General features: G+C 33.4%; 3 protein-coding genes across 3 annotated transcripts; all 3 read right to left on the reverse strand.

Annotated features, from left to right (window-relative positions):
- Positions 1-30,848: 30,848 nt before the first annotated feature.
- On the reverse strand, positions 30,849-33,281 carry LOC130961585 (pectinesterase 2-like). The gene is made up of 2 exons (XM_057887542.1): positions 32,268-33,281; positions 30,849-31,699 (listed from the first exon to the last, which is right to left on the reverse strand). Exons 1-2 carry the CDS (start codon positions 33,130-33,132, stop codon positions 31,011-31,013), a joined length of 1,554 nt encoding a protein of 517 aa, XP_057743525.1. The 5' UTR covers positions 33,133-33,281; the 3' UTR covers positions 30,849-31,010.
- Positions 33,282-45,410: 12,129 nt separating this feature from the next.
- LOC130963667 (pectinesterase 2-like) lies at positions 45,411-47,093 on the reverse strand. Its single transcript, XM_057889769.1, has 2 exons — positions 46,217-47,093; positions 45,411-46,099 (listed from the first exon to the last, which is right to left on the reverse strand). Exons 1-2 carry the CDS (start codon positions 47,091-47,093, stop codon positions 45,411-45,413), a joined length of 1,566 nt encoding a protein of 521 aa, XP_057745752.1.
- A 1,186-nt stretch (positions 47,094-48,279) lies between these two features.
- LOC130961638 (pectinesterase 2-like) lies at positions 48,280-50,284 on the reverse strand. The gene is made up of 2 exons (XM_057887608.1): positions 49,316-50,284; positions 48,280-49,180 (listed from the first exon to the last, which is right to left on the reverse strand). Exons 1-2 carry the CDS (start codon positions 50,181-50,183, stop codon positions 48,492-48,494), a joined length of 1,557 nt encoding a protein of 518 aa, XP_057743591.1. The 5' UTR covers positions 50,184-50,284; the 3' UTR covers positions 48,280-48,491.
- Between the last annotated feature and the right edge of the window lie 7,815 nt (positions 50,285-58,099).

A 58,099-nucleotide genomic window follows, 5' to 3' on the forward strand; every position in this document is an offset into this window, starting at 1 on the left:
GTACAAGTTATTAACCAAGAAAAATAAATTAAAGTCAACCTATAGAAATTCATACTTTGTATATATATGTACTCAAGTTGATAACTACTATCCACACATATTATTCATCAAATTCAGTATTTAAATAATATCCATATATATGTATTAATATAAAAAAATTATTCTTGAATGTATGTGTCCTACAACTTAAAAGACTTTGAAAGTTTTAGTTCCTTAAAAGTCTATACTTATCCTCTAGAGAATAATATATACTACTAATAATGTTCAGCGTTGATTCATATTCATACTGCGTTGGAATATTGTTGGGCTTGGAAAAAGTTGTCTAACGAACTCACGTACAAGAATAGAAAATTGTTAAGCTTCTTAGCCAACCAATGAGTGCCACGTAGATCTTCGAGTTTGGGATAATTCTATATTGGTGAATGTAATAAAGTTTTCAATTTTATTGGGCCAAGAAAACGTCATTTCGTTAGGCCATGCATGCATATGTTCTCTTTGTAGGTCGAATTCAATCCCCATAATAAAGTCACAAGTTGTTTACGTTGTCAATTGAGATAAAATAGATGCGTATTCAATAATTAGAGTGATTGGTTGTTTAACAGTTAGAATATCTACCTTTGAAAAAAATAGAGAGATCATGAGCTGCAATATATGACTCCTTTTCAGTTTGTATGACCATCAAACATCACTGAGTTTATTTAGGATTGTGATTTTAAATTGCGGATTATTATTATTATTATTATTATTATTATTATTATTATTATTATTATTATTATTATTATTATTATTATTATTATTATTATTATTATTATTATTATTATTATTCAATTGCAATGTAATAAGAAGTTTTTTATTTATTTTTTATTTTTTTATATATTATTGAGAGTAAAAATAGTAAAAATTGATGATTTAGATATAATTATTCATGTTTTTTTTATCAACTTAAACTTTTTTAGAGAAGTGATTTTATATTATGATATCATAATTTCTATGAGTGAAAAAATTAAATTAGAATTCAGTTTTTGTTATTGTCTAAGAAAAAATTAACATAAGACAAATAAAAAAAAAGTTGATGCAAGATATTTTTGATAAAATGACTAATCAAGCAAGAAAAGGAATGAAAAAGAGAAAAAAGTGCTAAAAGTAGAGAAAATAGAAAATTGTAAAGAGACAAAAAGTTTACTGGCTTAAAGTATCAGATTAGAGATGAGAAAATAGAGAAGATAAATAAAAAATAAAGAGAAATGCTTTTGTTAATTTAAACTTTGGTATTGTGATTTGTAATACTTTCTCATTCAAGTAATTGATTTATATATGGGAAGAAACAATTATCTCTAACTAAAAAGAGAGGAGGAGCACATATTTCTTATATATTAAAAGGTTAAATTATATGGTTGGTCTTATATTTTTAGTGAAATTGTAAATTGATCTCTATACTTTAAAAGTTTATAATTAGGTTTCTAAAGAGAATTAAAATTTGCAATTTAGTCTCCGTTGTTTAAAAAATATTTCATTTAAACATGTGAGCTGCACATGTTTGATAATAGGGACCAATTTACAATTTTAGTAAAATATGGAGACCAACCGTATAATTTAACCATTTAAAAATGACCAAAAACTCACTAGACTATCTGAATCCACCCCGTCCCTTCCCATCTTTCTCACTCTCACTTTCTCACTTTCTAAAATGGCACCCTAACCCTAGCGCTCTCTGTCTCTCACCTCAGCTCACCATCGCCGTGTTTCTCGCTTTCGTCACCGCGCCGGATCACTAATAAATTAAGTTGCTATTTTTATGTCGATTTGTTGCTATTTTTTTCTTAGACATTAAATTGTTCGCTTTGAGCATGTTTGGGATTGAAATTGTTCTCTTCCATTTATCGGTGTTCAGTATTATGATTGGAAGAGAAGAAAAATTTGCCAGATGAGAGAGAGGCGAGATGGAGGAAGGAGGCGAGACCCGACTCGTGAGTACAAATGCGGTGGATCTGGTGTGGCGACGGTAAACCGAGGAGAGAGATAGAGAGGGATGGGGTTGGAGTGTCATTTTGGAAAGTGAGAGTGAGAGAGTTGGGGAGGGGCGGGGTGGGTTTAGATAGCCTAAGAAGTTTTTGGTCATTTCAAATGGTTAAATTATACGGTTGGTCCCCATATTTTCACTAAAATTACAAATTGATCTCTATTGTCAAACATGTGTAGCTTACATGTTTAAAATAGAGAATATTCAGAGAATATTCTGTTAAAAAATACTTTTTGAATGGCAGGAACCAAATTGCAAATTTTAATTCTCTTTAGGGATCTAATTATAAACTTTTAAAGTGTAGAGTCAAATTTACAATTTCACTAAAAGTGTAAGGACCAACTGTGTAATTTAATCATATTAAAATATATAAAGCTTTTTTAGTTTTCTTGTAGTTGCAGGCAAGTCAGAAGCCCTTATAGCAAGTGCTAGCTCTATTCATCCTATTGGGATTGGAGCAAGAGTGGAATGGAAAGAAGAAAGATGTCCGTATCTTCACTGCACTCTCTATAGAGAAGTGTTGAGGTCGGATAAGTTTCTCTCCACCAAGTCCATGCCAATTTTTGATCTTACAAGCTGGATGTAACAGAACCTGTCGAAAAGCCAGAGAAGTAGCCCAGAGAGAAGAAAAATTCTTTGTTAGAAACCGTTGGGTATACTCTTTCCAAGTATGACCTAGTAACACAATCTAAACTAAACTATTATCTCTTCAAGCCCCTAAGTCTTCAGGCGACATACGTCAAGCTATTAATAAATAGAATAAGCAGGTGCTTAACTTATTATTTCTGTAGTAGTTCCATTGATTTACTACTATATATATAGGGTTGTCCTTTCTTCTACAAGGAGGTTAACTCTACAAAAGGAGGGTGCCTTAGGAGTTTGGAAGAAATGGAAAAGTCTGAAATGGCACTAGAACTTATATCCTAAGTCTTAAAATTGAAAGTAAAGGTCGCCTCAGAAAGAGAATTACATAGTTCTAGTGGCTTTCTTTTCTGAGGGCCTATCATCAACTAGCTATCGAATTAAAGAGAAAGGAAAAATGTCAACTATATAGAAATTTTGTTAGCGCTAACTCTCCAGTAAGTTATTCTGCAAACCAGTTGACTAGGTTAAGTAAGAGATTACGCAGGATCAAGACAGGAGAATAAGAAAATACGCCTTTTTTATTAATTGACTGAGACTCACAAATCCTTGATCTTGATATTGAATTCTGAGATTTAAACTTTAATTCAAGCATAAAGAACAAAGACGAAGACTATGGAGTATGCTTAATTTAGGCGACAAGACAAGAGCAGACATAAGAAAATCAGATCAAGAAACAAAAGCCTTTTCTCTTTGTTTGTGCTTTGGCCTCCAAACAAAGTTCGCATTTTGACGGAAAAATAATGGACATTGAGTTCTAGCTTTTGAAATTAAAGGCTGGAGCCGGCCCGGCAGACTACGCAACTCTTTAAGGTGTGTCTTTTTTTCAGGTAAGCTTTATTATTCCTTTGCCTACACACTACTAGGATCATTTTCCCGAACCACAGAACTTTTTCCCTTGTCTTAATCTCTTTTCCTCTGTTCTTGATTATGTGTTTTCGTACATTTTATGATAATGAAGGTTTTTTTCTATACTGGTTAAAAAAGGTCAACTGGATAGAGTCAAAGACATTCGATCCTCTTTGTTCAGAATAAAAGTTAGGAAAAGAAAGATAATAATTTGTATTACCAAGCTATCAATCCAACGGTCGAGATTGAGACCAGAATGAGATAGAAAGGAGTGGTTTAGTAAATATAAGGACGGAAAGAAAAGAGCACGTAATGTGGCCTTCGATTCTAACCCAACTTGCCTTTGTTTAGAGTTAGTACCCCTAGGTACTTCCATATCATTTGACCGTATCTCTGGAGTACAGTTAAATGTAGATATCATGAACGCAGGGTGCAGGATACCAGGCCGAGAAAGTCAGGCAACCACCCCCTATGTGCTGATCCCTAACGCATCCAGGGCTCCGCGCCTAGCTCCACTGGAGAGGCCTTGTCTGATCTGAGAAGTGCTAATTTGGTTCGGATAGACTTCATTCTCTTAACCATTTCTAATTAATTGCACATGCAATATTATGTGCTTTCTTACATTCAATCTCATAATAACAAGTATTGGTTTTGGATCCCAAAATAGATTCAATATCTGGGACTTGCATATCAGATTCAGAACTAGCAAGAATAGATTTATAAGTTGAAAGTAAGTTTTGATATGAAAAAGAACTTTCATCAAATAAAACATGTCTAATAATCTTTTTAGGTAAGAGTCTTTTTTCGATTTACATGATTCTTTTGTATAAGCTTTTTTCTTTATATATCTTATACTTTTTTTTTCACTTGGAGGATAATAAGGATCGAACTCTAGACCTTTCAGTCATATAAGCTCTACTGATACTATATCATGAAATCACTTTTCTCAAAAGTATAAACAAATAAAAGGAGACACGTGAATAATTATATCTCTAATAGAAATTGATACTTAGAGGATAAATTTGTACTCTATTTTTAGCCATTGTATAAATGTTTCTACTATTAAGCAATTGTTTTGGGTATAGTTAGCTATTCTGGTAATAAGGGATTTAGATAATCATACAATTCTAGTATTTCATAAACTCTCTTCTCTTTGAAACTTTGTAGAATAACTCAGAGCAAGGTGTTGTTCCAGGTGCTGAAACTATGGCTACCACTCTTCCCCTGTTCACAAATGGCTCACGATAATTTAGATGAAGCAAGTTTTTTGAGATGTGAGTAATTTTCTTTGTTAGAGTATTATTGGAATCAATTTAGATCAATTAGTATTATTTATATTTATATAGTATATCTGTATATTAATTGTAGGATTATATGCTTTTATTACTTTGATTCTTCTAACATCTATATATACCCTTGTACATTGTACCTTTTTCAAACACTCAATAACACATTATACTTTCTCCAGTTTAGTCTCTTGTTTTTAACATGGAATCAAGAGCATAGGTTCCTTTTTTTTCAATAAAAATTTGTTCATAACTCCTTTGTTTTTTCTCTTTTGGTAGTGATCTTTGCCCTCGTTTTTCGATCATTTTCCTGACGTTTTGGTTTGTCACCGCCGTTACCAGCGTGTTCGTCTGTCGTCACGATTTTGAAGCCTCCAAACTTCTTGCCAGCCACGGCCGGATGCGCCATCACGCGCCGCCTAAAGATTGGTGTCCACTTCAGGTTCTCTTCTCTCCAGAAGCCTCCAACGCTGTTAGATCCACGCTCAGGATCAACAATATCATAGAGCGCCACGTGTCAACGCAAAAAATGCACACGGATCTGCTTCATCCCACGTCAAACCCGACTCGGCCTGCCTCCCTGACTCGCATGCCACCTCCCTATCCACGTCAGCGCTAACGCGGCTTTCTTCGCCTTTCATGCGTTGCCACGTGGCCTATGTTGCTGATGTGATACCTGATGTGGTGGCTGACGTGGCAGACAGTGAGACCCTTCCTAAAGTTTTTTGGTAAGATCTTTTCGTTTTTTGCCCCAAATTTGTAGTTTCTTCTCTTTTTCTTCTTTATTTCTGCTATTATGAAAAAATTGAATGTTTTTCAATCTATTCCCGTTATCCTTAATGGCTCTAACTATGCTCATCGAGTTGAGGCTATGTGATGATTTCTTAAAGGGTAAAAATTATGACGCTATGTGACTAGTGATATTGTTTGTCCTATTAAGCCAACTGTGACTGAAAAATCAAGAGATGGGACCTCCAAATCCAAAGAGGATGTTGAGAAAGACTTTGTAGAGAGATTGAAAAATCGGGATAGTAAAAATCATCAGATTATCACTTGGTTCCATAGCACTTCTACTCTGGGCGGCATTCACCTACAGTTCGGGTATTTTGAAACTACTAAAGAGGTATGGGATCATTTGGCAAAGCGTTACACTATTTCTAATCTCTCCCATCAATACCAACTGCCAAAGAAGCTTCATATCCTTAAGCACGAACATAGCCAAGTTGTTTTTGATTTTCTTGCTCAAATAGAAATTATTTGGGATCAATTGACCTCTTATAAAGCTATTCTTAAAGATTCTACTGATGCTAATGCATATGAGGATTATCGGAACCAAACCCGCCTCATACAGTTTCTTGTGGCACTTACTAATGATTATGAGCCAGTTAGAGCTTCTCTTCTTCATTAGAATCTCTTTCCTAGTCTTGAAGATGCTCTTCCTCGTCCTAAGTCTGAAGAAACATGCTTGGGGTTAACTCGCTCTAAGAGTGACACTATATTTGCTGCTGAGAGTAATGATAAATTTTGTCGAAACTGTAACCATTCTGGTCACTCTTTCTCAGACTGTCCCTCTATAGAATGTCGCAAATATAAATAGAAAGGTCACATTGGTCCCAATTGCGCAAAGTTGTTCTATCATTATTGTAAGCTCTCGGGTCACTTGATTACTACCTGTCCTACTCGACCACTACGTTCAGATCAGAACAAGTATCACTCTTGTCCCAACAACTCTCCGAATGTGCTTGCTTCTACTGGTGCTGCTGCTACTGATTCCACCAACTCTACCTCCCTCAACTCACCTTTTGTCTCTCCATCCGATATTGAATCTCTTCTTAAGCAACTTTTCTCTTTTTTTGGTAATATCTCTGCTGCTCTTTCCACCCCTCCAGGTAATTCTAAATAGTATTTTGATTCTAGTTATTTTAATCACATGTCTCCTCTGTGTCATATTTTCTCATCATTGTCTACCACTACGAATGCACCTTCTATAAACACTATTAATGGTACCGTCTTGCATGCGACACATAAGGGTTTTATTTTACAGTCAAATATTAATCTTCCTGATACTTATTTTGTTCCGAAATTAAACTTTAATCTTATTTCTGTCAATCAACTTGTTGAGCTCAATTTTGATGTCAACTTCTCTATTTCTGGTTGTCGTGTGCAGGATTGTTGGACGGGAAAGATCATTGGAACTAGATGTAAGGTTGGAAGATTGTTTGAGCTCGAGAACCTTCATGTTCTCTCTATGTCAAATCCCTATGATATTTCTTCTCCATCTACTCTTCAGTTGTAGCACTGCTGTCTTGCCTACAACTCCTTAGGAAAATTGCGTCCTCTTATGTCTACGGGTATTTTAGGTCAAGTTCAAAATGAGTCTTTTGATTGAATTTCTTGTCAAACTACAAAATAACCTACCTTATCTTTTTATAATAGTTTCTATCTTGCTTGCTCTCCTTTTAATCTTATTCATTATGATATTTGGGGACCCACTCCCACCACTTCTATAGGAGGGGCTCGACACCTTGTCGTCTTTATTGATGATTATTCACGTTTTACTTGTGTTTATTTGATGACTAATCATCATGAGTTGCCTCAGATTTATATTAACTTTGCCACTATGATTCAAACTTTGTTTTCCAAGGTCATTAAAATCTTCAAATGCGATAATGATATGGAATATCATGACTCCAAACTCTTAAATTTTCTCGCAGAATAGGATACTCTGTCTGAGTTTTTTTTGTCCTGGTATCTCTCAATAAAATGGCAGAGTTGAGCCAAACACCGTCATATTCTTAAATCTGTTCGTGTAATGCTAATTTCTTCTTTCTGTCCTAAGCGTACTTGGGGTGAAGTCGTTCTTACTGCTGTTCATGTTATCAATAGATTTCATTCTTCTGTCTTTAGTAACACTACTCCTTTTGAGTGTCTTTATCATACTTCTCCCGATTACAATTCTCTTCGTGTTTTTAGTTGTGTCTGTTTTGTCCTTCTTCAGCCTCATGAACATAATAAACTTGAACCTCAGACTCGTATGTATTATTTTCTTGGTTATGGAACTAAAGACAAGGGTTATCATTGTTGGGATCCTATCTCTCGACGTATTCGTATGTCTCGTCATGTTGTCTTCTGGGAGCATCACTTTTTCTCTAGTTTTTTCTCTTTTGAGTCCATTCCTTTTATTCAGTCACCATTTTTTACTAACCCTAATGCTGATATTTTTCCTCGTGATGATACTACAGGTTCTATCTCGGGTCAATCCCTCGAGCCCCCTCCTCTTCTTCTTTCTCCATCTCCCGATGATTTCGGACCAAACAATGTTCCTGCTCCTGCGGTCATGCCTCCTTCCTCCACTCGTTTTTCTAGTCTAAGAAATTCACCTCCTCATATTCTTGATCATCATTATTTTTTTATCATTCTTCATCATCATGAACCTAAGTCATTTTGAGAAGCCTCCACAAATCCAAGTTGGCAGCAAGCAATGCAGGAAAAAAATCCAAGCACTTGCAAAAGCACATACTTGGGACTTGGTTGATCCTCCTTCTGATCAAGAAGTTGTGAGTAGTAGATGGGTATATAAGATCAAGACTCGCTCTAATGGTTCTATTGACTGATATAAGGCATGTGATGAGCGGATAATTTGTACCCTTTTTGGCATTGTTTTTAGTATATTTTTAGTAGTTTTAGTTGAGTTCTTAGTATATTTTTATTAGTTTTTAGCTAAAATTCACTTTTCTGGACTTTACTATGAGTTTGTGTGTTTTTCTGTGATTTCAGGTATTTTCTGGCTGAAATTGAGGGCCCTGAGCAAAAATCTGATTTAGAGACTGAAAAGGACTGCAGATGCTGTTGGATTCTGACCTCCCTGCACTCGAAGTGGATTTTCTGGAGCTACAGAAGCCCAATTGGCGCGCTCTCAACGGCGTTGGAAAGTAGACATCCTGGGCTTTCCAGCAATATATGATAGTTCATACTTTGCCCAAGATTTGATGGCCCAAACCGGCGTGGCAAATCAGCCTCAGAAATTCCAGCGTTTAACGCTGGAACTGGCATGAAACTTGGAGTTAAACGCCCAAACTGGCATGAAAGCTGGCGTTTAACTCCAGAAAAGGTCTCTACACTTGAAAGCTTCAATGCTCAGCCCAAGCACACACCAAGTGGGCCCGGAAGTGGATTTTTCTGTCATTTACTCATTTCTGTAAACCTTAGGTTACTAGTTTACTATTAATAGGATCTTTTGACATTGTATCTGTACCTCATGACACTTTACACGTTTCTTTGTGTACCTTCCACGGCATGAGTCTCTAAACCCCATGGTTGGGGGTGAGGAGCTCTGCTGTGTCTTGATGAATTAATGCAATTACTACTGTTTCTTATTCAATCATGCTTGCTTCCATTCTAAGATATCACTTGTTCTTAACCCGGATGAATGTGATGATCCGTGACACTCATCATATTCTCAACTATGAACGTGTGCCTGACAACCACCTCCGTTCTACCTTAGATTGAGTAGATATCTCTTGGATTCCTTAACCAGAATCTTCGTGGTATAAGCTAGAATTGATGGCGGCATTCAAGAGAATCCGGAAGGTCTAAACCTTGTCTGTGGTATTCTGAGTAGGATTCAATGATTGAATGACTGTGACGTGCTTCAAACTCCTAGCAGGCGGGGCGTTAGTGACAGACGCAAAAGAATCACTGGATTCTATTCCGGCCTGACCGAGAACCGACAGCTGATTAGCCATATGCTGTGACAGAGCATAGGAACATTTTCACTGAGAGGATGGGAGGTAGCCACTGACAACGGTGAAACCCTACATACAGCTTGCCATGGAAGGAGCCTTGCGTGTTTGATGAAGAAGACAGTAGGAAAGCAGAGACTCAGAAGATGGAGCATCTCCAAAACCCCAACCTATTCTCCATTACTGCAATACAAGTAACCATTTCATGTTCTTTTGCTTTTTACAATCAATCCTGATAATTTCTGATATCCTGACTAAGATTTACAAGATAACCATAGCTTGCTTCAAGCCGACAATCTCCGTGGGATCGACCCTTGCTCACGCAAGGTATTACTTGGACGACCCAGTGCACTTGCTGGTTAGTTGTGCGGGATTGCAAAAGTGTGATTGTAATTTCGTGCACCAAGTTTTTGGCGCCGTTGCCGGGGATTGTTCGAGTTTGGACAACTGACGGCTTATCTTGTTGCTTAGATTAGGACTGTTTTGTTTTTAATTGGTTTAGAGTCTTTTAGTTGAGTCTAGCTTCATATTCTAAGTTTGGTGTCAATTGCATGCTTTTGCTTTTCTTTTAATTTTCGATTTTGCATGTCCTTAGTCCCTTTTTTGATCCGTAAAAGTTCTAAGTTTGGTGTCCTCTTTGTGTTTTTCTCTTAAAATTTTCGAAAATTAGTGTTTGATTTTCTAAAAATTTTAAGTTTGGTGTCTTTTTGTGTTTTTCTCTTTCCTCTTTTCAAAAATCAAATCTTTTTCATAAAAATTTTTCAATCATATCTTTTTAATTGCTATTTTCAAAATCTTTTTAATTACTTAATTGATTCAGTTCTCAATTTGCTTTGATCTTATTTTCTTTTTGATTTTCGAATTTTTATTTTAATTTTCTTTTGTTTTATTTTATTTTTTTCGTTTAACTCAAAAAAAAAAAACAAAACAAAATTTATCTGTTTGCAATCATTATCATTTCCCTTTTGTCCATTATGGACATAAGTGGGATTGATCAGTCCAAAAGGACTCTGGGGTCATATGCTAACCCCATTACAGCTGCATATGGGAGTAGCATCTGTACACCTCCCATCAAGGCAAGCAGCTTTGAGCTAAATCCTCAACTTATTATCATAGTGCAGCAAAATTGCCAGTATTCCGGTCTTCCACAGGAAGAACCTACTGAGTTTCTGGCACAGTTCTTACAAATTGCTGACACAGTACATGATAAAGAGGTGGATCAGGATGTCTACAGACTATTACTGTTTCCATTTGCTGTAAAAGATCAAGCTAAAAGGTGGTTGAATAACCAACCTACAGCAAGCATAAAGACATGGAAACAGTTATCAGACAAATTCCTGAATCATTTTTACCCTCCAAAGAGGATGACACAGCTAAGGCTGGACATCCAAGGCTTTAAACAAGAGGATAATGAATCCCTTTACAATGCCTGGGAGAGGTATAGAGGTATGCTAAGGAAATGTCCCTCTGAAATGTTTTCAGAGTGGGTACAGTTAGACATTTTCTACTATGGGCTTACAGAAAAAGCTCAGATGTCTTTAGACCACTCAGTTGGTGGATCTATACACATGAGAAAGACAATTGAAGAAGCTCAAGAGCTTATAGACACTGTTGCTAGAAACCAATATTTGTATTCTAGCAATGAGTTCTCTCCAGAAGAGGAAGTCATGACAGTAGTCACTGACTCTAATCCTCAAGAACAGATAATTGAGCTTAATCAACAATTACTCCTGATGACAGAACAGTTAGCAGAATTTAAAGAGATGCTCTATGAAACTAAAGTTGCTAACAAGAGCATAGAACTACAGTTGAATCAGGCAAAACAGCAAATATCTAAACAGATAACAGAAGAGTGTCAAGCAGTTCAACTAAGGAGTGGGAAGACACTGAATACCACTGCTCAAAAGAACAAAAAGCCAAACAGGGAACAATTGACAGAGGATAACCAAACCACTGTTCAAAATCCCTCTGAGGACAGTAAGAGCCCAGAGAGGAATGTTATTGGCGTTCAAACGCCAGAAAGGGAAGGAAAGTTGGCGTTAAACGCCCATTCCTTGCCCAGTTCTGGCGTTCAAACGCCAGAAAAGGGAGAGAAGTTGGCGTTTAACGCCCAAACTTCACCCATTCCTGGCGTTCAAACGCCAAGGGAAGATCAGACACCTGAGAGTGTTGACAGTAATCCCTCTAAAAAGGCTTCTTCAACCACTTCTGTAAGGAATAAACCTGCAGCATCTAAGGTTGAAGAATATCAAGCCAAGATGCCTTATCCTCAGAAACTCCGCAAAGCGGAACAGGATAAGCAATTTGCCCGCTTTGCAGACTATTTAAGGACTCTTGAAATAAAGATTCCGTTTGCAGAGGCACTTGAGCAAATACCTTCTTATGCTAAGTTCATGAAGGAAATCTTAAGTCATAAGAAGGATTGGAGAGAAACTGAAAAAGTGTTTCTCACTGAAGAATGCAGTGCAGTCATTCTGAAAAGCTTACCAGAAAAGCTTCAAGATCCTGGAAGCTTTCTGATACCATGCACATTAGAAGGCACTTGCACCAAGACAGCCCTATGTGATCTTGGAGCAAGCATCAATCTAATACCTACATCCACTATCAGAAAGCTTGGGTTGACTGGAGAAGTCAAACCAACCAGGATATGCCTCCAACTTGCTGATGGCTCCATTAAACATCCATCAGGCATAATAGAGGATATGATTGTCAAGGTTGGGCCATTTGCCTTTCCAACTGACTTTGTGGTGCTGGAAATGGAGGAACACAAGAGTGCAACTCTCATTCTAGGAAGACCATTCCTAGCAACTGGACGAACTCTCATTGATGTACAAAAAGGGGAAGTAACCTTGAGAGTCAATGAGGATGAGTTCAAGTTAAATGCTGTAAAAGCTATGCAGCATCCAGACACACCAAATGACTGCATGGGCGCTGACATCATTGACTCTCTAGTAGAAGAGATCAATATGGCTGAAAGCCTAGAATCAGAGCTTGAAGACATCTTCAAGGATGCTCAACCTGATCAAGAAGAACTAGAGGAAGCAAAGGAATTTTCGAAAATTCCTCAGGAGGAGGATAAACCTCCCAAACCTGAACTCAAACCACTACCACCTTCCCTGAAATATGCATTTCTGGAAGGGGGTGAAACTTTTCCAGTGATTATAAGCTCTGCTTTAAATCCACAGGAAGAGGAAGCACTGATTCAAGTGCTGAGGACACACAAGACAGCTCTTGGGTGGTCCATAAGTGATCTTAAGGGCATTAGCCCAGCTAGATGCATGCACAAGATCCTGTTGGAGGATAATGCCAAACCAGTGGTCCAACCACAGAGGAGGCTAAATCCAGCCATGAAGGAAGTGGTGCAGAAAGAGGTCACTAAATTACTAGAGGCTGGGATTATTTATCCTATTTCTGATAGCCCCTGGGTGAGCCCTGTCCAAGTTGTCCCCAAAAAGGGAGGCATGACAGTGGTTCATAATGAAAAAAATGAACTGGTTCCTACAAGAACAGTCACAGGGTGGCGTATGTGTATTGACTACAGAAGACTCAATACAGCCACCAGAAAGGATCATTTTCCTTTACCATTCATAGACCAAATGCTAGAAAGACTAGCTGGTCATGATTATTACTGCTTTTTGGATGGCTATTCAGGTTACAACCAAATTGCAGTAGATCCTCAGGACCAAGAGAAAACAACATTTACTTGCCCTTCTGGCGTGTTTGCCTATAGGAGGATGCCTTTTGGTCTGTGCAATGCGCCTGAAACCTTTCAGAGGTGCATGCTCTCTATCTTCTCAGATATGGTAGAGAAATTTCTGGAAGTCTTCATGGATGACTTTTCAGTATATGGAGACTCATTCAACTCCTGTCTTAATCACCTAGCACTTGTCCTGAAAAGGTGCCAAGAGACTAACCTGGTTTTAAACTGGGAGAAATGTCACTTTATGGTGACTGAAGGAATTGTCCTTGGGCATAAAATTTCAAGCAGGGGAATAGAGGTGGATAAGGCAAAGGTAGAGGTAATTGAAAAATTACCACCACCTGCCAATGTTAAGGCAATCAGAAGCTTTCTGGGGCATGCAGGATTCTACAGAAGGTTTATAAAGGATTTTTTGAAAATTGCAAAACCTTTAAGTAACCTGCTAGCTGCTGACACACCATTTGTGTTTGACACACAGTGTCTGCAGGCGTTTGAGACCCTGAAAGCTAAGCTGGTCACAGCACCAGTCATCTCTGCACCAGATTGGACATTGCCATTTGAATTAATGTGTGATGCCAGTGATCATGCTATTGGTGCAGTGTTGGGACAGAGGCATAACAAACTTCTGCATGTCATTTATTATGCTAGCCGTGTTCTAAATGATGCACAGAAGAATTACACAACCACAGAAAAAGAACTACTTGCAGTGGTCTATGCCATTGACAAGTTTAGATCTTATCTAGTAGGATCCAAAGTGATCGTGTACACTGACCATGCTGCTCTTAAATACTTACTCACAAAGCAGGATTCAAAACCCAGGCTAATAAGATGGGTGTTGCTTCTGCAAGAGTTTGATATAGAAATAAGAGACAGAAAAGGGACAGAGAACCAAGTAGCTGATCATCTGTCCCGAATAGAACCAGTAGCTGGGGCGTCCCTCCCTTCTACTGAGATCTTTGAGACTTTCCCAGATGAGCAACTCTTTGCCATTCAGGAAGCTCCTTGGTTTGCAGATATTGCAAATTATAAAGCTGTGAGGTTCATACCCCAGGAGTACAGCAAAGTGCAAAGAAAGAAATTAATTTCAGATGCCAAGTACTACCTCTGGGATGAACCATATCTCTTTAAGAGATGTGCAGATGGAGTAATCCGTAGATGTGTACCCAGAGAAGAAGCACAAAGGATCCTATGGCATTGCCATGGATCACAGTATGGAGGACATTTTGGAAGTGAGCGAACAGCCAATAAAGTCCTCCAATGTGGCTTCTACTGGCCTACTCTCTATAAAGATTCCCGAGAGTTTGTGCGAAACTGTGACAATTGCCAAAGAGCTGGTAACTTACCTCACGGATATGCCATGCCTCAACAAGGGATATTAGAGATAGAATTGTTTGATGTATGGGGAATTGACTTCATGGGTCCATTCCCACCATCATACTCAAACACTTACATTCTGGTGGCAGTGGACTACGTATCTAAGTGGGTAGAAGCAATTGCTACACCCACTAATGATACCAAAACTGTGCTAAAATTCCTCTAGAAACACATTTTCAGCAGGTTTGGTGTTCCCAGAGTACTAATCAGTGATGGGGGCACTCATTTCTGCAATAAACAGCTATACTCTGCTATGGTTAGATATGGAATCAGCCATAAAGTGGCAACTCCGTATCATCCACAGACAAATGGGCAAGCTGAAGTCTCTAACAGAGAGCTAAAAAAACTCCTAGAACGGACTGTGATAGCCCGGAGAAAGGATTGGGCAAAGAGCTTGGACGATGCTCTGTGGGCATACAGAACAGCATTCAAGACTCCTATAGGAACCTCTCCATACCAATTGGTGTATGGGAAGGCCTGTCATCTGCCCGTGGAACTGGAACATAAAGCCTATTGGGCAACCAGGTTCCTAAACATGGATGCACAGTTAGCTGGTGAAAAGAGATTACTCCAGCTAAATGAGCTAGAGGAGTTTAGACTCAATGCCTTTGAAAATGCAAAAATTTATAAGGAAAAGGCAAAGAAATGGCATGACAAAAAGTTGTCAACCAGAGTCTTTGAGCCAGGACAAAAAGTTCTGCTCTTCAACTCTAGGCTCAAATTGTTTCCAGGAAAACTCAAATCCCGGTGGAGGGGTCCGTATGTGATTACAGGAGTTTCACCATATGGATATGTTGAGCTTCAGGATATTGATTCTGACAAAAAGTTCATTGTTAATGGACAGAGAATCAAGCATTATCTTGAAGACAATTTTGAGCAGGAATGCTCAAAACTGAGACTTGAGTGATTCTCAGTGAAAGTCCAGCTAAAGACAGTAAAGAAGCGCTTGCTGGGAGGCAACCCAGTCATTAGGAGATTATATGATTTGTTCTTACAGAGGCAAGTATCAAAAATGAAGGAATTCACAGAGTTACAGAAGGATTCAGCTCAAAAAGCAGAGAAAATAAGCTTACTGGCGAAAAAACGCTAGTAAGGGGCATTTTGGGCGTTAAACGCCAGAATGGGTACCATTCTGGGCGTTTAACGCCAGGTGTGCAGCATCCTGGGCGTTTTGGAAAAACGCCCAGTGACAAAGGAATTCTGGCGTTTAACGCCAGCCAGGGCACCTGGCTGGGCGTTAAACGCCCAAAAGGGGCATCAAATGGGCGTTAAACGCCAGAATGGGTGCCATTCTGGGCGTTTAACGCCAGAAAGGTGGGGGGACCACAATTTTGTTTTCAAACCAAATTTTTTCAAACTTTCCTTTTCTTACCCATACTTTTCTACAAAATCACACTTCAACCATTCATCATTCACTTTCAAATCTTCAAAAATCAAAACCATTCTTCAAATCTATTTCAAATCAATTCCAAATATTGTTCAAAAACTCACCTTTCTCTCAAATTTTTTCCCTATCTTCTCAAATCTCCTTTCAAATTTTTCTTTTCTTTTCGAAATCTCCCCTCCCCACCTTATAAATACACGTTTGTCCCCCCTCATTCCACCACACCATTCGAATTTCCTCTTCCTCTCTCTCTCTTCTCTTCTTTCTTTTGCTTGAGGACAAGCAAACCTCTAAGTTTGCTGTGCTTTTCCGTGATCACTAAGCCAAGATTCATCAAGATCATGGCTCCTAAGGGAAAACAAACCAATTTAAGAGGAAAGAAAGAGAATAATCCAAAGAATCTTTGGAATCAAGAGAAGTTCTTAACCAAAGAACATGAAGACCATTATCACAAGATAATGGGTCTGAGGTCAGTGATCCCGGAAGTTAAATTTGATCTGAAAGAAGATGAATATCCGGGGATCCAAGAGCAAATTCGAAACAGAGGATGGAAAGTTCTAACCAATCCTGAAACAAAGGTTGGAAGGAACATGGTTCAGGAATTCTACTCAAATCTGTGGCTAACAGATAAGCAGAGAATGACTGGAACTGCTTACCATACCTACAGAACCATGGTTAGAGGGAAAGTTATGTACTTCCATCTGGACAAAATAAGAGAAATCTTCAAATTGCCTCAACTGCAAGATGATCCTGACTCCTTTAATAGGAGGATGGTGAGAGCAGATAAAGGGTTGGATCAAGTTCTAGAGGACATATGCCTCCCTGGAACTAAGTGGATAACCAATTCTAAGGGTGTCCCAAACCAACTCAAGAGGGGAGACCTCAAACCAATTGCAAGAGGTTGGCTAGACTTTATTGGGCGCTCCATACTACCCACTAGCAACCGTTCTGAGGTCACCATCAAGAGAGCAGTGATGATTCATTGCATTATGCTTGGAAGAGAAGTGGAGGTTCATCATGTGATTGCTTGTGAGATCTACACAATTACAAATAAGAATTCCACTGTAACCAAATTGGCTTACCCAAGCTTGATCTCCTTGCTCTGTAAAGAGGCTGGGGTAAAGATGGAAGCAGATGAATTCATACCCATTGAACATCCAATCACCAAGAAGTCAATGGAAGGAGCAAGAGAAGCAGGGGCGTGAACTCCAAGAGATGAAACGCCAAAAGCTCTCCTCTCAAGCTGAGGGAGCATCCACTTCTCAAAATCAAGGTTGTTGAGTCCTAACTCTGTGAAAACCTCTATCATTAGGAGCCTATTTTTGCGTTTTTTTTCTTTTGTTTTCTATTCCTATTTTTATTTTTTTAGTCTCATCTTATATCTATATTTGAGTCTTGTTCTTAATTCATAATTAATAAAATTTATGCCTTAAAGTTATGAATGTCCTATGAATCCATCACCTCTCTTAAATGAAAAATGCTTTAATCACAAAAGAACAAGAAGTACAGGATTTCGAAATTTATCCTTGAAACTAGTTGAATTAGTTTGATGTGGTGACAATAATTTTTGTTTTCCGAATGAATGCTTGAACATTGCATATGTCTTTTGAATTTGTTGTTTTAAAGAATGTTAAAATTGTTGGCTCTTGAAAGAATGATGGAAAAGGAGAACTGTTATTGAGGATCTGAAAAATCATCAAAGTGATTCTTGAAGCAAGAAAAAACAGTGAAAAAAAAAATTTCGAAAAAAAAAGAGAAAAGAAAAAAAATAAAGTTGTGAACCAAGGCAAAAAGAGTGTGCTTAAGAACCCTGGACACCTCTAATTGGGGACTCTAGCAAAGCTGAGTCACAATCTAAAAAGGTTCACCCAATTATGTGTCTGTGGCATGTATGTATCCGGTGGTAATACTGGAAGACAGAGTGCTTTGGGCCACAGCCAAGACTCATACACTAGCTATGTTCAAGAATCATTATACTTAACTAGGAGAATCAATAACACTATCTGAGTTCTGAGTTCTTATAGATGCCAATCATTCTGAACTTCAAAGGATAGAGTGAGATGCCAAAACTGTTCGGAGGCAAAAAGCTACTAGTCCCGCTCATCTAATTGGAACTATGTCTCTTTGATATTTTGGAGTCTATAGTATATTCTCTTCTTTTTATCCTATTTTGATTTTCAGTTGCTTGGGGACAAGCAACAATTTAAGTTTGGTGTTGTGATGAGCGGATAATTTGTACCCTTTTTGGCATTGTTTTTAGTATGTTTTTAGTAGTTTTAGTTGAGTTCTTAGTATATTTTTATTAGTTTTTAGCTAAAATTTACTTTTCTGGACTTTACTATGAGTTTGTGTGTTTTTCTGTGATTTCAGGTATTTTCTGGCTGAAATTGAGGGCCCTGAGCAAAAATCTGATTTAGAGACTGAAAAGGACTGCAGATGCTGTTGGATTCTGACCTCCCTGCACTCGAAGTAGATTTTCTGGAGCTACAGAAGCCCAATTGGCGCGCTCTCAACGGCGTTGGAAAGTAGACATCCTGGGCTTTCCAGCAATATATGATAGTCCATACTTTGCCCAAGATTTGATGGCCCAAACCGGCGTGGCAAATCAGCTTCAGAAATTCCAGCGTTTAACGCTGGAACTGGCATGAAACTTGGAGTTAAACGCCCAAACTGGCATGAAAGCTGGCGTTTAACTCCAGAAAAGGTCTCTACACTTGAAAGCTTCAATGCTCAGCCCAAGCACACACCAAGTGGGCCCGGAAGTGGATTTTTCTGTCATTTACTCATTTCTGTAAACCTTAGGTTACTAGTTTACTATTAATAGGATCTTTTGACATTGTATCTGTACCTCATGACACTTTACACGTTTCTTTGTGTACCTTCCACGGCATGAGTCTCTAAACCCCATGGTTGGGGGTGAGGAGCTCTGCTGTGTCTTGATGGATTAATGCAATTACTACTGTTTCTTATTCAATCATGCTTGCTTCCATTCTAAGATATCACTTGTTCTTAACCCGGATGAATGTGATTGATCCGTGACACTCATCATATTCTCAACTATGAACGTGTGCCTGACAACCACCTCCGTTCTACCTTAGATTGAGTAGATATCTCTTGGATTCCTTAACCAGAATCTTCGTGGTATAAGCTAGAACTGATGGCGGCATTCAAGAGAATCCGGAAGGTCTAAACCTTGTCTGTGGTATTCTGAGTAGGATTCAATGATTGAATGACTGTGACGTGCTTCAAACTCCTAGCAGGCGGGGCGTTAGTGACAGACGCAAAAGAATCACTGGATTCTATTCCGGCTTGACCGAGAACCGACAGCTGATTAGCCATATGCTGTGACAGAGCATAGAAACATTTTCACTGAGAGGATGGGAGGTAGCCACTGACAACGGTGAAACCCTACATACAGCTTGCCATGGAAGGAGCCTTGCGTGTTTGATGAAGAAGACAGTAGGAAAGCAGAGACTCAGAAGATGGAGCATCTCCAAAACCCCAACCTATTCTCCATTACTGCAATACAAGTAACCATTTCATGTTCTTTTGCTTTTTACAATCAATCCTGATAATTTCTGATATCCTGACTAAGATTTACAAGATAACCATAGCTTGCTTCAAGCCGACAATCTCCGTGGGATCGACCCTTGCTCACGCAAGGTATTACTTGGACGACCCAGTGCACTTGCTGGTTAGTTGTGCGGGATTGCAAAAGTGTGATTGCAATTTCGTGCACCAGCATGATTGGTTGCTCAAGATTGTATGCAAGAGTATGGTATTGATTATGAAGAAACTTTTGCTCTTGTTGCTCGTCACACATCTGTATAAGCTTTCCTTACCATTGCTGCAGTCAAAAAATGGTCTCAGTAAGATGGATATGAAGAATGCATTTCTTAATGGGGATTTTAAAAAGAAAGTCTATATAAAACCATCTTCGGAATATCCTTGTCCCTCTAGCAAAGTATATCTCCTTCGCAAAGCACTTTATGCTCTTAAGAAAACTCCTCGTGAATGGTTTGAAAAATTCAACACCACTACATGCATGCAATCTCGGTTTCACTTGTAGCCTCATGAGAATACTCTCTTCATTCGTAAAAGTAAACAAGGAGTTGTTCTTCTACTCTTGTATGTTAATGACATGATCATTACGGGAGATGATGCTGATGGTATCTCTGATCTCAAGGCCTTCCTTAACCGTACTTTCGAGATGAAAGATCTTAATTCTCTCAATTATTTTCTTGGTCTAGAAGTCATATCCACAGATGATGGTATCTAGCTATCTCTCTCAAGTTAAGTATGCTTCGGATCTTCTTGCTCGAGCTAGAATTACAGATAGTCGTACTGAGTCTATTTTTCTTGAGCCTAATATTTGCTTTACCCCTATGGATGACACTGTTTTTGATAATCCCACTCTTTATCGTCAGTTACTTGGAAGACTTGTCTACTTAACTATCACCCAACCAGACATTGTCTGTATCCACTTCATTTTCTTCGCCAGTTCTTGTTAGCTCCTCGTACTACTTACTATACGGTAGTTCTTTGCATTCTTCACTACATCGAATGCACCCTATTTTATGGCCTTTATTTTTCTGCTCATTCGTCTTTATCCCTTCAGGTGTAATCAGATGCTGATTGGGCTGGTGATCCAACTGATCGTCGTTCTACTACTGGTTATTGTTTGTTTCTTGGTGACACTCTCATTTTTTGGTGAACTAAGAAGCAAACGTTCACTATTCGCTCAAGAACAGAAGCTGAATACCGTGCTCTCGCTGACACCAATGCTGAGATTGTCTCGATTCGTTGGCTTCTCGAAGAGTTGGGTGCTCCTCAGTCATCCCCAACTGATATTTTTTGTGACAACCGTAGTGCTATTCAGATTGCGCACAATGATGCGGGTGAGATTGAGTGTCACTTTGTCAGGCAACGTCTCTTTATTGATGTTGTTCGCCTCGTCGTTGTTGGAACTCTAGATCAGACCGCTGATATTTTCATGAAGGCTCATCATCCTATTCGTTTCTGGAGTCTTGTATCCCTGAAGATAGTATCCTTAACTCCCACTTGAGTTTGAGGGGGATGTTAGAGTATTATTAAAATCAATTTAAATCAATTAATATCATTTATATTTATATAGCATATCTGTATATTAATTATAGGATTGTATGCTTTTATTACTTTAATTCTTCTAGCACATATATATACCCTTATATATGGTACCTTTTTACACACTCAATAATACACCATACTTTCTCTAATTTAATCTCTTATTTCTAACTCTTTTTTTTTTTTTTTTTTTTTGCGATTGCTGCTAATGATCTTAAAAATCATCTCAAGAGAGATGCGATTCCTGAGAAATAATATAAAATAAGACTGATCGATTATAGTATTCAATACAGTTCTCAAAGGTTTCAAACAATAGAAATTTTATATGATAATCTTCTTACAACTTAACTTTTTCAATTTATGGATGCTTTTTTTATACTAGAATAATTAATTATACTTTCGCCTATAAAATCTGAGATAAAATTTAGGATTATTTTAAAAAATTTCTCCAAGATCAAATTGGACCAAAATATTTATATTACACACACTAAATGAATACTAACTCATTGAACCTAATTACTGTCTAAGTGATTGTTTGAGCTGTAAGTAATTAGTTTTTATCTAAACTAGTTGACTTGGTAGCATATTTTTCCACATATTCCAAAAGTTTAAACCCTAGAAATACACAAAAAGTTATATATATTTTACAATAATGATATATAATATATTAAAAAGAAAAAAGTTTTATTAATTTTAATACTTCCTTTTTATTATTATTATTATTATCAAATTTTGAAAGGAAAACTTTACTTAACGGAATAAAGAAGTTAGAAGTACGTAGAATCATTAATATAAAGTCAATGAATATATTGATAAGTTGGCAAAAGACAAACTCATATAATTTCTAAATTATTCATATTCCTAAGTTTCTTAGATTTCTAAAAAAAAAAAAAAAAGAGTATGGTTGAAGTTGATGTATTTTTCATTTTTCCCTTTATGGAAAAAAAGGAAAACCAATTATACCATATCCATTTGTATATTTAAACAGAACCTGCAATGTTGTCCGTGTTGATCAAGTTACAGGTATTCAGTTTAGGACATGATATGACGAACATATAAATGATCATTGACTTCAATGGATTTATTTGAAACTAAATAAGCTGCTGTATGTCCTTTAAAAAGAAGGTAATGGTCTTGATTTTTAGTATAGTTATCAAAATAAATCGATAATCTAAATGCTCAGATTATTGAGTCACTATTAAAAAAATTATTTTTAACAGCTATTTATTTTATTTTAACGACAATAAAAATAGTCGTAAATATATTTACTGACAATTAAACATTAGTTGTCTTATAATTTGTTGGTAAAATATTTTAGCGATAATTATAAAATTATCGGTAAAATTTTTTTAATAGTTATAAAAAATATATAGTTACTATTATAACATATGATAATAAAAATAAATATATAATTAACATAAAAATATAAATCAAATAAGACATATAATAACAATTATGGTATTATTACTAAAAATATAATTTTTATTGTAATGAAGTATTAGTTCAACCATTAGATCATTAGTTAAATTAGTTGACTCTATTATAATTAAATAATTATATAAAATTTTATCATTTTCTTCTTCTTTTCATAATCTTGTTTTGTATTTTTGTATCAAATTAAACTTTTACATTTTAAGTATTTATTGAAAAGAGATTTAAAAAATATAATAATAGATGAAAAATATATGTTGTGAGTAATAATTTTTTGTATAATGTGTTTGTGTGATGATTCACTGTTTGTTTGGATTGGTTTTTACTAGATTTGACTGATTTTTGTTGAGTTTGATTGGTTCTTATTGATTCATTCGTAAAATGGTCTTTGGTCTTATATCGAATAGGTATGAAATCTTATTTTTCGACTCGAAAATATTTGATAACCAAGATAAATTAGTAAAAAATAGTTAGAACTTATTTTATTTAATATTATTAATTATTACAACAATTAATAAATATTAAATAAAATAAGTTTTGACTATATTTTTTTGTCTTCTAACATTATCATTTTTGGCCAACCTAACTGGTTCGAATTAGGTTTTATAACTATGATTTTTAGATCTTATCTTTAGTTTTTCTAATATACGTACGAAATTGTAGCAACTTTGATAAACTTGTAAGGCATATATGCAGCTGTAGGTGATGGTGAAATATTAACAGATTAACATAATAATGTAATCAATTAATTGATCATAAGATGAAATTTTAAAACCAAGTGAAGAAGCATCCTTTCATGGACCCATATATAGATGTGTCATCGATTGAAATCTAGACAAACTAATTTCTTAATATTATAAGGATTTCCAACATTTGATTCCAAGAAAACTTTTGAAAAAACATGTAACTGTCCCTTTTAAGTTTCAACAAAAATTCCAGTTTTGAATTTTCATGTTGAGTTATTGAGCCTCTTAAACGTCATCATTGAAACACTTTGAATTATTTAGCCACCATCGGGTTATATATGACTTATATATATATATATTCGTCGTTTAAGTGATTGTTATACAAGTCATGATTTTTTTTTAATTTACTAACCGTATTATCATTGCTAATATGAGTTGATAATTGATATCAACAATTCAGTTCAATCTTGATTACCTTTTTTTTTTGAGAAAGTTATGAACAGTAGTGTGAACTTACTGACTAAATTCACAAAGTACTAATTTCAATTACATATAGCCTCCATTTTTCAATCAGGTTATACGTAATTAATCATTAATCTAACAAACCCATTTAATTGAATAAATTAATCACATTAACTGAAATCGTAGTATCAAAACCATATTCTCTCTTCGGTTCCCTTAATTTCTTAATTAAACAAAGCTTGATTATATGCTTTGGCAATTAATTAAGATGAATGATAAATTATAAGCAACTTTTTCTAAACAAATAACATATTAATATTATCATTGCATCAAAAGCATACCATAGTCTAATACCTAACAAACGGTTTTTTTGAACTTCAACTTGCATATATATCACCACACCAAAAGGATAAGAACAATATTATCAACCCCACAACTTGGGTTGTGTTGTGTATATACATTTTATATTTATATATATACACTAATAAAGCATATTAGGTATGTATCATATATTATTAATATATAGTAGTACAAAGTTGACGTTCAACAAATTAAAATGAAGCTATGGAAGAACTTAATCCATGATTGTATTATTTCAATACAACTAATAATAATAGAGCCATAAATTCATTATTACTTCATAAAAAACTTGTATTTTGTCATGACCTAATAAAAAAACTATTAAAAAGGCCAAGCCTTGCACATTTACTCAACCTTGATACATTAGCTACACAATAATGGGTTTGCAGTACCATTATATATATTAAATTTCTGCAAATTAAACATGATATAATATTTGGTCAATTTGTAGTTGTTTAAATAGCAAAAAAAATATATAGTTGTTTAGAATCTTTAAATAACATGCTAGACAACAAATTATATTTCATATTCTCTTAGACCACTTTCATATATTATATTATTTTGAAAGTTTAGTACACTCAAATCAGTTTATCCATTATTTGTATGCATCATCACAATGTTGAGATTAAATTTGATGAATAATACTTCTCCAACATCTTTATTATTTTATGTAAGAGTTTGTTAATTTGAAATTTAAAGAGAAAAATTGCTAATTTGTTATTATATTTGACCAAGATAATTATTTTAATAATATGTGAACTCGAAGTAGATATTTTGGCTAAAATTAAAATTTTAAAGATAAAATTTTATTTTAGTTATCAACGTTTAAACTAAACTTTGGTTTCATTTTAATACTTAAAATGTTCTAATTTTATCCTAAATATCTTATTTTGTCTTATTTTAGTTTTTTGATCAATTTTTTTTCAAAAGTTTCCTTTTTTCTATCATGATTTTATTCAAGTAGCGACAAAAATCATAATTATAGTAGTTATACTGATAATTGCAGTGATTAAAGCTATGTTTGGTTGAAAAGAGGCAGAAGAGAAATAGAAAGGAAGAAAGAGAAATTGTAAATTTTTTTATAAATTACACAAAAAAAATTATAATTTTTCTCTCCTCCTCTCTATTTTTTTTTTACTTTTTTTCAACTAAATATACCCTAAGAGAGTAAAAGTGACAGAATAATAAAAACATAAGATAATAACATACTACAACAAAAATTATTTTTAATGGCAAATTTTTAATGACAATAACTTAATGGTCATTATATGTCTTAGCATAATTATATAATTCTCAATATTATTATATGTTATAATGATAATTATATATTTTTTGCGATTATTAATAAGATTTTTATCGGCAATTATATAATTGATGCTAAAATTTTTTAGCGACAAAGCATAAGATAGTTAATATCTAATTTGTCGAAAAAATTTTATTGCCGCTAAAAAAAATAAATAGATGCTAAAAGTAATTTTTTAATAGTGATAGAAAGAAAAAAAGTACTTTGGAAAAAAAGAGTTTAATTTTGATCTGAAAACTAAAATAAAATAAAATAAACTGTTTAAAAAAATATATAACATTTCAAATGTTAAAAACAAAATTAAGACATTCAAATATTAAAAACTAAAATATTCTTTTACGTAACTTTCAAATATACCCGAGAGAAATTTAAGCTTTAAACCAAAAGATTTTAAAGAATCTGTCAACTAAAACTATAAATATTGTTGCTGGATACGTCCGAAAAGGCATAATTACTTAACTTCGGATATCCAAAAAGGCATATATAATTACTTAACTTCGGAAATTAAATATGGTAATTTATCAATCTTTGAAAGAGACTATGTGCCAGCCACCATTAATATATAATACATGTAAATCGTAATCTAATTCCATATGCTGATGAAACAATTGAAGACAAATAAGACAAACTATATATAAATCAGTTTGCTTTTTTTTTAAATAACTCTTGACCAACAACTTGAGGATATCATACTCATGTACGATAATATATATTATGTATTATTTAAAACGTTTCAAAAACAAGGTTATTATTATCAAAGTTCTGAAAATTCAATCCACCAGTTCGATTGGATTAATTAGAAATCGATTCTTTGGTCAGTTCAATTGACTTCTAAAATTATTTTGTAAAAAATTGACCGAATTGACAGTTGATCAGTAAACCGAACCGTCCAAATTTTTTAAAAGTTTGGTTCGCAATCCTATCCTTAAAAATGGTGTTGTTTTATTGCAAAAAAAAAATCAACCGAAGCCTAACACGCAGCCTGCACCTTTCCTTGTTTTTTTCTCTCAAATGCAAAATTTTCTTTTGAAAAACTCTAACTCTATCAGAGGAAATTACCAAAGCAAAGCAGTCACCATTAGCCCCACCACTAATAGCGCTAGCGATGACAATTCAAAGGTTTGCTCTTCTCGTCGCGTCACCAGAAAGTTGGTTCAGAACTGCTATTGGCGTCTCTATCCCTGTTGTCGTCGCGTTGTCGTCTCTATCCTCGTCATGCAAAATATGAGCGTCCCTCTTCTACCGTTGTGGAATTACACAGGTTGGTTATGTTATTATGATCTTTTGATTATATTATTCTGATATTCAATTCTCTCTTCTTCTGCATGTTTTGCTTGAATTCTTCAGTAATTTAATTTAACTTTTTTTAATTGTTAATTATAATGATTTTAATTTTTAAATTGATGTATTATACTATTTTAGATTTTGAATTTTGGTTGTTGAACAAAATAGATTTTGATTGATATAATTGTAAAAAATAGTGATAGGTTCAATTTGATTAATTATGGAGAATGTGTATTTTTTGTTGGCTGGAGTTTTATTTTACTTATGTAATTTGTATTGTTGTTGGTGGTATTTTGTAGATGGAACAAATACAAAACGATATATGTTGTTATAGTAATTTCTGAAAAGAGCTAAAATAAGAAAAAATTAAAGAATAAAATAATTAATGACGAATATGTCTTCCGTTTGACTAAGCTCTTTTGGTGCATTGTTATAGTAATCACCCTTTTGTGCTTCAAATATTAAGAGTCTCATCTTGATTGTTTGTGTTTGTTAAAACATGTTAACGGGTGCGCTTCACATCACATTTTTGTATTTCTTATTGTATGAAATGAAAAAAGAGTGAAATCTAAAATGTCACTTAAAAAAATAGTAAATTCATTTATACAAGAAATTCTCTTTTTTTTTTAATCCAATTATTTGTTTGAGAATTTATTTTAAGTTATAAATTTTTTATGTTTAACATTGATTATAAATTTTTAATAATAAATTATAAATAATTTATTAAATTTAAATATTTAAAATAATATGTTAAATTTTTAATAATTTTATTATATATTTAATTAAACCAATTTAATTAATTTAACCTCAATTAAATTACTAAACTATTAAATCAATTACTCTATCAATTTATTGATTGGAACTTTAATTATTCCCGCATTTCATCAACATCTTAATTTCATCAACATCTTAATATAATACTGAATCACTTATTTTATAGAGTGTATTAGGAACACCTCACTGTACCTTATCCGTATTGATCCATTAAGTTTTATAATAGTTTGTTTACTTTGCTTAACTTGCTTACACATGGCTTCATTTGTAAACTCATTAAGTCACTATTACATTTCTGACTTTCGGATTTGGGATATATTGTGAATCACATCACAAACGGAATGTATTTTCTTTAATTATATTTTATGAAATGAATATTGTCAACAAGTTATAATGTCGGATAAATTATTATTAATAACGAGGATACTATCGATATACAATTTTAATTTGACAATACTTAAAAATTGTTGCTAGACTTAAATTTATAGGCTTTTATATTTTTGTAATATTTTATATTTTCTAATTAAAAAATATTATTTTAATTTTAATAACATATTTTAAATATTATTAAAATGATATAATCACCGAAATTACAATTATAATAATAAATACTATAGCATGTACCAAGATAATTATACAAGAAAACAGACATTTTAGCCACGGTTATAACCGTAACTAAAGTCCGAAAAACTGTTCCAAACAGAAAAGCTGTTTTTTTATTTAAATTTTGTTTTTACTATGATTTGTAACAATAATATTAGATAAATCTGCCATGCAAAATTCAAGCAGTCCTACTCTGAAAGAGCAGCTCTTTATTTATGATCAATTAATTCTTATATTACTTTTATGTTATGAGTAAGGTGAAAATTAAGGTGCAGTCGATTTCACGTAAAATTGATAACTGAGAACCGTTAGATGAAAATTTAGTCAAATCAGTCAAATTATCTAATAACTCTCAATTATTAACTTCACATAAAATTAACTGCATTTGAATTTTCACCTATAAATAAAGAGGTATGAAAATTACACAGACACAATAATAATTATTAAGATTTATATATAATATTCTTTTATATATTACATATCCATCATCATCTCCGTCATCTTTGATTTTATAGAGAAACTATATTGATGCGTACCAAATGTATGTACCTTCTTCATTGTGGTTGGTCATTGAAGACAAGACCTCGCATATATTCTAATTAACAGAAAGATTTTATAACATAATAAAATAAAAACAAAAACGAAAACAATGTGTAACTTAAAATACGTACAACTGTTTTCATATCTATACATAAAAGGGAAAAGATAGCAATAATTAAGGAGAAGAGAAACTATATCTTTTTTTGGAGTTGTTAAAATCATAACTATTGATGTTGTCTCCGTCTGTTAGCTTAGGTTTTTTAAAACAATAGTATCATGACATAGTTTACTTTTTTAGTAAAATCCTATATATACATATAGAATTATTAGAGATATAATAATTTATATTATTTTTTCTATTAGAGATATAATTATTAATGTTGTATTATCTTATCAGTTTAAATTTTTGGAATGAGTGATTTTATAATACTTTTCATCAGCTTAAACTTTTAGAAAAAGTGATGGGATCATGATATATATATATATATATATATATATATATATATATATATATATATATCACTTGTTTAGTAAAAGTTTAATTATTTTATTAGTTTCTATAATTTTATTAAATTTATAATTAGATTTTTATATTTTTTTATTTTTAATTGAGTTTTTATGCTACTTTTAATTTTGTAATTAAATTTTTTTCATGTCAAAAATATTAAAATTAATATAATATTTCTCTAAAAAAATATGTAGTCAAAGATCTAATTAGGTTCTTTATTATCGATATCTTCAATTCGTAAAAAAATATTCATTTAATTCCAATATGTTTTACACTAAAAAAAAATCTACTTACAAAATTAAAAGCTGTGTAAAAATTAAATTAAAACTGAAAAAAATGTAAAAATCTAATTACAAACTTAGTGAAATTATAGAGACTAACAAAATAATTATATATATATATATTAGTTTATTTTGACTGAATTTAGATCCCATAGAAATAATATAGATCTCTTAAGATTAAAAAAAATTACTTTAGAAAAATACATTCAATGCATTTATAGTTAGACTTAAACTTTGCACTAATAGTATTTTTTTTTTTATTTCCTACGGTATCCCTCAACCCGACAGGTCAAGGACTAATCCGTCGCGGTACTGAGCTCCATTTAAGGATTTGCCGCTGGCCAATGGGTTGCTGTATGCACAAGGCGGTTTCAAACCGCCGACACTTACTTAAGCAGACTAGTGAACTAACCACTAAACCAACCCAAATTGGTTCACTAATAATATTTTTAACTGGCAATTAAACTCAAATGGCTAAACTTTATTTTTTAGCTAAACCCTCATGTTTTCAGTTTAGGCTGCACGGCCTAAGGATCATGAGCAGTAGATTGGCCCGTATTTTATGGGCCTAAGGAAGCTAAGGTTGATGACTTTGGAGATTAGACCAAGTCAACGACCAAGACACATACATCGATAAGAGGAATAAATGTTTCATACATAACTAAAAATAATGTACATAAAAATACGAGAATGTATGTTTCATACACGAGTCATATATATATATATATATATATATATATATATATATATATATATATATATATTATTAAAATTAAAATTAAATAATTAATTTTTAATAATTACCAATTTAAAATTTAAAATAAATAAGAATTTGTAACAGTTATACGTAAACTCCAAAAATGGCTTCCTTTTCCACCATCTAATCTCTTCTTCTTTTATTGATCCCACGCCGCCACAAACAACAGCCGCCGTCGCCCATAATTCACGTCGACGTGTGCACTGCAAACGCTCAGCAGTATCGTCGCGTAATTTGCGTCGTTCCTGTAGTTTTATATCGTACCAATTGTGCAGCCCTTCTTCCACGTCGACAATTTTTTCCTCTCAATATCATTATTCGTGATGTACAGGAAACACACAAATGTATTATTTTTATACGTCTATCACGTCTCGTAAAACAGAGACACTCCCTTCGTACAGGTTACGTCTGTCGTACAACCCAAGATTGTCATGGCCGCCGAGAAAAATCAAATGTATCAATTTAAGCATGACTTTGCTTATTATTGGATAAAAAGTAATATGTTAAAGAGGTACTGTTTTTAACATTTTAAATTCGGGTCATAATTAAAGAGGAAAGGTTTTCCATGTTCAACAAAATAGAATCAATTTAGCCTAGCACACATATTTGAGTATTTGACCCTTCTTGTAAATGATAACCCAAAAAAAAAAAAAAGAAAGGAAGAATAAGCTAAGAAGAAGAAGAATCCATTATCCAATTTATATAATCTTCACATATTACAATTAACGAATATTTGTATCCTCAATGCAACACCAACAACAACAAATTAAATGAAAGTAACACCACAACAAAGCAAAACCTATTTATCTACCAATTGTACAATGTCAAACATTATTATTCCAACAAATTAAATTAAGAAAATAAAGGAAATGAAAGTAAATCAACAAATCAAGAAATGCATATATATACACATAACAATGCTTAGAGATTTGAGGTGAAAGGCACTTTGGTAGCTGGTAACCATGAGTTTCCAGCAATGAAATTCCCAACCGTAAATTTCGATGCTTCAGCAGCAGTCTTAATAACACGATAACCACGCCATTTAACCCGGTTTGAAGTCGATGAACCGGGTCCATTATTCATATACTCTCCATAATAAAGCGTGTTCAAAGCAAAGTTACCACTCCATTCCATCCAACCGGCCGGTTGAACCAACCCATCAAGAAAACTCTTCATAAACACGGTTCTTGAATACTCTTTCCATGGTCTTCCAAGATAAGTTCTCACTGAACTTTGAACCGGTTTCAAATCTGAAGCAGCTGTAACCCTACAATCGTGAATGGAAATGCCAGTGTTTTGGTTTGGATCGGTTCTTCCTTGTGCTGTGATTGTGTTTACTTTGTTTGGAGGGTTTCTTGCAAATATGTTACAGTTTTGGAACACAACAGCAGCGTTGCCAAATATAAAGTCAACGGTTCCATAAATGTTGCAATTCTTGTAGAATTGTCTCTCAGAATGAACATATAGTGTGTCTTGATAACCTTCAAAACTACATCTGTAAAAAACTGATAAATCTGATCCAGAACGCAGTGCAACAGCTTGATGATTTTTTGCACCAGCGGTGTTCCTGAATGTAATATCTTGAGCAATAAATCCATCTCCAACAACCGCTGCAAAATGATTTATTTTTAGTTAAATATGGATATCGAACTCTATCATTCGTAAGTTTAATTTTCTAATTTTTTCATAAATTGCAAAAAATAAATTTAAGTGCAGAAATATAGTAGTTTTATTCCACAAAAATGTATGGCATAACTAAGTGAAAACATGACGTATAAAATATAGTTTTTTTTAATTAGTCAAATTTAACTCAAATATTAATTAATCAAATATTATTTTTTATTAGTCAAATCATCACAATACTTTATAAGTAAAGTAATATTATTCTATTTTATCTGAGATATTCAATTTAGTAGGATTGGTGTCCTCGTATAATATTAGAGTTTTTATAATTTTTATTAATTTTTATTAATTAATTAAATAAAAAATTATAATATAAAATAAATAAAAAAACTCTAAGCAAAAAATTTATATAAACCTAAAAGATGTTCTTGTATGAAAAAAAAAATATATTAACTAGAGATATATAATTATTTATGTTTTTTTTTTCTAAACTTAAATTTTAGGAGAAGTAGTTTTATGATTAAGAAAAAAAATAAAAAAAAAATTAAAACTTACCAACTGTGGCTGAACGAAAGGTTGTAGTGCCACCTCCAACACTTTTGCTACCTGTGATTATGGTTTTTCCAATACCATCTCCGACCAACATTATATTCTTTGTCTTTATTTCAACTTGCTCATTGTATATCCCACCCTTCACATATATCACATACCTTCCATTGTTATTCTTTGGTGCAGCATTTATGGCAGCACTCACTGTGGTGTATTTTCCAGATCCATCTTTAGCCACCACTACATTAGCCCTAGAAGCCGGAGAAGATGCTTGCAACAATTTTCTATCACCGGGCTTGACCCATGTTGGGAATCCATCTTTGTAACTTGGTTCTTGATGAGATTCACCATTGTTGTTAAGAGCCAAAGTGTTGCTTAGCAACTTAGTAACATTGTTGGACATTAGAGTAAGGACATAGTCTTGAACACCAAGTTCATAGAAGCCAGCTTTGCATGTCTCAAGGTTTGTGAGAGCAGTGCTAAGCCATGTTTGAGCATCAACTTGGGAGCATTTGGTGTTAGGGTCTAGGGTTTTGTTGAGCTTTTGAATGGTTTGTTCATAGAGCTCTACACAATCATTCCATGCAACTCTTTCAAGTTGGTTGCGGCACTTTGATCCAAGTGAAAGAGTGTTTGCATGTCCTATGAGTGCTCTCTCTTGAGCAAGTTGCAATGAAAGCTTGAGAAAATCAGATTTTTGCTTAATGGGTTTGTGCAAGTGATTAGGGTTTTTGCTCAAGAGATACTCACATGGTTGAGGATTAGGTGTTTGGCCACACCAAAGTTTAAGATCATTATTTGAATATGAAGTAACAATGGAGGAAAGTAGGAAAGGAATCAAGAGTATTACAAGGGAATGAAAAGGTGACATGGTTATTAACAATATTGTTAGTATAGCTAGCCTTCAATACTTAACAATAATGCCCTTAATTAAACTCTTAATTAAGTGGAGTATAATTTGATGTACTTGAAAATTGAATGAAGAAGGGATGATGTATATAAGAGAAAATGGGTTTTGATAATTTGTGTTTTGATTGAAGAGAATTGGATGGTGTTACTTGTGTTTATGGGATGCCTCTATATAGAAGAACATATATGAAAGATTGTTTGAAATTGTGGGGAATGTAATCATGGGGAGCCACAAGCTTTGTACTTTTTCAATTCCCTTTTGTTTTTGCTTCTTTCTATCCGTATCTTTAATTAATAAACTGAGTTTACTTTCTAAACATTACAAATTAATTAAATAAGATATTATATATTATATAGATAAACTAATTAATTAAGTCTACATTTATTTTTTTTTAAAAATAAAATTTTCAATACATTCAAATTATACTCTTAAAAAGAAATGAAACAAACAAATTGTGTATTAGTTTTAGTGAAAATTCTCAAACAATATATCTATATGTAAGTTGGATGGTAGCAATATGGTTGATATGATTGGTGGAGTTATTTGACTTTCAATTTGCATGGAGCACATGTTGACCTTCAATTTTATTTAGTAAGCAGCCAACACACATTATTTGAAACGCGTCAATAATTATTCTCATTCTTTGTTTGTTATTGCGTGTGTTCTTTGTTGGAGGCTATAGCTAGCTAACTGTATTAGATTTTGCTTGTCAACTAGGATGACAATATAGCACATTGGTTACTTTGGAGTACATATTTCATTTAATTTAACTTGTTTGCCTAGGCTACAACATGAGAAAATAAAAAATAAAATATAATTAGGGACTTAGGGTAGAGTAGATACACTTTGTGGACGTACGCGATTAGTAACCTAGCTAGGAAATGCAGTGTTTTATTATATATTTATATATCAAATGATTAATTAATTCAGTATTTTTTTTTCATACTTAATTATCCAAGTAAGGAATTGTTTAGTAGGATTTTTTTTTTAAAAAAAGAGTAAAATTGAAGATAAAATTGCATGTTTTTTTATGTATTAAAAATGCAAAAATAAAAAAAATTCACAAACTAAACCGGTCTAAATGAGCCATATTTATATATAGTTGGTACTAATAACAATAAATTTCTATATTTAAGATAATATATTCAAACAGGACCCAATATAGGAATTGAAAGTTCGAATCTTAAACTATTTTTTGTTCGTTTTTCTTCTTGGTAGAAGGGAGGATATATAAAAAGGGATAAAAGTATACATAGATTGGAATACTTATTTGTAGAAATAAATTTGAGGTTGCATTTTGAACAAGTTATTGTTTATACAAACTTTTAACAGATATATTTTAAATAGAAAACCAATAAAAAATAATGCTACATGACTAACAAAATTTATTATTTTAGACTAATAATTGACCAACAAATTAAATGTATTATTTTTAAACGTAATATTTGTTAAAGATAGAAATATGCATATATATGTCTTTTCCTCTCAATTTGAATTTTAGGAAAAATGATATTATGACATGATCAGAATTTCTATCGAAATGTTCAAACTTCAATAATCGAAAGATTTAGAGTTCGATGATTTGTTATTCTCCAAGAGAAAAAAAAATAGTATATAACAAATAAAAAGAAAAAAATGCCTATGTAAAAAAATTTAAACAAATCCAAAAAAAAACTTACTTAAAAAAATATGTCACTACTAAAAAATTATTTTTAATAACTATTTATTTTATTTTTCACGGTAATAAAAATAGTCGCTAATATATTTACTAATAATTATATATTAGTTATTTTATGCTTTGTTGCTAAAAAATTTTAGCATTAATTATATAATTACAAATAAATACTTTTTTATTTGCCGTAAAAAATATATAATTATCATTATAACATATAATAATAACGATAAATATACCATGGTTACAAAAACATAAATTAAATAATACACATAATGTATGTATTGTCACTAAAAATATTTTTGTTGTAGTAGTATATTAAAAATAAATTATTTATGCGTATCTTTTTTTCAGTTTAAATTTTTAAAAAAATAATTTTAAAAAATAATATTTAAAAATATAAAATTAATTAAATTTTAAAATTATAAAAAATAATTTAAAATATTAACTAATATTAATAAAAAAATATTAGTCCAAACATTTTTCGAAAGTAAATATATTCGTATATGAATAATCTGTTAATTAAAGCAGAACAATCATGAATTTGGAAGAAGCATGGGATGACTTCCAACTGGCTGGAACGCATTACAGTTCTGCTGGACTGAGATTTTTGAAAAATTCAAATTACGATCTTTGACATATTATTGTAATAGAAACTTGTTAATTTGTTATTCCCTGGTTTTTCCGGACCTTTTGCTGAAAAAATGAAATAGAAGAGTTTAGTCTTAGCTAAACCACTTCTAAGTTATAACACCAACAATTCGCTACGTCTATACTCGTCTTAATAATTAAACACATATTCTCTTTATTTTATTAATTAAAAAATAATTTAAATATATAATTAATTAATAATAATTATATTTTTTTTCGAATATTGAAAATATTTATTGTAAGAAAAATATTTTTCTGACACTAACATCTCAAATTAAATTGCAGAATTTAGTAATTAGTTAGTTGCGGAATTAATGATATCATTTGAACATTTAAGTTTTGAAATATAGACTAATTAAGTATAACTTGACAAGAAACGGTGTTAATATGAATAATAATATTTTTGAGCTGAGATAATTTATTAAATTTCAGTTATGTTGTTGTGTCAACACTTAATTTATTTGTATTTTCTTCAGAAATAAACTTAATATAATAACATAACAAAAACTTCCAGTTATAAAATATAGGTATATAACTAAAACAACCAGCCTACCAATCATGAATTTTTCTTCTTTTCATTTTCCATCTCAATAATGTATAAAAAAGGGTAGGTACTAATAATTGGTTCTCTTTAGTTTTCTTATGTGTCTAAGAAAAACTTGTCCTTATCTGTGTCTATATATGTGTTGGTGAATTGAAGGATAAGGACGGGGACTCTTGACTATGTGAAATTCCGAAAGAGCCCTCTGATCGCTTCCATTCGTAATTCCTTACGTTACGTACGTACTTTAATTTGTAAGCATATTATATTAGTAAGTATGCATCAAATGTCAATTTTTCCATGATAGATCCCTTTGTTTACGTAAGTCAGTTAGTTAGTTCACAAAGGGACATTCAATATGGCATGATGTTTACATATTTATTTATCGTACTCCGTTATATATATCTATCTATTGTATTTTTTTTAATTTTGTTTTTAAATGCATATTTTGATATTTAAACAAAATTAAGAACAAAATTTAGATTTATAATTTTTTTTATTTGTCACTTTAGAATTTTATTGCCTATATCCCTCTCTCTCAAAAAATCTAAAAAAAAAATAGAGAAAGTACAAATAACAAAAAACATACGGATAACGATGGCTGGAACTTTTGACCATGAGATTTTGTAGTCCTCTCTTATAAAAATGACTTTCCGAGAAGTGAGAACTTCTTCAACGTGTGAAATTGACATACTATAAGTTATCATCGGCTAACTTTTTTAGCCATTAATCAAATTTTAGAGTAATATTTAATTATTAAATTTTATTTTATGATATTTTTAAAAATTTTTAAAGTGAGATAATTCACAAGAGTGTATTATATTTTTAATATTTAAGTGTATTATATTTTTAATATTTAAATATATAATATATAGAGATATCGTATAATTTAATGTTAAATATACAATATTTGAAGAGTATATTATATTATCAATATACAAAAAATATATTGTCCTAGTCCTAATAAATTTTTAAAAAATACTATAAAATATAACAATTGAATGTTAAACCAAAATTTAATCAATTTCCGAATGATACATGGTTTTACCCATAAAAGTGCAATAAAATTATTGGCTCTGGTAGGTAGATAACAAAAAATTTAAATAACGTGAATAATTGGCTGATTTTTTGGCCTACTAAAAAAATTTTTATTTCAATTAGATAACAAAAAATTCTTTTACTTTACTTTTTTTAATTTTTAATCATTCATCGCTGCTGCCTCTCCTAAAAACTTTATCATTGTCATTGTTGCCCAATCAGTCTTTTACTGGATTTGCAACAAGAATAACCATCCTTTTTGTATGTAAAATGAACATCCATTTTTTGTATATAAAATAAAATATAATAATAAATTTACAACTGTTAGAATATATTAGAATCAATTAGCATTCATTATAATTATTTAATATATCTGAATATTAATTATAGGATATTACATCTTTATTATTTCAATTCTCTTAGCATCTATAAATAATCTTCTATATTTATCATTCTGTACAACTTGAATACACACAAATTCTTTCTCTATTGCTCTCTCTCTTACCTTTCTAACATGGTATCAGAACCATGGTATTGTAACACCCTACTACGCAAAGTTTTATGCTTAAGTCGTAGAATAGAGATAGTGTGGTGTTACGAACCTCTACTCAGCAAAATAAATACATAATAGAGAAGGGAATAATATACTAAGAGTCTTAGAACGAAACACGTAAGCAAAAATCGCAAAATGAAAAGCGCAACGCTCAACGGAACGGATTACTTGCGTGCTAAGAATAATGTAACACCCTTACTATCAAAAGTCACGCTTCCGGCTGTGCCACTCTGATAGCAAGAAGTATTACGACTACTTTACATACTAAATACTAAAATAGGAGCCTGTGACTCGCCACTGTATCGCTGATTTCTTTGAAAACCGGAATTAACACTTTATCTTAAGAAAAATACAAACAAGCATAGATTCATATACAAGACTCCTTACATAATAACTCATAATATAGCATATATATAAAACATACAATTCATATCTCTCTTACAAACTTGTAATAACAAAGACGAGGAAAGAAAATAATATAATAATTAATACAACAACTTATAAACCAAACACAGTATAACTCTTCTTCATCCGGTTCCCGAAAAGGTAAAGTTGTAGGGGGGTGAGAACCTAACCACACGGTCTCACCACAGAGTTTCAAAGTTGTCATAAGAAGATATTTAATAAGAAAACTGTTTTCAAGCTCAGTGATTATCAATGCCTTATGAATCTTTTAAAAACCAATAGAAAATCGTTCAAAACCTTTTCAAAGAAACAATGTTTAATCTTTCAGAAATCCGAAACCTTTCATTTCTTATAAGAAAATCTCAATCAGAAGCTAACCACACAATCAAACAACACAATCATTAATTCAGCACCAAACTTCATTCTCAAATGTAGCACGCCAGAACAAACACAGACAAGACAGACAAGAAAAGCACAAGTAGGTAGCAGTTACAGCAAATAGTTCAAGTAGCAGTTAAGAACAGTTTAGCAATTAGGCAAACCAAAACAAATTCAAACCAAGCAAAGCATACAGATGCATATGATGCATGCTTGTCCTATGGCTGGTGAGGCTCATCTGTCGGTTATCCAGCCAACCCGACAAGTCTGAATTGTCCTTAGACTGTCTCTCGACGTGCATCCCTAAGAGTCTATGCATAGCTTTTTCTCAAATAATCAAATATTGCTCAATGGGTGTAACATTTTTGGGAATTTATATAGTTTTCGGTCACACTTACGTCGTAGGGTCAACAAAGTATCGAGTTTTCAACCTGATACACGTGGTGGCAAGCCACGACACTTAATCCAGGGAACCTCGTATCTCAGATATTTCAAATTCATAAGTCAAATGAATAATTCAAATATCATATTTCATCATTCTCAATCCATATCTCAACATTCTCATCATTCTCTTCATCATCATCATTTATCAATCCAGATCTCATTTCTAAATTCATTCAAAAACCATATTTCAAATAAAATCCTCATCATCCTTCTTTCCATTCTATTCACTAACAATTCCAATTCAAAATATAATTCTTTCTTTGATAAATAAGTCAATCTTAAAACATATAATGTTTAGAAACAAATTTTTTTAATTAATTACTTCAAATAAAACTTCCATTTTTTTATAAAATTTCGGCAGCATCTCCTCTAAAACTCAGACACTGCCACCCTTTTTCGGGTCCCATCCAAATATTCCTCAAACCTTTTCTCAACCATTTCCAAATCTCAAACATTTTCAGAGTTGAACCAGTTCCAATATCAAATTGTTTTCAAATCAAACCAATTCCCATAATAAAACTCTTCAAACCAGCTCAAATACTAAATCATCTATAAAATTAGACCAACTCAAAGTCAAACCGCACCCAGAATCAAATTATTTTCATATCTCAAATTATTCCCAAAATCGATTCATTTATATTACCAACTAAATTCCAAAATCGAGAAAATTTACTTTTTATAATAATCAAGTAAATAACATTTCAAACCGATTTCTTAACAACAACCATATACCATTCACGCAACCAAACAATCAATTATTCAGTTTAACAAACCATCACATCCACAAGACAAATATAATCACAGAAGTATATCTTTTTGCATCAATATCTATTTATCACAACTCTGTGATGTAAATTAGATCTTAAGAAAAATCCCTACCTCAATTATTCGCAATCCGCATAATTAAACGCATTGAATCCCTTTTTTCCCGTCTCATTACAGCGGCAACCACAACCGCAGTTCCAAACCACTTTTGCAGCAACCATAGTTACTCTAATCGCGATAAGAAATAACCGAAACTCAATCAAATAGCAAATAACATTGCAAAATCCTCAATAAACTATAACGAATTGCTAATAGCGAAAGTTCCAAAACAAGAAAAACTCACCGAATCAAGAGGGAAATAAAAGTTAGAGTTGTTGCAAACCCAACGGCCCTCAACGGCAAGAACGGGACCTCACAGAAATAATGGAAATTGAAGGTGATGTAGAATAGCTATGGTGGTTAATCTAATCAGCACCGAGGGTGGCGTTCGTAATTCCAGCAACAGTGACCATGGTTATAGCGAAATAGAGAATTCAAACTCAATGGAATCAAAAACAAAAATGAATCCAATGGAACTGGAAATAGAGACCGCTTACGATGAAAGAACTAAGCAGCAGTAATAGGAGAGGCAGCCCCCTTCTCTCCAGTCCGTGATTCCGGCAACTAGAGGCACGACGGTCATTTCCCAGTGACAATCGACGACGGTGGCTGAAGCTTCTTCGACGGTGACTAAAACCAACTTGTAGAGACAATAAGATTTTTGGAATCTCAAACGAAGGTAAACCAAACTCAAAACCCTTACCAATGGTGAATCTTAGTGGCGGCAGCGGAGTTTTTCGGCGGCAGAGGCGCAGCGGTGGCTGAGCACGGGTCTCCTTTCTCTCTCATCTGCTCCCGAACTCTCTGTCTCTCTTTCCCTCTTCGCGAGCGGTGATGGCGCGAGCTGGGGGTGACAGCGAAAACGGCGGCAACGGGACTGGAAGCTCTTGCAACGCAATGGCCGCGAGCCCAGTCACGGCATCATCCCTTCCTCTTCTCCCCGTCGCTCCCCTTCTCCTCCTCTTGTGCGTGGCGATGACATGGCTGCGACGGCACTGAGCGCGGCGCGGCAGAGAGCGGGACACAGTCCTAAGTAGCGCGGCAGTAGTGCGGCGGTGGCTCCTCTCCGACGCTCTCTTCCTTCCTCTCTGAATTTCCCCTTCCCCATTTCCCTTTTTCTTTCCTTCGTTTCTTTCTTTCTTTCTTTTTTTGAAGGGATGGAGCTAAGCTTGAGTTAGGGAGTGGCGGTGGTTAGGTTAGATGAGTGACGGTGGTTAGGTTAAATTAAGGAGGTTATAGTTTAATTTGATTAAAATTAGGGTTTTATTTGGGAATTTAGTGTTAGGATAAAATTCATATGAGTAATATAACAATTTTATAAAACTAAGAGTAATAGGATAATTGAAAACATGTTTTAATCCAACACTAATATTTATTAAAAATACTATTTAATTATAAATTTACAAATTATTCTCAAATAAATAATTCTAATTCGATAACTATAGATAATATAATTAATTTTCTTTATTCATAAAAATTAAAGTATTAATTTCTAAATCACAATTATTTAAATCAAATCATATAAATTCTTATTATTTTACGATTTCTAAACTTTATAATTTAAATATAAAAATTATCCAATAATTGTAAAATTAGATAAAAATTTTAATTTAATTATCAAAAATTGATTTAGTTAGCTTTAATAAAATAATCTCCGAAATTAAAATATTTAATAAATAAATAAATTGAAATTAGTTCACAATAAGATTTTTCAAAAATTCTGAGTCTTACAAAGAAACCTAATAGGAATATGGTAAGGATAAGAGAAGAATAAAGGAAAGTCAAAGAAACAGCATAACTAGCCCCTGACTCAACCTACGAAACTAAGGCTGGCCGGAGGATATATATATATATATATATATATATATATATATAAACATACATAAGTATTCCCAAAATACATCAAAATACCAAGGTAAACTCCTATCTCTCCCTCAACCTCTAAGAGGAATAGCATACATAAGTTACTTGGAGAGTAAGCTAAATACATACATACATATATACAAACAGAAAACCAAAATACGCTCAATGACTACTTCGCTTCCCAGGATCCAAATGCCTAGCGAGGAGCCTCTCGACCTGCATCTGAAAGATAACAATACAATATGGAATGAGAATCGGAGGTTCTCAACATGGTAAAAGTGCCACGCGTATAATAAATACGGTCCTGAGAATGCCATAGGCAATCCTAGAACTCCGTTATTCAGTTATCCAACTTAAGTACTAAACAAAAGCCATAAACAGGGGTAGGTATTTTAAGTTTACCTAACTTGCTCAAGTTCAATCCTAACCTAACACCAAACCATTTCCCCATTTCCTTCATTTTCTCCATCCCTCCATCACTCATAATGCAACAGAAACAAGCAACCAAACAAGTTCACGCACAAGTAATGAGCAGATAGTACAAATAGCAAGTATAACAGATAGCAGGTGATATATATCAATTAGGCATACCCAGAAAATGCATAGCAATCAATACAAACAAATGCATATTATGCATGCCTGTCCTATGGCTGATGGGGCCCATCTGCCGGTTATTCAGCCAACCCGATAAGTCCGAAAACCTTAGACTGTCCCCTGTCGCGCATCCCCAAGAGTCTATGCATAGAGTTCACATTCAATCATCATATAATCACTCAGTGGGGGCTATCCATATCTGGGAATTTATACGTGTCCGGTCACCCTTACGACGTAGGGTCAACAGAGTGTCGAGATTCAACCTGGAACACATGGTGGCAAGCCACGGTTCTTACCCAGGAAAACTCGTATCTCATATACCATCATTAACATTTCATAATTAATCATTACTTACTCATCATGTCATTGCACCTTAATACATAACTCATCATATCCCGGAGCAAGTGGGGCGAAACCACAATTCTTACGTCTACCCGGGGAGCCTCTATACTAATCAACCTGGAGCAAGTGGGGCGAAACCACAACTCTTGCGTTTATCCAGGAGGTACGTTCTCATATGCTCAGAAGAAACAAAGAAGGGGATCCTAACCTCCCACCATCTTGATGGGGGCAATTTTACAATACCAGGAGGAACAGAGAAGGGATCCTCACCTTCCGTCATCTCCTGGGGTCGCACTTTCAAGAAAGAGTGCTCAGGTGCGATATTTATTCCTTTCATTATCCACCTGTATTCTCACACCTAAATTACCATCTTTTCGACTTTACTTCACCTCCAAGTTATCCTATTTTCCTAGCTTCTTTTGTCTACTGGACTTAACACTATACCTTAAGTCTAAAAGGAAGAAAATGGAGGTTTAGAAGTGAAAAATTAGTTTAAAAACAATCAAACCTGATTTTGCATCAGGCAGCATCCATGCGTACGCGTAGGCCACGCGCACGCGTGGAGCGTATATCAAGTCACGGGTACGCGTGAGTCATGCGTACGCGTGAATATGTGCACACGCGTACGCATGCCTCTCGTGCATGCGTCGCCAAAATTCTACGCCACGCGTACGCGTGGATGGCGCGTCTTTAAAAAAATGGGCAGAATGCCCAGAAGCATTCTGCAGCCAACTTTGCCACCCTGCAACACAGCTTTATACACATAACTTGTAACGTCTATAACTTTCTCTACAAAATTCCGTTTTTCACAAAATTAATATCAATTAAAAGCCCTTAAAACCATCTTTTACTTAAAACAAACCACAATTCAATCCAAAATTTGAGGAGAATATTATGGACGTCCAAAGTTCATCAAAATTTGGTTTTAACCACTTTCAACAAAACCTCATTTTCACCAACTTAAGTTTCTTACCATTTAAACCTACATTGTAATGTCATATCCACTCAATTTATTAACAACCATTGCCAATATAAACTTTAATCAACTTAACCAACCTTGATCATCAATGATTACTCACTCTTACCTCATACATCAACAACCCTTCATTGTTCATATCAAAATTTCACCTATACCAACTTTCATCATATATTTATCAACCTCCCATCAACATATACCAATTTAAATACCCTTAATAAAATCAACCCTTCATACACATTAATCCATCAACTTAACATAATAACTATTTATTAACAATTACCAATCATAATTCATCAATATCAATATTAACACAACTCATTATAAGCAAGTCCAACAACATGAAATTAATAACCTCATCATCCCAATTTATGTTCATCAACATTTACACCAAAACAACACAAAGCTACTCATTAAATACCATTAACAAATTCAACTTATCCTATGGTTCTTCTAACCTAAATTTTCGCAACACCATAAATATTAAACGTGCGAAACTTAAACCATACCTTGGCCGATCACTTAATTCACCAAGGCAGCCTCACAACGCACAATTACAGCCCTTCCAAGCTCAATCAAACAGTCCCAAAACAAGCCTTTGTCACCAACAAACCTCCAAGTAATCCCAATTCAATTCCAATGCATAAACACCTACTTAACCTACACCTAATACATATATACATGTTCCAATTCAGTTTTCTATTACCAAAACAATATTGAGCTAGGGTTAGGGTGTTCTTACCATACTCATATGCTCAATAGCTTGAGCCCACAAGTTCCGGAAGCTAACTTGAACCTAGAACACAAAAATTGGGCAAGATTCACCATACAGCATTCAACCATTCAACAATATTGCAAAACAGAGTAAGTTTCCACTTTTTAACATAACAAAACAGAGGAACAAATTAACAATTACAAAGTAACAAATTAAAACAGAGTAACAAATTAACAATTACAAAGCAGCAAAAGTGCAAAACACTAAAACAACAATAAATTGAACAAAAATTGTGTAACGGGTAAACTAAAAATCTCTTCATGTTTCTGTATCAAACTATCAACTGAGGAAAAAAAACTCCTAGGGTGAAGAACATTGAAGACCGAAGAGGATCGAAGAGGCGAAGAACGAAGAACGCAGACCCAAGACCCAAGATGAATTGAAGAATTAATATTATGGAACAAAAATTGAAGAGGAAGTTTAGAGAAGATGAAGACGACGAGTCACTCACCTGGGTTCGAGAGGCCAGCAAAGACGATAGAGGGCTACTGGGCTGGGAACCAGGCGATGATGGAGGACTACTGGTGTTGAGGACCAGGCGACGACGGTGGCGCTGACGACCTGAGAACCGCAGCGACGACGAATGGAGGGCTACTGGGCTGGAAATGCTTCGGACTTCAGAGTGCTAGGGTTCACCGTGAGACTTAGATGAATGAATGGGGTCAGGGGAAGAAGGGTGGTTTTCACGACAGTGTCGGGTCGGGTAATCGGGTTTTATTTTTTAAAACAATTAAAAATGGCGTCGTTTTGAGGAACCGGTCGGTCACCAATCCGACCCAATCGGCCGGTTTTTTTGACGAATTCACCAGTTTTTTTTAGCGGTTTTTTCACAAACGATTATTGAAAAAGGACCAGACCGCTTGCATTGCCGGTTCACAAGTAAATTGGTCGAACCGACCGGTTCGGTCCGATTTTCAGAACCTTGGATAGGAGTGATGATTATGTTAAGTAGTTGAGCCAGCTACCATGATTGTGCTCATCAATACAAACTAATGAAGAATAAAATCAATCCAATAATGAAATGAATTGTGTTTCCGAAAGTATTTGCTTGTACAAAGTAAAACTTTAAAATGATCTTAAACCAAAGATAAAAAGGAAAGAAAAAAACAAACAAATCAAGAGAGATAAATGATGAAAAAATATCTAGAGACCAGCGGTGAAAGGCACACCGGTGGTTGGTAGCCATGAGTTGCCAGCAATGAAGTTTGAAACGGTGAAGTTTGAAGCTTCAGCAGCATTGGTTATGACATGATAACCTCCCCATTTAACTCTGTTTGCGGTTGAAGATCCAGGACCTGTGTTCATGTATTCTCCATAATACAAAGTACTTAATGCAAAGTCACCATTCCATTCCAACCAACCTGCTTGAACAATCAAGCTATCAAAATAACTCTTCATGAAAACTGTTCTTGAATATTTTTGCCATGGCCTTCCAAGATATGCCTTCATAGAGCTTTGAACTGCTTTCAAATCTGGTGCAACTGTAACCACACAATTGACAAAGGAAAATCCAGTGTTTTGTTTTGCATCAAGTCTTCCTTGTGCAGTGATTGTGTTCGTTGTTTCTGGATACTTTCTTACAAATATGTTGCAATTTTGAAACACCACAATAGCATTACCAAAGATAAAGTCAACCGTGCCATAAATGTCACATTCTCTGTAAAATTGTCTGTCAGATAAAGTTAATAATGTATCTTGATAACCTTCAAAACTGCATCGATAAAAAACCGATAAGTCAGATCCAGAACGCAATGCAACAGCTTGCTGATTTGCTGCACCTGCAGTGTTTCTAAATGTGATTCCTTGAGCAATACATCCTTCTCCCATAATACCTATAAATAAAGTTATTATCACGTGAAAATGATAGCTGAGAATTAACGATTTGATACGTTTTACTAATTATCCTCTAATAAATTTTAACGGCTATTCACAAAGATGTTTTTACTTACCAACAGTGGATGAATTAAAGGTTGTGCTCCCTCCCCCAACACTTTGGCTGCCGGTGATTACGGTTTTTCCGATACCATCTCCGATCAACATTATATTATTTGCCTCTATTTCAACTTGCTCGTTGTAAATCCCGGCCTTCACATATATCACATACCTTCCACTGTTATAATTTGGTGCTGCGTTTATGGCTGCCATAACTGTTGTGTATTTTCCAGATCCGTCTTTGGCCACCACCACATTGGCTTGATATGCTGGAGAAGATGCTTGTAGCAATTTTTTATCACCTGGCTTGACCCATGTTGGGAATCCATCTTTGTAACTTGGCTCTTCATGAGATTCACCCTTGTTATTAAGAGCCAAAAGGTTGCTTAGCAACTTAGTAAGATTATTGTGGGAGATTAGAGGAAGAAGAGAGTCTTGAACACCAAGTTCATAGAAACCAGCTTTGCATGTTTCAAGGTTTGTGAGAGCAGTGCTAAGCCATGTTTGAGCATCAACTTTGGAGCACTTGGTGTTAGGATCTAGGATTTTGTTGAGCTTATGAATGGTTTGTTGATAGAGCTTAACACAATCATTCCATGCAACTCTTTCAAGTTGGTTGTGGCACTTTGAGTGAAGTGAAAGAGTGTTTGCATGGCCTATGAGTGCTCTCTCTTGAGCAAGTTGCAATGAAAGCTTGAGAAAATCTCCTTTGTGCTTAATGGGTTTGTGAAAATGATTAGGGTTGTTGGTCAAGAAATACTCACATGGTTGAGGGTTTGGGGTTTGGCTACACCAATGTTTAACATCATTTGAAGAATAACCATTAGCAAAAGTTGATAGAAAGAAGAGAACAATGAGAAAATTGGAGAATAATAAACCCATTATTGCTGCCATTGTACTTAATTTTCTCAATGTTCTCTAAGAAATCACAATGCCGGTTGATGGAAATGTAATGAGTATTTTAGGATGATGTGTTTAGATCTTGTTTTTTTGAACGTTGTGTTTTATGTCCTAAACTTAGCTTCTTTTTTTATAGAGCTAGCAAGGATCACCATAAGAGATATTGGTTTTTGGGAGTTGGAACAAACAATGAAGCATGCAATTTACATAAATTTATTTTCAGAAATATAATTATTCAAATTAAATTAAATTATATCAAGTCAAATCATATCATATTACATTTGGTATAAAAATAAGTTAATGTTATTACTATGATCTTTAATAAATTATGAGTTAAAAATATTTTTCTTGATCCCAAAAAATATTTTTCAAAAAAAATTTTTTACATAAAAAAACGTATTAAAAATATAATTATTTATATATTTTTTATCAGTTTAAATTTCTTAAAAAAATAATTTTATGATAAAGATTTAAGTTAAATAAAATATTATATAAATAAAAAATCACAGTTATTTAAATTAAACACACTCAAATCACATCATATCATATCCAGTATAAAAATAAGTTAATATTTTTCCTATGATCTTTTATAAGTTAAATAAGTCAAAAATACTTTTACAGATAAAGCATATGAATTATGTTAGATCTTTTAATGTCAACTAAGGTAATCTCTCTTTTTCTCACTTGAATAATATTTCTTTTAGGGATTGATTACTGGGATGCCAAAGTCTTGTTTGGATAAATTTTATTTTTGTATTTTTAATTATTATTATTATTATTTTCTTGGTATGTATCTGAGATGACGCTGATAATGATTGTTTGAAGAACAACACTTTGATGATCAAGTTACTTATGATCGATCATTTTACATCAAATGATGGCATATGTAGATTTTTATTGAAATAAGCAGTGACTAAGAACTTTTTCTTGAAAGGCCAGGAGTGATTGTGCTCTAACTTAGTATATAAACATTAAACATATAGTTTCTGAACATGTGTATGTTATTGTCTCATCTATACAAACTAATGAAGAATAAAATCAACTACAGTAATGAAATGTATTGTATTTCCTAAAGTACAAATTAAAACTTTAAAATGATCTTAAGAAAAGGGGAAAAAAACAGAAACCAACTATATATTAATTGAAAAATATTATTACGATTCAATCTCAAAAGCTCCATAGAAAGTTCATAAAATTTTACACAAGGAATTACTTGTGTGTATACTCTAAGCAAATTCTATAACAAATAATGAAAACAATTACAATGAAATGAAAGTATTTCCTAATTATTTGCTTGTACAACATTTAGAAATCAATGTGTATTAACCAAAAAAAATAAAAAACAAAAAAATAATCAAATAATGAGAGATATATAAGAAATAGAAAAATATTTTAAAGACCAGCCGTGAAAGGAACACGGGTGGATGGTAGCCATGAGTTGCCAGCAATGAAGTTTGCAACGCTGAATTTTGAAGCTTCAGCAGCATTGGTTATGACATGATAACCTCCCCATTTAACTCTGTTTGCTGTTGAAGATCCAAGTCCTGTGTTCATGTACTCTCCATAATACAATGTGGTTAATGCGAAGTTACCATTCCATTCCAACCAACCTGCTGGATCAATCAAGCTATCAAGAGAACTCTTCATGAACACAGTTCTTGAGTATTCCTTCCAAGGCCTTCCAAGATATGTCTTCACAGAGCTTTGAACTACTTTCAAATCTGATGCAGCTGTAACCACACAATTGAGAATTGAAATGCCGGTGTTTTGGTTTGGATCAGTTCTGCCATGTGCAGTGATGGTGTTGATTTTGTTTGGAGGGTTTCTTGCATATATGTTACAGTTTTGGAAGACAACAGCAGCGTTACCAAAGATAAAGTCAACAGTGCCATAAATGTCACATTCTCTATAGAATTGTCTGTCAGAGTAAGCATATAATGTGTCCTGATAACCTTCGAAACTGCATTGGTAGAAAACTGATAAGTCAGATCCAGAACGCAATGCAACAGCTTGATGATTTGCTGCACCTGCTGTGTTCCTAAATGTCATGCCTTGAGCAATGAATCCATCTCCAGTTACAGCTGTCAAAATTAAAAGAAAAATAACTCACAAAGTTTAGTATTATTCATCGTTATTGATAAATTTATTTCTCTTATTTATTGCTCAAAGCAAAGGAAAGAAAACAAAGATGATTGGAGTGATTTTCTTCTACTTACCAACGGTGGCGGAACGGAAGGTTGTGGTGCCTCCTCCCACACTTTGGCTGCCGGTGATTATGGTTTTGCCAATACCATCTCCCACCAACATTATATTATTTGCCTTTATCTCTACTTGCTCATTGTAAATCCCAGCCTTCACATATATCACATACCTTCCACTGTTACTCTTTGGTGCTCCGTTTATGGCTGCCATAACTGTTGTGTATTTTCCGGATCCGTCTTTGGCCACCACTACATTAGCTTGAGATGCCGGAGAAGATGCTTGCAACAACTTTCTATCACCAGGCTTGACCCATGTTGGGAATCCATTTTTGTAACTTGGCTCTTCATGAGATTCACCATTGTTGTTAAGAGCCAAAGTGTTACTTAGCAACTTAGTAACATTGTTGGACATTAGAGGAAGGACATAGTCTTGAACACCAAGTTCATAGAAACCAGTTTTGCATGTCTCAAGGTTTGTGAGAGCAGTGCTAAGCCATGTTTGAGCATCAACTTGGGAGCACTTGGTGTTAGGGTCTAGAGTTTTGTTGAGTTTATGAATGGTTTGTTGATAGAGGTCAACACAATCATTCCACGCAACTCTTTCAAGTTGGTTGCGGCACTTTGAGCCAAGTGAAAGAGTGTTTGCATGGCCTATGAGTGCTCTCTCTTGGGCAAGTTGCAATGAAAGCTTGAGAAAATCAGATTTATGGTTGATGGGTTTGTTTTGGTGATTAGGGTTATTGCTCAAGAAATACTCACATGGTTGAGGATTTGGGGTTTGGCTACACCAATGTTTAATATCATTTGAAGAATATCCATGAACAAAGGTTTGAAGAAGAAGGGATAATGATACAAGTGTTATTACTAAGCGAATAGCTTCCATAATAATAAGGATGTTTTTCTTTGAAAATTGGATATGATGACGATTTGAGAAGAATGGCTTAAGACTTTTTGAGTAATGCAATAAGTTTTGAATTGGTTTAGAATTCGATGATGGAGTTTGTTGTCGTAATTTTGGTAGATATATATAGAGGATATGGAAGAAGTGGTTGTTAGCGTTATTTAATTGAATCACTTCATGCAAGTTCATGTGAGGCACCCACTTTCTACTTTTCCTAGCACATATTTTCGTTTCTTCAATTAATTTAAAATTTAGTTGGCACGTTTTGATTTGTTCCTACTACATTCCTCTCCTGCATGACTTTGACCGTCTCATATAGTGCTTCATCACATTTGGGACATTATAAAACGCGTCAATTAATAGGGCATGCTCACGGAGGCTTATTAGCTTTCATTTTGTTTGACTTTTCGGTCAACCAATAGACATCATTGGACATCTTAAAACAATAATGCTAGCAATCTCCTTACAAAGATGATGATTTAATTGACGGCATTATGTCAATTTTTTCCATCCAATTTCTATCAAGAAGCACAATTACTATAAGCAAAACACTTCAACACTTTTAACACTCAACATATCTGTCGTCATTGAGGGTAGACAAGGTTGGTTAATGTTTGAATCGTATATAAAGTCAACCTTATATATTTATATGAAGTGGTATAATCTATTTATTCATCTACATAACAGTGATATTGTATGTCACATTATTCTTGCATTAAAATTTGTATGAATTTTTAGTTGTTTATAATGTTTTCCAAAATAATTAAAGGGTTGAAGCTAGTTTATGACCAAAATAATTGCTGGCAACAACTGCGAAGGAGAATATATACTTCAATTTTAAATTCAAATAAATTAAAGAAAGCCAAAGAACTTTATGAGTTCTAAATCCATTGCATTTCTATTTGGGACTACTTATTTAGTTGGTACCGTAGAATAAAATGATGAGGGCCGGGGCTGAGGGCCAATCATGTTTGAATTCTGTAATGGAATATATTTGACTATTAAATTGCTATCTGCCGTTTAACGGATGAAACACCCACACTTTTTGCTTTCACTGTTTCCCATGATCAAAACGATCAAATATACCATCTTCGGACACACACACAGATATAAGACATATTCACATACAAATTTTAAAATTTTATAAAATATAAAGGCATATATATATATATATATAATATAAAATATTTTTAGATAAATTATAATAATAATATTTTAATATTTTATTTATATTAAAATATAAATTAATTTTTTAATTATTTTTAATTTTATTTTAATTATATAAAATATTAAAAATATTTTTTAAATAAATAATAATGTATATTTTTTTAATTTATTTTAAAAATATAAATTAAGAATAAAATTAAGAATATTAACACATATGGTATTTAAATATTTTAAATGTGTCTAAAAAATAATTTTTTACTTTTTATTAAGATACAGTTAGACATAACAAACATGTATGTCTGACGAATATTAATAAGTGTTGTATTTAAAATATGTTCCATATACAAACACGACACCTCAATAAAGTATTTATACTTCATAGATAAAATTAAAAAGAAGTTTCTTTTAAAAAAATATACTAAAAGTCATAACTCATAAATAAATAAAATTTTAATTTTTAATTGTTTTGATATTTTTAAAAATATATATTTAAATTTTTTATTTTTTAAATATTAGGAAGACATTATGAGAATGAATTAGGATTCTCAATTATTACTCTTCCTAGTAGTATAAATGAATTTATAATATAATGCTAGAATTTTTTATGATAAAAAATATAGAATCTTTTATGATAAAAAATTTATATTTTTTGTTGTTATAATTTCTCCAAATAACAATTCTAACGTAATACTAAATAAATATCTACATTATTCACGTTTTAAATTAAAAAAAATTGTGAAAAAGAATATATTAAAAAAAATAAATTTTAATATACTGACAATGTAAAATAATTTTACATGTTATCTTTCTCTATAACATCACACACGAAATGATATCTTACATCAATATGCTTGGTACGAGCATGATGAACCTAATTTTTTAGTCAAATGAATTGTACTTTGACTATCATAGCTCAGATTTACGCAATCTTGTTGAAATCCCAAATCATCTAGAAGACCATTTAGCCACAATGCTTCTTTTATCCCTTCTGCTACTACCATGTACTCAATCTTTGTAGTAGATAGTGTCACTGTACCTTGTAACATCGATTGCTAACTAACAAGATCATCTTGTATTTTATATATATAACCGGTCATAAAACGTCTTCTGTCTAAATTACCTTTAGCATAATCAAAATCAACAAAGTCGCTGATTTGACATAATTTTCTACTAAAGCATAAACCCATGTCAATGGTACCCTTTAAGTACTTTAATATCTACTTGACTGCTTTCCAGTGTGCCTTACCCGGATTTGCCATGAACTTACTAACAATACTAATTGCCTGTGAAATATCTAGGTGTGTACACAGCATGGCATACATTAGGCTACAGACTGCACTAGCATAAGGTACATTTTTCATGTAAGTCTTATCTTCTGCTGTTGTTGGAAATTATTTACCAGAGAGTTTGAAATATGGATCCAACAGTGTTACTACTGGCTTAGTATTTTTTATTTCGAACCTTTCAATAATGAGTTCAATGTACCCTCTTTGGCTTAAGAATAATTTTCGACTTGATTTCTCTCTTTTAATTTTCATGCCTAATATTTTTCGTGCAACACCCAAATCTTTTGTTTCAAATTCTTTACTAAGTTGAACTTTTAACCTATCTATCTTCACTTTGCTCTTAGAAGCAATAAGCATGTCATCCACATATAATAGAAGATAGATATAATCACTTCTAGAAAGCTTATAAATGTATACACAAGAATCATAATTACTTCTGAAAAAATCTTGTTTTAACATAAATGAGTCAAATCGCTTATACTACTGTCGAGGAGATTCTTTCAATCCATATAGCGATTTCTTTAAGCGACATACCTGATTTTCTTTACCCTCAACCTTGAAACCCTCAGGTTGATACATATAATTTTTTTTTCTCTAAGTCACCATGCCAGAAAGCTGTCTTTACATCTAGTTGTTCCAACTCAAGATCACCCTACTCAAAAGCACCATTATGAAAGTGTGCTTCACCACAGGAGAAAATATCTCATTGTAATCAACACCTTCTTTTTGTGCAAATACCTAGCTTTGAATCTTATACCATCCGACTTAGTAGGATCTTCTTTTCTTTTATGCACTCATTTACAACCAATTTCAGTCTTTCCCACGGACAATGGGACCACCTCTCATGTCTTGTTCTTATGGAGAGATTGCATCTCTTTTTCCATGGCAACCAACCAACTTTCTCTATCTTTGTCTTTGATAGCAAGTTTGAAGGTGACTGACTCATCATCCTCCACCGAGAGTGCATAATCTACTAAATTTACCTGTCCATAATGTCTCAGAGGCTTGTCTAACCCAAACTTCTGAACGAATTTATAATTTCTCTTTGGCCTAGTGGATGTCAAAGAATCCTGCTGCTGCTATTGTAATGCATGTGTATTTTTTCGCTGAATCTTCTCATAATCAAGTTCATCCTATACATTATCTCGAGTAGTATTAGGATGCTCCACCTAAATATTATTAGAATCTATTTGTTGGTATTTAGACTCTATCTCCACCACTTGAGTATTTGAAATTTTTCCAACATCACCATCATCTGACATCGTATCTTTAGACAAAGCTACCATAGATCGTTCATCAAATGTATCATCCCTACTAATTACAAACTTAGAATCATTTACGCTCCAAAAATGATACCCTTGAATCCCTCTTGGATACTTAAAAAAGATTGCCTTTTTGACTCTATCATCAAGCTTATTATCTTTGACATGATAGTAAGCTGTGCATCCAAAAACTCTGAGTTTCTCCTAATCTGCATGTTCCACTGATCACACTTTATAAGGTGTATCTCCATCTAGAGAAGAATGTGAGGATCGGTTCACTATGTAGCAAACTATAACAATCGACTCCGTCCACCACTCTCTGCCTAACCCATAATTAAACCGCATACACCGTGCCTTCTCAAGTAGCATACGATTCAATCGTTCAATGACTCCTTTCTGTTGTGGTGTTTCTCTAATTGTCCAGTGTCTCACAGTGCCTTCTCGATCACAGAACTCCTTGAAAATTCCATCCGTATACTCTGTGTCATTATCTGATCGTAGAGTTTTCAACCATTGTTCTCCATTGCTTAAAAGTGCCGAATACCTTATTCTTATATACTTGAGTAAGTAAACCCAAATATACCTGGAATAATAATCAACAAAAGTAACAAAATACCTGGAATCACCCTTGGAAGTAACTTTAGACGGACCCCAAACATCAATATGCACGTAGTCTAACAATCTTCTGCTTTTGTGCTTGCTTGTAGAAAACTTTACCCTGTGTGCCTTTCTATACACGCAATGCTCACAAAATTTTATTTGTGGTTTCTTCATATTCTTCAGCAAACCTTGTCCACAAGCAATGATAGACATTTTTTTGACATATGTCCAAGTTGTATGTGCCATATTCTTGTGCAATTTCTTTGATTTCTACTTCCACGGATTTCAACTGCTAACTCACCTGTGATTGTTGTCCCCAAAAGAGAATAAAGATTACCGTGACGAACTCCCTTCATCACTACCAAAGAACCACGAACAACTTTTAGTACCCCATTTTTTGCAAATATTTTGCAACCATTTTTCTCCAACGAACCTATGAAGATAAGATTTTTTTGCAAGTCTGAAATATGTCTCACATCCTTTAAGGTTCTTATTATTCCATCGTGCATCTTGATTCTTATAGTACCCAACCACTACAACAAATTCTTAAGATAGCGACGGTTATTTTGCGGCGGTTTTGTAAATGTGCCGCGAAAAGACAAATTGCGGCACATATAGCGGCGGTTAAAGGTTGGGGCTGCAATCAGGACGACATTTAGCGGCGGTTTTGCTAAAACCGTCGCTATATTGCTATAAGGTTAACATTTCGCGGCGGTTTTCTTCAAACCGCCGCTATATTGCCGGTCAGGTTTGTATTTCGTGGCTTCTTTTCGAAAACCGCCGCGATATGTCCGCCGGTGACTTCTCTTGTTAGGCATTTTGCGGCAGTTACTTTTAAACCGCCGCAAAATGCGTATTACCACATATTGCAATGTTTTCTTTAGTAATAATCATTTGGGTATAATCTAGTTAAGTAAATACTACTATCTTAAACTATATATGTTTAAATCATTGTTACTTAAACTTGTAACACTTTTTCTGCATTCGTTTTACATAAATAAAAATTTCACAAGTTAAATAAGCTATATATGTTAACTCATGTGAACAAATTTACCAATAAGATTTTTTTGTTTACTTTATTGGCATTTAAATTTGCATTCAAATATGGATGTAAAAGAAGAAAATAAAATCATATTCTGGACTAATTAAAATCAAACATTTTTTAAAAATAATAATTATATATATCTTCTATAAAATATTAAAAATAATAATTAAAAATATTTTCTACAAGTCATTAAAAATTCAAAACGTTATAATTTTACAAAAATTATAATTTTAAATTATCATTTTTTTATTTTAATGATTTGTTGGGCATTTATTAAAATAAAAAGTTTAAATTTTTTTTAAATAACAATCTTAGCTTGTATTCTTAGATATAAGAATTCATAATAACTAAATTTAAAATAAAATAATGTTTTATCAAAATTAAATACTAAATAGAATAAAAAAATTTTTATATGAAAACCAATCAATTATCTACATATTATTATGGTTAATAGATTCAATAATGCTAATTGACCAACAAAATATAATATTTTTGACAAATATTTTACTAATTTTAAATATTAAAGACTAAATTCTAAATCTTAATAAATATTTTTAGAAAATATTTTATTTTTAATAATTTATAAAAAATATTTATAATTATTGTTTTTTTTTATTTATGATTGAATATACTCTTTATTGAATTTATTATGGATATTATTAGATGTACTCTTTATTGTACTCTTTATATATGCTTGGATCATATATAAATAGACGTAGATTAATTCGATCTACTATGGTCCAAAATTAATTCGAAGCAGACTCATTCGAATTACTAGGGACGACCTAGCGTGCATAATTCGAATCACCCTGGTTCGAACTATCATAAGACTACATGCAAGCATAATTCAAATTGGACAAATTCCAATTACAAGCATTACTACTAATTCGAATAGGACTAATTCAAAGTAGTGTTTGTTTGTCTAATTCAAATGAGACTGATTCGAATTACATAAGAATATGCTTTTGGGAGATCCTGGTAATATTTTTCAATTTGGTAGAATTGTGTAATTTAGTCCTCCATTTGATTTAATTGTGAATTTTACCCAATATATAAGGTGCCTATAATAACAATGATCAGATATATAAAGTATACAACAAAAATCTGTGTGGCAATTAAATGTGTTCATATGATATATACAATTATTAGCGCTATATACATCGAAGAGACATTTGGCTTGGTGGTAACATGACATTGTTAAAGCTTTTCTTTCCTCCAGGTTCCAAGTTCGAGCCCTACCTTCTTCGTTTGTGGAAGGCTTTACAAAGTTGATATTCTACAGTGATCCACACGTTGTGGGTCTAATGGTGGAAGCGCGGGTTTAACGATTGAGTCAGTTGGACCACCGGACGGTCCGGTCCGATTCTAATAAGTATAAACGGAAATACTAAAATTTGGCGGCGGTTTAAAACCGCCGCAAAACAAATGTTGTTTTCGTTTATTTGTTATTTAGCGGCGGTTGCAAACCGCCGCAAAATTGAAAGATGTTTAGCGGCGGTTATTCTAGCGGTTGACTAAAACCGCCGCTATCCGTTTTGCCGCGCCCTATCTTCCGGCGTTTCATAAAACCGCCGCGAAATGTTTCGCGGCGGTTCAAAACCGCCGCTAAACAGCTCCAGGAACCGCCGCTAAATAGCGTTTTTGTTGTAGTGAACCCCACAGTTTTACAAGCATGATCATAGCCCATTAAAACTGTGCCACCATTTATGCTTTGATAGGTAGTAAACCAATTCCTATTTGGACACATATGATGAGATGCTCCTGAATCAAGAATCCACTTATCAAAGATTTCATAAGGTTGTTCTGTCACAGAGTAACAATCCTCCTCATCATTTGAGACGTAGCTTGCTTCTTGCTTTTCTTTTGGGTTGTCATTATTCTATTTCTTAAAAGTTATATTTTTATTTGGACAAGTTGCTTTGAAATGTCCAGGCTCCCGACATTTAAAGCATGATCTCTTCGCGTGAGGTCTAGATTTTGGCCTAGACTTTCCACGCATATTACCTTTTTCTCTTTCATTAGTCTTTTCTCTAGCCGCGAACAATCCTTATGCTTGATCATTATACTCTCTTTCATTTGGAGATGACATTACACTTGTAGCAATTTTACGTAGATCATCCACTAAAAGTGATGCTCTCGTCTCATTCATGGTTAGAGTGTCACCCACCAGCATCAATGTTTGCACCAAATTTTCATAGAAATTCGATAATGAAAGTAACAATATGAGTGCCTGATCCTCATCATCAACCTTCACATCTATATCCTTTAAGTTTGATATAATCCTATCAAACTTATTGATATATTCTCGGATTGAGGTATCTTCTTCCATCTTGCAAGTATACAATTTGGATTTTAAGTAAATTCTGTTAGTTAGAGTCTTCGTCATGGAGTTATTCTCTAACTTTGTCTAAACGCCTGCTGCAGTTACTTCTTCATTTACAAAGAAAAAAGTAACATCCCTCTCAAGGCATAGGATTATTGTAGCTCGCATCTTAAGATCTAATTCTTTCTAATCCTCATCTTTCATTTCCTCCAACT

Source organism: Arachis stenosperma, chromosome 2 (genome assembly GCF_014773155.1).
Source record: "Arachis stenosperma cultivar V10309 chromosome 2, arast.V10309.gnm1.PFL2, whole genome shotgun sequence".
NCBI lineage: Eukaryota > Viridiplantae > Streptophyta > Magnoliopsida > Fabales > Fabaceae > Arachis > Arachis stenosperma.

Excerpts from the sequence above, each read along its gene's own strand:
- LOC130963667 (XM_057889769.1), bottom strand. The coding sequence starts at position 47,093 with ATGGCAGCAATAATGGGTTTATTATTCTCCAATTTTCTCATTGTTCTC. Across the intron at positions 46,100-46,216 it reads CTTTAATTCATCCACTGTTG|GTATTATGGGAGAAGGATGT; the intron begins GTAAGTAAAAAC and ends CTTTATTTATAG.
- LOC130961638 (XM_057887608.1), bottom strand. The coding sequence starts at position 50,183 with ATGGAAGCTATTCGCTTAGTAATAACACTTGTATCATTATCCCTTCTT. Across the intron at positions 49,181-49,315 it reads CTTCCGTTCCGCCACCGTTG|CTGTAACTGGAGATGGATTC; the intron begins GTAAGTAGAAGA and ends TAATTTTGACAG.
- LOC130961585 (XM_057887542.1), bottom strand. The coding sequence starts at position 33,132 with ATGTCACCTTTTCATTCCCTTGTAATACTCTTGATTCCTTTCCTACTT. Across the intron at positions 31,700-32,267 it reads CTTTCGTTCAGCCACAGTTG|CGGTTGTTGGAGATGGATTT; the intron begins GTAAGTTTTAAT and ends ATCATTTTGCAG.